Raw genomic sequence first — 71766 nt, 5'->3', positions numbered from 1 at the left:
AATGAAGAAAGGAATTAAAAGGCCCAGAGAGGTAGGCATGCTGGAGCAGATATATTATGTGAGGCCAGAAGCCCACTGGAGGATTGTGTTGCACAGAAGGACTCAGAGAACATACAGTTCTCCCAGGCCATGAGGAATGTGGCCCGGTGAGAGGGGCACCAGCATCACTAAGAAGTTCAGTGTGGCTCTCCTCTGTAGGCCAGGGTGGACCAGTAGGAGGGACAATCACCGAGCTGGGCTCCTAACTAGAAATGAGGATGATGGGGTCGCTTCCATCCTGGAAGGGCTAGCAATTCATTCTCACAGAAATGGACATTTATTCTAGGTATTGTTTTGCCTTTCCTGTCCACAAAACCTCATCTAGCACCACTATCCAGGGGCTTCAGGAGTGCCCAATGCACACAACGGAATTCAACACAGCAGAGCATCTGACCAGGAGACTTATTTCAAAGCAAAGGAAGCATGGGAGTGTGCCCATGACTATAGGATCCCCTAGGCATGTCGCATTCCACACCATTCATAAGTAGCTGGCCTGACAGAGCAATGGAATAGCCTGCTGAAGGTGCAGCTGAAGCACCAGCTCAGAAGCAATACTCTGCAAGGATGTTGTATCATCCTTCAGGATGCAGTGTAAACACTAAATCTGAGATGTCTCCCCAAAAGGAAAAATATATGGATGTAGGAACCAAGAGGTAGAAGCAGGAGTACCATCATTCCCAATAACCTACTAGTAGAGAGACATTGTGCTTTCAGTCTCCACAATTTGGGGCTCTGAAGTGTACGAGGTATCTTCCTCCAAAGGAGGCACACTCTTTCCAGGGTCACAGCAGGAGTCCCATTGAACTATAAGTGACAGCTGCCACCAGACCACTTTGGAGGCCAAAGGGATGGGAGGTAAGAATTAGAAATACTCTGTTTTTAAGGTACTTGCACTACACATGAAACAGTATAGTGTTAGTTGAAGGTTGACTTAGATTAGTTAAAAATGTATACTATAAACTCTACAGCAATCATAATTGATAAATTAAGAGAGGAGATATAAAATGGAGCCATATAAAAATCTCAATTAAAACCAGGGAAGGCAGAAAAAGAAGGTGAGGAAGAAGCAAAGAACAAGGGCAACAAATAGAAAACAGTTATAAAGAACGGGTACAAATATATACTTAGATGGACGAAATAAGACCTGGTTTTTTGATAGATCAGTAGGGTGACTATAATTAACATTAATTGATTGTACATTTCGATTTGAAGAGAATAATTAGAATGTTCCTAGCATAAAGAAAAGATAAATACTCTGGGAGGCCAAGGCAGGTGGATTGTTTGAGCTCAGGAGTTTGAGACCAGCCTGAGCAAGAGCGAGACCCTGTCTCTACTAAAAAAATAGAAAGAAATTAGCTGGACAACTAAAAATATGTAGAAAAAATTAGCCGGGCATGGTGGTGCATGCCTGTAGTCCCAGCTACTTGGGAGTTTGAGGTTGCTGTGAGCTATGATGATGCCACGGCACTCTAGCCCGGGCAACAGAGTGAGACTCTGTCTCAAAAAAAAAAAAAAAAGATAAATATTTAAGGTGATGGACATCCCAATTACCCTGGTTTGATTATATGAATGTATCAAATTTCTACATGTACCCTGAAAATAGTTACATCTAATGTGTATCAATTAAAATAAATAAATAAAAGGAAAAAAGAAATCAGTTATAAAGATGGTACTATATCAGTAATCACTTAAAATGTGAATGGTCTAAATCCACCAATTAAAAAACAGATTTTCAGAGTGGATAAAAAGTAAGACCCAATTATATTCTTATATTGTCTAGAAGAAACCCACTTTAAATATAAAGACATAGGCCGGGCGCGGTGGCTCACGCCTGTAATCCTAGCAGTCTGGGAGGCCGAGGCGGGCGGATCGTTTGAGCTCAGGAGTTTGAGACCAGCCTGAGCAAGAGTGAGACCCCGTCTCTACTAAAAATAGAAAGAAATTATCTGGCCAACTAAAACTATATAGAAAAAATTAGCCGGGCATGGTAACGCATGCCTGTAGTCCCAGCTACTCAGGAGGCTGAGGCAGGAGGATTGCTTGAGCCCAGGAGTTTAGGTTGCTGTGAGCTAGGCTGACGCCACGGCACTCACTCTAGCCTGGGCAACAGAGTGAGACTCTGTCTCAAAAAAAAAAATAAATAAATAAATATAAAGACATGGGTTAAAGGTAAAAGAATAGCCAGAAATATACCAATAAAATGCTAACCAAAAGAAAGCTGGAGTAGCTATATTTCTATCAAACAAAGTAGGCTTCAGAACAAGGAATATTATCAAGAATAAAATGGAGCATTACATAATGATAAAGGGGTCAATTCTCGAGAAGACAGTACAATCTTAAAAACAAATATGTACCTAACAACAAAGCTTCAAAATAAGTGAGATAAAAATGGATAGAACTACAAGGAGAAATACTAATAGATACATCTACTATTATCACTGGAGACTTCACACCTGTCTGTCAGTAACTGACAGATCAAGCAGGCAGAATATCAATATGAATACAGAATGAATAGTGGACCAAGGAGAAGATGAGACTCGCTGGCAGCCCTGAGACCAACTGCAGCAAGGTAGGCTGTAGTTCTTCCCACTAACCTCCTCTTCTAAGTTTTCCATCAAGAAGTGAGGTTCACAAGAACTCTAAACATGTTTGGAAACGTTAATCTATGCAGCACAAAGGGTGGAGCGTGGCAAGCATGGAGGTATACAGCTCAGATCTTCCTTCAGAAAGAAAGAATTTGCCATATAGCTGTGAGGAGTGCAGTTAACTTGGTGCTTTCTAAGATCAGCCACAGTGTTCTTGACAAGGCCATGTTGGGCAGCCTCCAGTCAGTGACTAAGCATGGTGGCAGCACTAGGGCCTGGCCATCTCTGCCCAACGTGAGACTCTTCTAACAGGCAGTCTTTCCTCTAGAACTCCCCACTGGGTTGACAAAGACTTTGTCACATCTGCAATCTGAGACAATTCTGCCCAATTCTGCTTCCTCCCCTTGTCCTTTCACATGTGCCAGATGTGCATTATGGTCTGGAGGCTTTCCTACCCAGTCTTGCTCCTTGCCCTTTTATCTTTCACAGGCATTATCCCTAGTCAGCGTCTTGTGTTCCTAACTCCATGTTAGCATCTGCTTCCTAGAGGACCCAAATTGGCACAATTAGCCACTCACCACTGCCATCCACTTTGGGAAAATTCTTCAGAAGACATTTAATCAAGTATTTCAAGAGTCTCTTCATTATGATCAAAATGTTCTCAGCAAGTTCTTCAGTTAAATTCACAACTAGATAATTCAGACAATAAAAACCATTTAATGCCCCAGCCTCATAATCTCCTTTAAGGCATGTGTGCTGTAGGTACAGTCTTTACAATCATTGCATTCAGTTTCTCTTGCAGGATAGAACACTGATGAAGCTTATCATACAAGCATAAATTTAGGTTGTTCAAAGTCAATCCTAAACATGCTTATGATCATTCAGATTGAAGGTTTTTGTTCCAGAAAGACATAAGGTTTTTCTTGAAATTCAAATCAAGTAAGGACTTTTCCTTATGGAAGTCAGTGACTTACTTGAGCAAAAGTAGTTTATTTATGCTCACTGTCCATCTCATCATGAAACTGAGGAAAACAAATTCTTCATATAACTGTCAAAAATTAAGGGCTTCTCATAATCTTCATGTGTAGCTCATGTGGACAGGGCATTCTTGTGGACAACAGTGCGTAGCTGTGTTAGTTTGAGTAGACTAGGATCTCCTGAAATTTCAGTGGCTTAATCAAAGGTTTATTTCTCACCCACTAAAAGTCCTATGATATGGTTCCCGTCTAAGCAACTCTCCAAGCTGGTTTTCCTCTGAGTGGTGAACTCAGGGATCCAGGCTCCTTGAGTCGAGCACGACTGTTTCAGAGTCCTTTGCTTGCAGCTGCACCAACAGCAGAGAGATTTAGCATAAAAAATCATGAGGGATATTATATGGGCCAGGCCTGGAAGTGGCAGTTATCAATCCCACACACATTCCTTTGCCAGAACAAAACCACATGGCTCCACTTAGCTAAAACGAAAGCTGGGAAATGTATGGGAGCATGTGGATATTGGTATACAGTCTGTGGCATAACAGACTTTGCTTTTGGTATAACAGCTTGAATACATGAAACAAGCTCTCAAGTTGGATTTATCATAGCTTTTAACACTATTTATACTTTATCCTGATACAACACTTTCAGTCTAAATTATTCTCATAAAGCCATCAATAAGCTTAACTCATTCCATATCTCAATTAATTGCATCATCGTCCATTCATCAAGTCCAAAATTTAGAAGTTATCCTTGATTCCTGTACATGGAAACTAGATAAAGGAGAGCCAAAGAGCCAAAGAGCCAAAGTGCAGGGGTGATCCCAGAGCAACTTCCATGAATATTATGATCCAGTTGGAAGGCATATTCCCAAAGTGAAGATGGGTTGATAGAATTACCTGTGGAGAGTATTCTAATATTTCCCTTTGCTCTGAGGCTATGTTCTACACTACTCATTGCAGTGTAAATAGCCGATTAAGATTTCCTTAAAAGGAAACGGGTGCCCTGAGTATCCAATGTGAGTATTCAGGCCTGCTTAGCAGTTATATTTCTCGCTGTCAATTAACAAGCAGACATTTTGGTTCACACATTGGTTATCTTATGATCATTTATTCTTTGATTCATTCGTTCATACATTTAACAAACATCCATTGAGGCCAGGCATGGTGGCTCATGCCTGTAATCTTAGCACTGCGGGAGGCCGAGGCGGGAGGATTGTTTGAGCTCAGGAGTTCGAGACCAGCCTGAGCAAGAGCGAGACCCTGTCTCTACTAAAAATAGAAAGAAGTTATATGGACAGCTAAAAATATGTATAGAAAAATTAGCTGGGCATGGTGGCACAAGCCTGTAGTCCCAGCTACTTGGGAGGCTGAGGCAGGAGGATCGCTTGAGCCCAGGAGTTTGAGGTTGCTGTGAGCTAGGCTGACGCCACGGCACTCTAGCCCGGGCAACAGAGCAAGACTCTGTCTCCAAAAAAAAAAAAAAAACCCAAACATCTATGGAATGCCTACTAGCCTGTTTTAAGTGCCAGAAATAAAAAAATATACAAAACAGATAACATCTCTGCCCTCATGGAGCTTGCATTCCAGTGGGCTAAAGAGAAGTTTCTTTTAAGGAAAATATATAGCTTGTCAGATAGCAATAAATTCTACAGAGAAAAAGCAATCAGGGAAGGGGGACAAGATGAACCAAGGTGGGGGTACAATTTCAAATACGGTGTTCAGGCCTCACTGAGAAGACATTTGAGCAAATATCTGAAGGTAGTGAAGGAAGTAGCCATGCAGATAGCTAGGGAAAAGCATTCCAGACAGAAGAGACATCAAGTGCAGATGTCTAAGATGGAGAGTGCCTGGCTTGCTTATGGACCAGCAGAAAGGCCAGTGTGACTGAAGCAAGTGAAGATGGGGGAGAGTAATGAAGAGTCAGAGGGGTATGGGGGATGGGAGGGTAAGGGAATGACTGTGTAGGGCCCTACAGAGTCGTGTTAGGATTTTGGCTTTTACTCTGAGTGAGATGTAGAGTCATTGGAGGGTTCCAAACAGCAAAGTGATGTGATGTGACTTTCATTCTAAAAGGATCATGCCGACTGCTGAATTGAGAACAGAGTGGAAGGGGGCCATGGTGGAAGGAGAAAGACCCGTTAGGAGGCAATTCCAATAATGTAGGTGAGAGATGATAAATTTTTAAAGAGAAAAGGGGGTGTCAAGTATGACTACAAGATTTTTGGCCCGAGTTATCAAAAGAATGAAGTTTCCATTTGCTGAAATGGAAAAGATCAACAATTTGGTTTGAGACACTTTAGGATTGAGATGCCCATGAGATATCCAAGTGGAGCTATGAAGGAGGCATCTGGGTATGAGAATCTGGAGTTTAGGGGAGACGTCCAGGCTGGAGATACAGTAGTCCCCCCTTATCTGTGGGGGATACATTCCAAGACTCCCAGTAGATGCCTGAAACCATGGATAGTGCTGAACCTTAATGTTTTTTCAATCTGGTAACCAAGCAGCCTACCAAGTGACTAATAGGCAGGTAGGTAGACGGCATGGATCCACTGCACAGAAGGATGATTCACATCCCGGGTGGGATGGAGTAGGACAGCATGAAATTTCATCAATGCTACTCAGAACAGTGTGCCATTTAAAATGTAGGGATTATTTCTGGAATTTTCCATTTAATATTGTTGGACCATGGTTGACCGCAGGTAACTGAATCCAAGGAACACAAAACCTCAGATAATGGGGTACTGCTGTATATATTTGGGAGTCATCAGGACATAGATATTTAAAGCCATGAGACTAGATGAGATCACCATGAAAATCAGTTTAAATAGAGAAAAGGCTCAAAGACTGAGCCTGGAACACTCCAATATTTTACAGGTCTTGGGGATGAGAAAGAACCAGCAAAGGAGACTGAGAAGGAGTGACCAGCAGTTATCAAGAGTCAGCCCCCCAAGCCCGCTCGCTGCAGGATACTCTGATAAAACTGAATTTCTGGATCTGTAAAGCTAAGGAATAGACAGCAGGGACCCTCACTAAGGTACTGCTGTCTTGTAAAGTCTGGCTAAGTAGTTGGTCAACCTTTCACTTTGGTATCTTTTAAATACAACAAATCTCATGCAAATTATATGCAAAAGCAGAAGGGTGGCAAGATTGTGGTAGATGTGGCTAGTCTCTAGTTTGGGGACATTAAACACTATAACCACGCATGCCACACTTGCAGGAGTTCAGCTCTGTGACCCTCCAACCAGGCCCTCAGGCCAGTCTTGGAGAACATCCAGCAGAGACACTGAAAACCACTCCCAGTGCCCCAATAACTGGCTCACCGCAGCCACTGCTGCTACTTTCATTGCTGCTGCCAACACCAGCTGACCTAAGAGTAGAAGAACGGTTTGCACTTAACAGCTGGGCTTTATCAGTAGGTTAGGCTGAGAGTGAGAGTTAAATTAGGGTTAGCACTTCCAGTGTATGATGGGTTAAGTCCCAAAGCCTCAAAAGCTCTCAGGATGTTCTGTCCACATCCTGCTATAATTGAAACCTTGGCTGTCGCTGACCCCTTTCTAGTGCAGCCTGTTTATTTTCTCATCTTCCCACAGCTAAATGCCTTAGGGGATGCCAGGAGGTGGGGCTGGAGCTCTCCTTGTTCCCCAACACCACTTTCTGATCTTTACTCCTTTTCCCTCCTGAGAAATCTCTGGCTCTTCCTTGGAGCACACTCCAGTTATACCACCTTCTTCCCATCCTGGTGGCAGTCTTCTATCACCTTCCTGGTCACTGTCCTCATTTGTGAAGACTTTAGTTCTTCACTCAGAGGCTGTCTGTCCTCTTCGTCCCAACTTCTCCTGTCATTCTCAGTGATTCCAACATTCACATGACCAACCACCTAGCACCCTGGCCTCTTGTTTCCTTGATCTGCCCATTGCCGGTGACCACTGCCATTTTGGAGAGTACTTTGCAACCCAGAGCACCAGTACGGGGCCTTGTATCCTGAAGCTCCATGTGTTTCAATGCATTCTTTTCACTGGCACAACATACGATTTCTAGAAGCTGACAACCCTTTGGTCCAGGAAATAAGTAAAGGGATGTATAATTTTTACTAGAAATTAGGCCTGTGCTTCATTCTTTCGGTTTTGTTTTCTGTTGAACTCATCATAGGTCAGTGATTACAAACGGGATTTTAAAGTGTAACAGTGGATGAAGATAAACCTCTAACAATTCAAAAACACATTGGCACAAGGTTATTCATTGCAACATTGTTTATAATTGCAAAATATTGGAAACAATCCAAATGTTCATATATAGGAGTATGGTTGAATAAGCAATGGTATATAGAATATTACGTGGCATTTTAAAAAAGTGAAAAAAATCTCTATGAACTGAAGAGGAGTGACTTCTAGAATAAAGTATACAATGAAAAACCAAAGTGCCAAATATGTACCTATAGATTGCTACCTTTTATGTATTAAAGAAAGGCAAACATTTTCATACAAACACCTGTGCAGTAATGTTCATAGCAATTTTATTCATAATAGTCAAAAACTGGAATCAGCCCAAATGTCCATCAACAGATGAATCGATGCTACAGTTTGAATGGGTCCCCTCCAAAATATAGGTGTTGCCCATGTGATGGTATTAAGAGGTGAGACCTTAAGAGGTGATTAGGTCATGAGGGCTCCTCCCTCATTAATGGGATTAAGGCCCTCACAAAAAAGGCTTTATGCAGTCTTTGGCTAGCTTGCCCTTCCACCTTCCACCATGTGAGGATGCAGCAAGAAGGCCTCACCAGACCAGATGCTGGTGCCTGGATCATGTAACTTCCCAGCCTCTGGACCTGTGAGAAATAAATTTCCATTCCTTATAAATTACTCAGATATTACTCAGGTATCAGCACAAACCAAGAAAATAGATAAACAGATCATGATACATCTGTACCATGGAATACTACCCAGCAATAAAAAAGACAAAACTATTGATGAACACAACACGGATAAATCTCAAAGGTATGCTGAGTGGAAGAAACCAGTCTGAAAAGGTTATATGCTATATGCTTCCCTTTATATGACATTCTCAAAAAGCAAAACCATAGGGGCAGAGAACAAATCTGTGGTTGCCTGGGATGGAGTTGGGGGAGGTCTTGATGACAAAGGAACAGCACATGAGAATTTGGGGGGGGGCGGTTCATGGAACAGTTGTGGATCCCGATTGTGGTGGTGGTCACACAAACCTCTACATGTGTTCAAATTCCAGGAACTCTACACCAAAACAAGATAACATTATTGTACATAAATTATAAAAAGTGTAGAGGTGAAATTTCTGGTAAAAATGTGGTGACTAGGTCTACAGATAGGTATTAGAATTTGAACAACACTTGAACCATCTATTAGTGTTGTAAAAAATACCAGCAGCATGGTGGGACTGCAAACTAGTGCAACCTCTGTGGAAAGCAATATGGAGATACCTTAAAGAGATACAAGTAGACCTACCATTTGATCCAGCAATCCCATTACTGGGCATCTACCCAAAACAACAAAAGACATTCTATAAAAAAGACACTTGCACTCTAGTGTTTATAGCAGCACAATTCACAATTGCAAAGATGTGGAAACAACCCAAGTGCCCATCAATCCATGAGTGGATTAATAAAATGTGGTATATGTATACCATGGAGTACTACTCAGCTATAAGAAACAATGGTGATCTAGCACCTCTTGTATTTTCCTGGATAGAGCTGGAACCCATTCTACTAAGTGAAGTATTCCAAGAATGGAAAAATAAGCACCACAGGTACTCACCATCAAATTGGTTTCACTGATCAACACCTAACTGCACATATAGGAATAACATTAATTGGGTGTCAGGCAGATGTGGGGGGGAGGGGATGGGTATATACATACATAATGAGTGCGATGCGCACCGTTTGGGGGATGGACACACTTGAAGCTCTGACTTGGGGGAGAGGGCAAGGGCAATATATGTAACCTAAACTTTTGTACCCCCATAGTATGCTGAAATATATATATATATATATATATATATATATAAAAAAAGAAGGTACATACACTTTCTCAGCCTCATGCTAGTAAGAGTTCCAGAATCAAAAAGCAGAGACAATGCACAAGAGGACATAATTAAACAATGAATCTGAGTGAAAACACACACACACACACACACACACACACACAAAATACCACCAGCAAAGAAACTAAAAGTATGAAGTGACTCTCATGAAAAATAACTGAAATTTGGATTGCCATAGCCTGGTAATGAGAATAAATTAAATTCCATTATTTGACATATGTATCCCCAGTACAGTTTCCAATATAGAGTAAGTATTTGATAGACATTTGTGGCATGAATAAATGTGTGAGTGAAAAAATGAAAAGGCTCCACACATTTTGATATGAAATCAAACATCATTAAAAATTTCAAAGCAGAATGGAAGGATATTCAAGCATCACCTAAAGTTAAGTACAATGGGCCAAACGCAAGCGGAGAGCTTTGGAAGACACATTTTGTAGTGTTATATTTAATTGTAAAGGTTAGAGCTGCTGAAGTCACCGATGACACACTTGCCAAAACTGCTGCCAAAGACATGACAAAAATGATGATTGAGGAACAAAGCAAGTGTCTCTGTCAAATATCACAGTTCATTTTAAAATTACAGATTTGGCAGGAAACTTAAAATGACAAATACCCAATTTCTAACTGAGGTTGACATTATTCACTACAAATTCATGAATCCACTGGTCTTGTGAATTTAGCTCATCTTTTGGTATTTATCATATGTGACTTAAATAAATAAATTCATGAAGATATTGTGTTCTGCCAAACTCTTCCAACTTGTACAAGTGAAGAAGCAATTTCCTTCTTTCCTTCCTTCTTTCCTTCCCTCGTTCCTTCCTTTTGTCTGTCCTTCCTTCCATCCGTCATCCATTCATTCATCTAACTAATGATTACCGGGCACTAATGATGTGCCAGCCACTGTTCCAGGCCATGGAGACACAGCTGTGAACAAGAGACAAGATCTCTTCCCTCATGGATCTTATATTTTGGTAGGTGGAAAAAGACAATAAATTAAGAGAAAAGAAAAACAGCAGATAGGAATAAACACTATACCAAGAATTGAAATGGAACGATGTGGTAGGGTGAATGAAGGCTCTGTAGACTGGGTGGTCAGGCAAGCCCTCCCCTGGAGGTAACATTTAAGCTGAATGCTGAATGACAAGAAGGAACCAAATCGGCAAACATCTGGGGAAAGGACATTCCAAGCAGGGGAGCAGCTACAGCAGTGGTTCTCAACAGGAACTGCACTGCCTCCAAGGGGGGCATCTTGGAAACTGTGTGGGGGAGGGAGAGCCACGATGACTGGGGTATTCTGCTGGCATTAAGTGGACAAAGGCCGGGGATGCTGCATATCTACAAGTCCTGCATTCCTTTCTGGCTTTCAAAGATCCCACCAGACATTTGTGTAGGTAGAAAACCTGTTTACAGTTATCTGAGTCGAAAACATGTTTTGCAGTGTTTATGGACATGGCATTTTCCAGCAGTACAAGTACCATGTAAATAGAAGGAAGATTGTATTTTATTTCATTCAGAACTTCATCAAGATTGTTTTATCATCTTTTTTAAAAAGGAAGACTGTTGCCAAGGAAATAAAGATGTGTCATTAAAAGGAAATCTAAAAAGCATCTCACGAATGCAAGGCAATGTTGCAGAAAACACTACACCTGATGGGAATGCTTCAGAGAAAACCGATGGAGGAGAGAATTTTTTTTTAATTGATTATACATGCCCATGGTAAAAAGAAAAGACAAAAAAAAAAAACAAACAGTGCAAGAGGGCACACATTCAAAACTCAATCTCCCTTCCACCTCTGTTCCCAAGAATCCTGGTTTCCTTCCCTAAAGATAACCCAATTATCAGTTTTGGGGTATCTTTCCAGAGAAATAATCTCATTTTTATTTCAAAGGAAGGAAAGAAGAAAGGCAGGAAGGAGGAGAAGGAGGGAGGGAGGGAGGAGGAACCAACTCAGTATAAATGAATATTTACTTGTCTGAGCAAGAACAAAATGTGAGGAAGGATGCACACACGCACACTAAGCTCTAACTCTGGCTACCTCAAGGCATGGGCAAGGGACTTAACTTTCTTTAATACACTTCTGGACTATTTGTTTTGGTACAACAGGTTTATACTACTTTTGTAATTTATAAATTTCCAAAAGAGTAAAGAATAAAAGAAAAATTAGGAGAGCAGGAATCAACCAACATTGGTCTAAATAGAGCAAGATAAACTGTGTTAGCGAGTTAAACTAAGGTAATATACTGAAAGAAAATTTCAGTAGGTGACAAGAGAAACTGAACAATGAGAGTTGGAGAATTTAAAAAAAAAAAAACTGTTAGCACCTCCCAAGCTCTGACTAGGGCGACAGCAGGCTGCCTACTGGCTTAAATCAACTAGCCACCTTTCTCCTTATATTATAATATTACTTCTAAGATTCATTTACTGACTGCCTCTTCCTTTTTTTAATTATCATACATTTTATTTTTAACATAGCATCCAGTTTCACATGATGTACATCTTCCAAAGTGGGCCATCATTAACCTACAGTGTTCTTCATAGACTTTTCAACAAGTGCAAAAAAGAAGCAGTAAAGTTAACTTAAGTCTGCAAGTCACGATCCAAATATAAGCTACTCTAAAGAATTTATTTATGTTTAAGATCAATATACATAATGTGCCCAATGCTCAGCAAATGAGACACTGGCTGAGTAAAATATAAACACACCTAGTTATATGATCATGAAAAGACAGAAAGCATCACATATGTACTTTGCTGTCACTCATTTTACTGTTAAATGTACCTGTAGTGAAAAAATACACATTTTACTTCTACGGTAAAATAGACCATGAATTCATTATCTCTCTTGGCCAATGGCTATGAAGACTAAAATGGCTCTTATTGCCTCTGGCTCACTTGAACATCTCATTTGTGTTGAAGACAAAAAAGAATGGCAGTGCTAAAGAAAAGGGTATACCCAGTTCCCAAGATGAATGCAGTCAGAGTTCTCACACAAGTTGCCTTTTCAAAACAAAACAAAAACACAACTCAGGTGATCCAATCTCCATACAATATGGTTATCCCCATCAAGAGTCATCCCCAGGGCAGAGCTCCCTGAAGGAGCTTTAGGATCTAGTCCTATAGTCCAATATAGCGCTAGGTTTCCTACTATAGTCCCCAAATTCCAATCCAATCCCTTTTAAAGTCCCGTGTCCTCTGGTCTACTTTCTCCACCTTCCCACAACCATGAAATTAACTTACAGCAAGACAGGAGAATTGACAAAACATGAAAAATAAGCATTTCCCAATTGTTGACAGCACAGCAAGGCTTCTGTAACTATTAATAGAACAACTTCTCACAATCAGAACCCTGCAAGGCCTTTTAGCAAAGGTCCCTTTATCACCACGTGTTAGTAAATGTAGAAAATAACTATACAAGCCTAAAAGCAACTATATACCTGGGACGTCTTGCTCACATTAACAGACTGCCTTGAAATTATTATTGACATGGTTTTTTTAAAGAGAGAGAGAGAGAGAGAGAGAGAGAAATTTGGAATTTTAAAAAACTTATTAAAATCCTTCTTGGATTTTGGCCAAGTTACTCTGAGCCCTTCTTTACCTCTACTGTCCTCTTAGCTAAAGAACCACTGAAAGTGTGCCTACTGGAGTTACACTCTCCAGTCCCAGTGGACTTGTGGTGTAGCCATTAGTGGATGTTGGCATAAAACTGATCTAGGTTTGAATCCTGACTCTGCCTTGTAGATGTGCGAGCTTGCACAAGGGTTTTTCTTTGGGTAGAAAAAAGAGGTTGGAGAGAAGAGAAGAGGGAGGAAGAGAGCGAGGTGGAACGTGAAAAGGGGCCAACAAGACGAGAGGAAAGAGGGGCACTGAACATTTCGGAAACAGGATGTCTGGCCGGCTAGGCCTTGAGGGGACAGCGTGACTATTTCTCACGTGAAAATCGCTACCCGAGCCCTGCGCACTGAAGAGCGCCCACATTCAGTCCGCGAGGCCTCAGCCCCGGCCCGCCTCGGCAGCGCTCGGGCGTGGACCCGGCTTCGCGTGCCTCCGGCGGGTCCGCCCCCCACCGGGCGGGGCCTGGCCCGCCCCCTCCGCAGGCGGCCGGAGCGCCCCGGGCCCGAGCCACGCGATCTCCCGGGCCGGGGCCACGGCTCGATGGCGACGTGGCGGAGGGACGGCAGGCTGACCGGCAGCCAGCGGCTGCTGTGCGCCGGGCTGGCGGGGGCGCTCAGCCTCAGCCTTACGGCGCCCCTGGAGCTCGCCACCGTGCTGGCCCAGGTCGGCGTCGTGCGAGGCCACGCCCGGGGGCCGTGGGCCACCTGGCACCGGGTGTGGCGGGCCGAGGGGCCCCGGGCCCTGTGGAAGGGGAACGCGGTGGCGTGCCTGCGCCTCTTCCCCTGCAGCGCCGTGCAGCTCGCCGCCTACCGCAAGTAAGAGCCTGGCCGGCGCGGGCGGGCCCGGGGAGCCGGGAGGCCGACGGTGGGGGGGGAGGGGGCCGCGGCCCGACACAGCCCTCCCGCCGGGAGTCGGGGCCCCGAGTGGGGACAGCCCCCTTCCGGGTCACGTGGGAGCCCCTTGGAGCGGCTGGGCCGGAAGGCCACACACAGAGCTCTCAGAGCGCAGTCCCCAGGTTTTTCACGTTCTCTTGGGACTCCTGCCCTGCGTGATGCAGTTTTACAACTCTGGCCCTGACCCTGGCCCAGGCCCAGGCCCAGACCCAGAGAAGTTTTTGGGGTTGGATGGGGCGAGGAGGTGGAATGGACTGAAAGGGGGTTGAGGGAAAGGAATAAAGAGATCTCCAGAGAGATGAATCCTGACCATTCCCGCTGTCCACCAACTTGGAAACTTGTTCTGGCTGGCTTAGGAGAGGGGAGACCCTTTTGAAGGGGTGTGTGTAAGTGTGGCCAAAGTCCCAGAAAGTGCTTGGTAAGGGGAGAGGGCCCCATCCATTAACACCAAAAGGCCGCAGATTTCTACCCACCCATTTCCCCTCAGCCTAAATGAAGCTCGACGTTAGCTTTTAACTGAGCTTCCCCTTCCCAGGCTGCCTCCCTGCTCACTGGCCTCATTCTTTGGGCTTTCCCCGCCTTCTCTCACATCAATAGCTGCTCCTTAGGAAAAGATCTAAAGATGTAAATGCAGTCTTAAGGCTTCCACCTTGCTCAGAGATATTTGCATTTGAACTGGAAACCAAGCCTAAAAGAATGAAATGGTAGTGATGGCATTTCAGGAAGAAGAGATGGTTCTATATTTGGGGGGGATGGTCCTTGTATTCCTCATTTGGTGGGCACAGTGCCATCTCTGAGGACTGGCCTTGGTTCTGAATTAGACAAACAGCCCACTGTCAGGGGAGAGCCAGTCTTGACCACATGGTTCAGCCTCCCTGGCTAACAAAGGATTTTGTCTTGACACTGTCACCTGGAAGGCAGAGCTGGAAGGCTTACCTGGCAGCTGACGAGCAGAATGGAATCATTCTTATCCCTGAATCCTCCAGGCCAGCACTCATTTGGCCTCTGCCTGGGAATAGAGTTCCCTTCTCTTCCTCTGGGGAGAGACTCATGGGTAACGTCATTCATGCACCTCTCTTCCCTCCCCAGCCCCCTCTTGCCCTCAGCAACATCTAGCCCTCATTCTGTAAACAGTTCTCCTCTGAATTTTAATGACTCAATTTCCCTGTTTCATCCTTTTCTCCACAAAGTGGTATGCAGATCTTCCTCTGGATAGGATAGAATGTGTACAGAGGGGTGAGGGCAGAACTTCAAAGACTGGTTTAAGTATCTTGGCTTTTCTGCTAACCACCTAGTACATAGACATCATTAGATTTTTACAGCTCCTGCCTCCTGCACTGTTTAAGGTCCATAGAGCAGGAAATGCTTATTTTACAGATGCAGAATTAGGCCCAAACTAGTAACATGACTCATCAGTGACAGAGCTGAGCTCTACCACCTGGCCTTCTGACTCCAAGTCTCATACTCGATCACATCATGCTGTCTTTCTCTCTGCATTCATTTGACATTAGTTAGGCTACGTTAAGTCCCCACTGTGTGCATGATGCTAGAGACGATACGAGGATGAAAGGGGCATGGTCCCTGTGCCCCAGGAGCTTACAGAGTAGTAGAAGAATAAGACTAGTGTGTTCATAACACAGGAGGTAGCATGCGATTGCCATGCATAAAGTGCTCTAGAAATTTACACTTCTAATGAAGGATAAGAGGAGAAGCTATGAAGACTTCACAGAGAGGAGAAAAGATTTGAGTTCGGCCTTGGCCTTGGGAGAATGAGTAGGAGTTTTCTGGGCAAAGACGGGGAAAAAGATAATGCAGGAGGTGGGAAGGCAAGCAGCATGACTGGAAATTTGGCCCGAAAACCAGATTGGAATGAAATCTTGGAGGGCTGGATTAAGGAGTTTGGACTTTGCTTGGTATGCTAGGGTAGTTGCGGGAAGGTTTTTTGAGGGGGTGGGGGTGCTGTGATTAAAGCAATTCAACAGGAATTATCACACAGTGGCAGGGTAGGACAATTAGAGAGGAGGAAGACTGGTAGTGACAGGACCAGTTAGAAACCTGTCGCACTAGTCCACATGGCAGCTGAGGGCACCTGAAATAGGCCGGTGACAGTGGAAAGAGAGAAGGGATGTATGGGAGAGGAAGAACAGAGACTTACCTGAGCCGGGTTAGCTAATATTTTTTTTCCTGCAACATTATTTTCTTTCTGGAAACTAAAAGGAAGTATTTCAGTGAATAGCAAGGCATAGAAAGCAAAGTGGTTGATTAATCACGATGCCATCCCTCCTACATAAACATGATGCTCTTGCTTCATCATTATACTGATTCATTTCTATTCTTCCCTGACCATGAATTTGCAAGACAATTGGTTGGGTGCAATGGTATACAGCCTATGACCAGGGGTTTGAACAAAGCATAAACATCCAGAATGTTCAGAGAATTGAGTGGTTAAATGACTTGTCCACAAACACAATTAATGGCAGAGCTGGAACTTCAAGCCAGGTCTTCTGGCTCCTTAGTCCAGGGCTCTGTCCACTATTGCACAGCTGAAATATCTGCTTGCGTGGATTTATGATCAAAAGAGTCCACTCAGTAGACTTTATTTGGAGCTAAGTTCTCATAATAAATAATACTGAACACAGTAGATGACTTTCAGATGCATCAAGTAGAAGACACCCTCCCCCCAAAACTTTACTCCGCAACTGCTTGTCATCTGTATAAACATTGGTTTGGGTCGCTGCAGCTCTGAAATTGTTCATAACCAACGCCATTTTCTTATTGTATAAGCACTTCATGAGCTTGTGCTTGGCTGCATTAGCTGCTAACCTGTGTTAGGTGGAAGTGTTGGCAATTCTAATTACGTATATACAGGGTATGTGTAATATCTGTGCTAGCTGAAAGGAAGGGGTTAATGCAATTCACCAGCTTATCCAGTCTCACTGGCAAAAGCTTCTGTGCATGTATTTGCGGGGGTGGTAGGAAGAGCTGAAATGAGAACACTGCTGCCCTAGCCAATCGGACAAGGGTTTGAGATGTAGGGACCAGGGTGATGTCATTGGTGGCCTATCAGGGTTGCCTACCTTGACTCTGTGATTCTAAAGGGAATAATTGGTGGTCCTTGTCTCTGTATCAGATGGTAGGAGCCTGAGAAAAAAGGATTTCCTTTGGTTCTTTTTAATTTTGTATATTTGATAGTAAGACCCTACTTTATAAAACAAACTGTTATAAGATAGGGTTCCTTTTCCTGGTTCATCAAGCCATTTAGTGAACTAAGGGCCTATTTCCTCTCCAGTTGCCCCTATCAGTCATTTCCTTGTCAGGATTGTTGAACTCTCTTATGCTCTATGCTGAGGGCTAGCACAAGGTCTGGCACATTGTAGATGTTCAGTAAATCGGTAATGGATTAACTATGCCCTAGAAGTGGTCAAGTGGGATGGAGAGTAAGAGTGGGGCAATAAGAATAAATGGTATTTCTTTTGGCATTTCAAACTCCACCTTCTAGGTTGTTCCAGCTTGCTGCAGTCAAGCATTTCCACCTCCCCTCCTGGGGTTCCCCTCCGACTTGACTGGCCAGGGGAGAGAGAAGGGCGGAACAAGGAAGTGTGCAGACAGTAAAACTGAGGCAAATGGGCCATTGCTGAATGCCAGCTTTACTGACCTGCATCTTTAAAAGCAGCTGGTTAACTCAAATGACTGTTTCAGTTGATGCAGTTAAGATAGGCTGACAAAATGAAGTGAAGACTACTGGAGATTTTTTTTAATCAATGAATGTTTACTTGGGAGCAGAAGAGCTGTGTCCTAGAACCCCTTAAATGGTTTCACCTGAATGCCCACTTATTTCTCATGCAGAGGGCCCTTACCTACTGACAAGTGAAGAAAAAGGAAATGCTTTCTTCACTGGAGATTTGAAAGCCAAAGAACTGGGGATGCTTTCATTTTTAAAAAGATGAAATGCTTTTATTTTAGGCTAGCTCTCTTTATTTACCTTTCTCTATCCCTCTCCCTCGCTCCCTGTCCCCACTGTCAGGCAGAAAATACTATTATTTTCCTGGTTTTCAAGCCCTTTTGGATTTTGTCCTCATCAGCAAGAAGGAATACAGTTCCTTTGCTTCCTTGGCCAGGGAATGTGCGCCGCCATGTAAAAGTCCCCTTATAATGATTTCTGCTGAAGTAGGCTCTTGGGAAGGACTTAGGGTAGACATAAAAAAGAAAGTTGGGCGTCTCTTCCTAACAGCTAACTAGCATTATATAAATATAGTAGAACTTAAATGTGTGATTCATTAATGCTAATACAGTACTGCAGTAACTTTTCACTTTGTAAAGCACTTCCAAATGCTGGAAAATATTGCGAGAAGTAGTATAAAGCACTCTAGCACAAGCCATCGCTGATTCCTTTGGGCTTTTCCCTTATTTTCTCCCAGGTTTGTTGTGCTATTCACGGACGACCTGGGCCATATTTCCCAGTGGAGCTCCATCATGGCTGGAAGTCTCTCAGGCATGGTTTCCACCATCGTGACATACCCTACAGACCTCATCAAAACCCGGTTGATTGTACAGAATATGCTGGAACCATCTTACAGGGGGCTTCTCCATGCTTTTTCCACTATTTATCAACAGGAAGGGTTCCTGGCCCTTTATCGAGGGGTTTCCCTCACTGTTTTAGGTAAGATGGAACTTTTCACCTTGTCCAAGAAAAGGCTGTGTTCTTTGACATATGAGAATGTATTATATACCTTTGTGACCCTTTAAATCAGCTTTACTGATGTCAAGGTTGTATGGATTTGACCCATATAAAGCCAGTTCACTTCATTCTATTCCATAGGCCCATACACCCCACTCCTAAACTTTGGCCAGTCAAAACCTGGGGAGGGGAGTAGGACAGAAAGTGGAGGTGGCTCAGCAAACCGGGAGGAATGTAATCCTAAACTCTCCCCACATGATGCGGAAAGACTCTTTAATGTGCATACATACATGTTATGAGGAACACAGCTAGGGTAGCAACTGTATCTTCTGTGGTCCTTGTAACCTTTGCCAGAGCTACACACATACAGGCCCAATTGCCAAATTCAGTAGACTTTCGCCCTTTATCTGACCTTTGTTGCAGCATGTGATAAGATTGATCACCCCTTTCTCTGGAAACTGGACTTCTATTAATAGGACCCCACCAAGTCCTGGGCGTCTTCCCATCTCTCTGGCTGCTCTTTCTGATCTGACTTACCTGGCCCATCTGGGTCATCTGACACTGCCAGCCCCCACATATTGCTCCCCTGAACCCCGGGCTTCTCCTGGGCTTTCTTTTTACCCTCCATTTTAGCTTGCTTCTCACCCTCCACATGCTACCTAGGTGGCCTCATCTATGCTAGTGGCTTGAACAAGTATCAACATCTCTGTTGGCCGGGCTCAGTAGCTTGCATCTGTAATCCCAGCACTTTGGGAGGCTGAGGTGGAAGGATCACTTGAGCCTAGGAGTTCAAAACCAGCCTGGGCAACACAGTGAGACCCGTCCCTACAAAGAAATTTTTCTAATTAGCTGGGCATGGTAGCTTGCACCTGTAGTCCCAGCTACTCGGAGGCTGAGGCAGGAGGATCGTCTGAGCCCAGGAGTTCAAGGCTTCAGTGAGCTATGATCACACCATGGCACTCCAGTCTGGGCAACAAAGTGAGACCCTGTCTCAAGAAAAAAAAGAAAGAAAAGAAAGAATGCCTGTCTTTTAGAGAAAGGTATTAAATTCTTTATGGATGGAATGATATCTGAGATTGGTTCCAAAATAAATGGGGGGAAATTATATACTCTGTGACCCCCAATCTCTACGTTTTTAATAACAATGAGTAACATTTTGGGGGAGTGTTTACTGTGTGCCAGGTACTATGCTAACTGCTTTGTGTGCAGTTTCTCATTCAAGCCTCATTTTACAGATGAAGAAATAGATGCTTAAGGAAGCTAAGTGACTTGCCCAAGTGCACATAGATAGAAAATGGAAGAACCTAGCAATGTAACTCCAGGGCCCTCTCCTAGCCACTGGCTTGTACCAATTCCCAGTGGCAGTATGAGTACCTGCTGCTGGACACCTTCACCTTGATGCTCCCTAGATGCATCAAATTCAAGACTAACCTTGATGTCCTCGTTAATCTCAAACCAGCTCTTCCTCCTGTGTCCCCTAACAAATGAGACCACCTTCCTTTCACCCAGTGGCCCAAGCCAGAAAAACACTAGGAATCACTTCAACTCTTCTACTAACCCCATTCTCACTTCAGTCACCAAGTCCTGCCAGTTTGGCCTCTTTTCACTCTCAGGCCTAGCTCGTGCCCTCATCATCTTTCCCACAGATGCAGGTTCCTACCTGCCCCCAGTCTCGGGTCACTCCTGCTCTGGTCTGCCCTGTGCACTGCTGCCAGGCTGAGGTGATCTCTCTACATGCAGTTTGATTGTTTCACCACCTTCATTTCACTACCCTTCTTAAAAGCTTGCCGTGACTCCTGAGCTACAGGGGAAAGTCCAAATCCCTTATAACATTCCAGCTCCTTCAGACCCGGTCCCTGCCAGTCTGTCCTACCTCGTTTCCTGCCATGACTCCACCTGCACTCATGCTCCAGCCACACAGAAAAACTTGTGTTTCCTGGGAATACCACTCCTTTTGTACATGCTGTTCCCTCTGCCTGGACTGCCTTTCCACTCTTTCAATGTCTGATGAACTCCTACTCATTCCTCAAAACCCAGTTCAAAAGTTCTCCTATCAAGTCCTTCCTGATTCCCCCAGGCAAAATTAACCGCTCTGATCCTTGTGTACCTAAGGCACTTTGTATAGCCCACTGTTATGGCACGTATTAGCTTTCCCTGGCTATCTCCTCCCCCAGATGTGAGCATCTCCAGGAATCAGCCTGCTGCTCTGTGTATTCCCAGCACCTGGCATAGGGCTCGGTGCTTAGCCTAAGCTCCCCAGATGTTTCCTGAGTGTAGGAAATTGGGAGGTTGGTGAGTCATTTTTAATATATTTATTAAATAAATATTACATTTTTCTAAAGATAAGCAACCCTACTTGTGTTATTTCCTCTTTTAAATCTCATTTTGAGGGAGAAATTTAGTCCCTATGTAAACTGAAGATGGCTCCCAAAGTTTCTGGAAGTTCATGAAAGTGCCACCTACTGTATCACTTGCCCACCATCTTAGTTCCTAGAAAAGTGAGGATGCCACACAGTGCAGGGTGCCCACTGGGCCCTGGTGTGACCATGTCGTTCCAAAAGGTGAAGTCAGGTGACTTCCCTCACCACTGAGAGTCTCTCACTGTCCAGTTTTCACAGAACGTTTCCTTGTCAGCTAGAGATCAGTCCCTCCTAGCTTCTAAAACTTGATTAGGTACCACCCACTAATATTTTATTTATGAGAGTGATTTTTTCCAATATTTTTTTAAATTTCAAATGCCCAGAAAACTTAAAAGAAATGTAGAATAAACACCCATATATCCACCATGTGTAGATGCTACAATTAACATTTTGCTTTATCACATATCTAGCCATCCCTCTAGCCATTCATCAGGGCATATTTTTTTTGATGATTTCAGTGTAAGTCATGAACATCAGTACACTTCAACCCTAAACCCTTGAACATGTGTGGCATTAACACATCGACTGCCAGGTGAGTTGTATTTAACGCAGGCTAGTTTTGAGCCTGGGGCCTTGTGAAGCAAAACCCTGCAATTGGTTCCTGAAAATCGTGTTGATTTTCTTATTGTTACAAATTAATATTGACAATTTAATTCTAAAAATGTGAATTGCATTGCATATAACTCAGGCACAGAAAACATTAAAAAGTAACAAATTAGAAAGGATCGTTTTGTTTTAATAAAACCCCGTGGCCCCGGGGGAAAAAAAATTTTTCTAGTGTGGCAGTCAATGTGTTAACTAGAGTTCAATATTTGTTTATGGTTCTTTTTTAAGTAAAATTTACGTAAAGGGGACAAACCTGTAGTGAACCATTTGGTGCATTTTGACAACTGACACAACACCTACCAAAATATAGCACCTTATCATAGCTGGAGAAAGTGCCCTCATGCTGCTTGGGTCGGGGTGATTTTAACAAGCCCAGAGCCTCTCCTGTTTACTTTCCCCATAGGCATTTGTGTTCTCCAGCCTATGTTTTCCCGACACATCAGCAGCCACTTCCTGGCCTTGTTTTGCAGGTGCTCTCCCATTCTCTGTCGGCTCCCTTCTTGTTTACATGAACCTGGAGAAAATCTGGAATGGACCCCGAGATCGGTTCTCCCTCCTGCAGAACTTTGCCAATGTGTGTCTGGCTGCTGCGGTGACCCAGACCCTCTCCTTTCCCTTTGACACCGTGAAGAGAAAGATGCAGGTGAGGAGTTAGGGGTAGGGGGATGCCTTGAAGTGTTGGTGCTTAACAGCAGCAAGGAACACTGATCCCGAGTGACTGACGCCAGGTTTCCAAGGAGCTTGTGACTGCTCATTCGAATACTGTGCAAACCCCCACTCCGTGGCATTTGTGCTGCTAACCGCAGAGCTGTTGGCTCCAGCCCAAGCCGCCCCCTCATTCCCATACTCTGTTTTAGTCTTTTATGAAGCCTCCAGATGATGTCCCCTTTTCTTTCCTGTCTTCCTAGCTCTATCGCTTGTGGAGCCCCTTCCTCCCAGACAGCAGGGAGTAGAACGTAGAATGCAGCCTGCTAGCTCTCCCTCTCCTTGCTGCTTCCACAGCGAGGACTTCCACAGTGCTCTTGCTCTCCTCACTGCGCCTTACCTCGGTGAAACAGACCGGAGGGGACTGAAATGAGCTGGGAACTAAAGCTAACAAGGGTTCAGTAGTCCCTGACTCCCTCACTGAGGAAGGAACTGCATTTAAAATGGGGCGGATGGATGTGGTAGCTCCTGCGTGTAGTCCAGCTACTCGGGAGGCTGAGGCAGGAGGATCACTTGAGCCTAAGAATTCAAGACCAGCCTGAGCAACACAGCGAGATCCTGTCTCTGAAAAAATGTAACAGTTTAATTGTTTTTAAATAAAATAGGGCTGTGTCTTAGTGGAATTAGCCATGCATTTTCCTAATTGTTACCTGGGAAATCTCACATTTTCTCCATGGACGACAGAGGCAAAAGCCTAGAATCCGAGGTTCCAAAATGAGTAATTGGCTTAGCCTAGAATAAGCCAATTTTGATAAAAGAAAAATTGGACTGGTTGAAATAAGGTTCGGGGGTTACAGCCACATCTGTACAGTGGGGGCAGGCTCAGAATCCAAAGAGGCTTTGCATCTTCCCTTAACCCTGCTCGTGCCCTTAAAATTCCACTTCCACAGGCTTGCCTGCCTCCCTGGCCTCTTTGGGGCAAACCCTGATTTATACAAGCAATATATTCCAGAAGAGCTGTGTGGAAATGAACTTGGAGTCAGTTGAATCCAATTTTAAATGATCAGTCCCAGCTGAGTCTGTTTTTCCTGTTAACTCTACTTGGACCTTTGCTTACTTGATGCCTCACCACCCCCCAACTTCCGCTTCCCCTCCATAGTATTGTTGGCTGTTATCTCAGCACTAAAAAGCCTGAGGGTACTTATCAAAGCTGCCTGTCAAACCAACTACACACCCGGTAACTACACTCCACTCTGCCACTCCAGCCCATGAACGTTTTCATCTGTCTGGCTTGTGTTCCTTTCCTGTCCTTGTCCAGACAGATTAATTATCAAGCTGTTGTAATGGTAGTGTAGATGCAAATTTTAGAGCCTGCTTAGTTAGCACATGCTTATTTATTAAAAAAACACTATTTCTAATTTTAAAAGTAATGCACATATACTTAAAAATGGTTACAGTGGTTCATTTTATGTTATGTATGTTTAACCACAATAAAAAAGTAATGCACTCAGGTTGTAGAAAATTTGGGAGATAACGGCCTAGGCGCGGTGGCTCACGCCTGTAATCCTAGCTCTCTGGGAGGCTGAGGCGGGAGGATTGTTTGAGCTCAGGAGTTCCAGACCAGCCTGAGCAAGAGCGAGACCCCGTCTCTACTAAAAATAGAAAGAAATTAGCTGGACAACTAAAAATATATAGAAAAAATTAGCTGGGCATGGTGGCGCATGCCTATAGTCCCAGCTACTCGGGAGGCTGAGGCAGAAGGATCGCTTAAGCCCAGGAGTTTGAGGTTGCTGTGAGCTAGGCTGATGCCATGGCACTCACTCTAGCCCGGGCAACAGAGCGAGACTCTGTCTCAGAAAAAAAAAATGAGAAAATTTGGGAGATACAGGAAAGTACAAAAAACCCCAATAAATTACCCAGAAGCCCAACACCCGTGGATTATAAAGATTAATAGTTTTTCTTCTATGTATATTCATATGTGTATGTAAATATAAATATATAGAGACATGTATATATAAGATCATTTTATTTTACAAAATTGTTTTCACACTGTGTATAAAAGTTAATATCCTGCTTTTTTCATTTATTATATAAAGAGTATTGCTCCAAGCCATTAAGTATTTAATTATCAAATAATATTCTACCATATGGAATTACAAGAAATATCTAACAATTTATTGGGGTTTTTTGAGTATTTAGGCTGTTTCTAATTCTAAGTATAATAACATTGTAATGAAAACACTTGTATTTTTTTCACAGCTGTGATGATACTCTTAGACTGTATTCCTAGAAATAGACTTACAGGTCACAAGATAATGAATAATTGTAAGGCTCTTAATGAAATTTTCACTCCAGAAAGGTTGTTAAGTTTATACTTGCCCCAGCACTAAGGGAGAGTGGTTCATCTTCTAAACTCTCATCAACATTAATTATTGTCACTTTGTAAATCATTGTGGACCTGATAACTGCAAAATGGTATCACATTGCTGTAATTTGCACTTTATTAATATTGATTATAAACAAAATTGGACATTTTTCATATATCAATTGGCCCTTTGTATTTCTTTGTAAATTTTCTATTCATGTCCTTCCCCTATTTTCCTAGAATATTCAACTTTTTATATTGATTGGTATGAAGTCTTTGTATATTAATCCTTTGCATATATATTTTTCCCAGTTTGACATTTGGCTTTTTTTTTTTTTTTTTTTTGAGACAGAGTCTCACTCTGTTGCCCAGGCTAGAGTGAGTGCCGTGGCGTCAGCCTAGCTCACAGCAACCTCAAACTCCTGGGCTCAAGCGATCCTCCTGTCTCAGCCTCCCGAGTAGCTGGGACTACAGGCATGCACCACCATGCCCGGCTAATTTTTTCTGTATATATTTTTAGCTGTCCATATAATTTCTTTCTATTTTTAGTAGAGATGGGGTCTCGCTCTTGCTCAGGCTGGTCTCGAACTCCTGAGCTCAAACGATCCGCCCACCTCGGCCTCCCAGAGAGCTAGGATTACAGGCGTGAGCCACCGCGCCCGGCCGACATTTGGCTTTTAATGCTGTTTACTTGCTGTTGTTGTTTTGTTGTACATATTTTAAAAATTTTATCCAAATTTTTTTTTTTTTAGAGACAGGGTCTTGCTCTGTCACCTAGGCTGGAGTGCAGTGGCTCCATTGTAGCTCATTGCAGCCTGAAACACCTGGGCTTAGGCGATCCTCCCACCTCAGTCTCCCAAGTAGCTGGGACTACAGGTGGGATCCACTGCATCCGGCTAATATTAAAAAAATTTTTATAGAGACAGGGGTCTCACAGCGTTGCCAGACTGGTCTCAAATTTCTAGCCTCAAGTGATCCTCCCACCTTGACCTCCCAAAGTGCTGGTATTACAGGTGTGAGCCACCATGCCTGACCTTATATTTTTATTGTTGTTTGTTTGTTTCTAACTTTTTTTTTCTGTTTAAAAGGCCTATCCCATACCACAATCCTATGACTGTTCACTCATATGTTCTTTATTTTTTTTTTTTAATTTTCTTTTTTGAGACAGAATCTCACTCTGTTGCCCGGACTAGAGTGCTGTGGTGTCAGCCTAGCTCACAGCAACCTCAAACTTCTGGGCTCAAGCGATCCTCCTGCCTCAGCCTCCCAGAGAGCTAAGATTACAGGTGTGAGCCACTGCGCCTGGCCCCATATGTTCTTTAAATACTTTTTTTTGTTATAATTTCTACACCTAAACTTTAACACATTTAGAATTTACCTGGTGCATGACGTGAGGCAATCATCTAACTTTTTAAAAAATAGTTTACCAACTGTTTAAGTACCACGTTTTAAATAATCTTTCTTTTCCCCACTACTTTGTGCTATGATTTTCACCATACACTGAATGTTTGTATCTATTCGAGGGTCTCTGTCTCTGGGCTGCATTGTCTATTTTGTTGATCTGTCAGTCTGTCCTTGTACAGTACCATGCCATCTCAGTGACCGTAGCTTTAGAATGCCTGTTAATATCTGGTGGGACATATCCCTCCTCATTGCTCTTCTTTTCAACATTTCCTTGATTATTCCCAGTTACTTGTTCTTCCTGATGAACTTTAAAATTACCTTGTGATTATGACTGGAATTACATTAAATCTATAAACTTGAAATAATTAACGTAAACTATTACATCTTTTATTTAGGGACACAATATATCTCTCTTTTACTTTCAGTCTTCTTTCTTTAGGTTGAACCATAGGAAACTGGCAGTGTCTGACCTTTTTGATATTTTAAAACAGTAATTTCCTGTGGTTCAACCATTAGAAAAGTTATTTTCTTCATAGGGTAATTATACTCTTTCTAAAGAAGATAACTTCTTTATTTAAAAAAAAAAAAGAAAGAAAAAGCTGGGGAGAGATGGAGTAGGAAGGATGTATGATATACTACAAACTTTTAATTCATTTTTCAAAATACTGGTACTAAGAATTTCTCTCACTGCCGGGGGCATCTCTCCAGCACTTTCTGCCACCCCTTATAATTTAGTGTTCCTTATGCATAGTTAGTTGTTCAAGCTTTGGTGAGCTCAGCTTCCTTCCTATAGCGGGCCTGTCCAAAACTAGGGCCTGGAGCCTAGTGGGTGGGGCTAGTGTGAAAGGCTTTCAGATGAAGTTCAATGACACTAAACATGGATCTGAGGGGTTTTAGTCTTCTCTATAAAACTTTAGTTTTCCTTTCTCTTCCTGGGAGCTAGAACAATGACCTTCCTCTGAGAGAATCTAGCCAACACGGCATTCTGCACTAGGATATGTCCTTACCACAATAATCTACTATATAAACTATATAAACCAAAGTAAGATATACTATAAGTGGGTATTTGGGGGTGATTCTGATGCTCTTTTTCCTTGTGTCGGAACCTTCTAGATAGTGCATACATAGAGCTTCAAGAAGAAACTTTCAAATAAATGCAAAGTCATTATGGTTGTAAAACAAAAATCTAAAGAGGTAATTGTGCTGTTTTCACAAAATAGAATCAGCATCTAATTATGAATAACATCATAAATGTCATCCAAATATATGGGAACTGAGTTCTTAGGGTTTCAGTCAAAGTGTTCTTTTGCAGGGGTTAGTAACATTCTAATACCTTGTCCACCATATATTAAAAAAAAAAAAAAAAACTCAAGACAGAACTGCAGGCTGCTTTTAACACATTGACTGCCACATTAGAAAAAAAAATTTTACCTTGGGGCCACAGTGTTTTATTAAAACAAAATGATCCTTTCTAATTTGTTGTTTTTTTATTGTTTTCTGTGCGTGAGTTATATGCAACGTAATCCACGTTTTTAGAATTAAATTGTCAATATTAATTGTAACAATAAGAACATCAACAAGTAAGATTTTCACGAACCAGCTGCAGGGTTTTGCTTAATGAGGCCCCAGGCTCAAAACTAGCCTGAGTCAAATACAACTCACATGGCAGTTAATGTGTTAAATACAAACGTGGCATTGCCTTCTCTGGCCATTAGATGTCGCTGCAGTAAATAGAGAGAGCCTCTGAGCACTTTCTGGCTGTATTAGAGCCTGAAGCTCAGTGATCTCTGTCTAGTTAACAACTTCCATAATCCCTGCTTGAAATCCATCTTCAGTTTGGTGGATAAAGTGTCTAGAAACAACAGGCTAATCCTAAAGTTGTTGTTTTTGTTGTTGTTTTTCCTGCAAAGCACACATTCCAAATTCACCAAGAGGAGAGAGCTTTAATAACAGTCTGCCCTGACTGGAGCAGGCAGGGTTTGCCAGAATATGTAACAAGGGACCTTTGCAGGTCCACCAGCCTGCTCTGACCTGAGCACACTTAATGGTAACATTTGCATTCCATTGGCTTTCCCTGTTGCACTGTCCCTCGCGAAGCAGATCGATGGCGGATGTCTGTTGGATAACCAGCTGGACAGGGAATTTTTCTCAACCCCCACACTGACTGGCCCCTTTGTCTGAATGTCTCGTTCTCTTAATATGCTTTTCTCCAGACACACACACACACACACACACACACTGCCTGTTTAATGGCACATCAGGTTGGAACTCTTGGCACATTAATGACAATAATCAGAAGTCTTGTTTAGCCAGCTGAGCCCTTCCTTCATCATGCTTACACTCCTTTTATCCTTTTTTTTTTTTTCTTGCCTTGGCTTCTGGCTGGCATGCTAGAGTATGGAGAGGTAAATAAATTATGCATGTGCATGTTTTGGTAGAATGGTTTCCAGCGGGAAGGGGGGTAGGTGAGCCCTGTCCACACATGGAATGAGGTGCCCCCCACCCTGGTATGCTTTCATGGATCCCCAAGACCACCCTGCCTAAAATCCCTTCTTCACACTTCAGTGCATTTTAGCTTGAGCTCTTTCAGAGATAACCTGGCCTTTTTGTCTTTGTATCTCCCACATCTGGCCCACGGCCTGGGCCAGAAGAGACTGGCATTACTTAGTGTATTGAGAGAACCAGTAGGAAGGGTAAAATATTGACAGGCATTCATTGATCTTATTAGTCTCTGGGCCCTTAATAAGGACCAGGGAGTCCAGAGAACTGTTTTCTCTGGACAGGTTCATGTGGAAGAGAGAGGGAGACAGGCTGGAGAACACTGCCCTGGAAATCCAGGGGGCAGCTGAGAACATGGGAGCCTTTGGAACCTGGTAGGCCTTCTGAAAGGATAAGGCAGAGGCACAAGCCTGGTCCCCCCACAATTCTGCCTGACACCATCCCCTGTTGCCCATATTAGGTGTCTCCATTTCATCAAATATAAAACCAAGCGTCAGCCTGTTGCTTTATACCCCAGTGGACTTTGACCCCATCACAGCTCACAAGGTAAGCAGGATTGGGCCAGGTCAGCATTTGGACTGAAAGCGCATAAGATGAAGGACAAAGGTGGTATCCAAGTGGCACCGCTGACTGAGCAGAATACACATGGTCGGTGAATAAACAGAGGCCCCAGCCTGCTCAAATAGAGACGTCGGGTCTGACCAAGATGCTTAACACCTCAGGTTGCCTTTGCTGAATTGGACACAGTCATTTCATTCATTCCCTCTCAGGGCACTCATCCCCTCCCGTGGTTTCTCATGCTCAAACCTACATCTTCAGCCCTGACTTCTCTCCTGAGCTCTGGTCCCACATTTCCCACGGCCTGCCAGACATTGCCATTTAGCTGTCACATCCCCACTGTGACCTCTAACTTAATATCATCCAACTGACTTCTCCTTCCCCTAACACTTTCTTCCTAGAATTTTCCATTTTGATACCATCACTGCCCCAGTTTGCCCTTGCTGGAAATCCAGAACTTGGCTTTGACTCTTCCCCACTCCCCTTCACCCAGTCAATGTCAGGCTGAGTTGCTTCTCTTCATTTCTTTTTTTTTTTTTCTTTTTTTTTTTTTTTTGAGACAAGAGTCTCACTCTATTGTCCGGCCAGAGTGCCGTGGCATCAGCCTGGCTCACAGCAACCTCAAACTCCTGGGCTCAAGCGATCCTACTGCCTCAGCCTCCCGAGTAGCTGGGACTACAGGCATGCGCCACCATGCCCGGCTAAGTTTTTCTATTTTTAGTAGAGACAGGGTCTCGCTCTTGCTCAGGCTGGTCTCAAACTCCTGACCTCAAGAGATCCTCCTGCCTCGGCCTCCCAGAGTGCTAGGATTACAGGCGTGAGCCACAGCACCCAGCCTGCTTCTTCATTCCTAATGCTCCCACACTGCTGTTTCTTTTTGTCATTGCCCCTCTACCCTAATCTAGGACTTTATCAGCTCATACCTAGGCTATTACAGTAATCCTCTAATTTGCCTCCAGGATTAATTCTAAAACTGATCGTAAACATTGAACGCTAATATGTACCAGGCACTGTGCTAAGTGATTTGTGTTCCTTATGTCTCTTAATCCCTGTGAGATGGGTATTTTACAGATGTGAAAACTGAGTCGCTGAAAAGTTCTGTAGGCTGCAAGTTCACCCATCCAGTAAATGAGCTGGGATGTGAGCCCAGGTAGCCTGTCTCCAGGGTCAGTGCTTATTTCACTCCCCTCCAGCCCAGCCCATGGGCTTCTGCCAGACTAATTTTCTTCAGATCTGCCTGTGTTACGTCCTTGATTGCCCCTAGAGAATAAAGGCTGAGCCCCTTGGCCCGGCACATTTCGCTTACCGATTTTACCATCCTTGTTGCACAGAGGCCCTTTATATTAGGAGCTACAAAATCAAATGCCCGCAGGAAAAAGAGGACGTAGGGAAGCCCAGATAGCATATACTCGCCCCCCCTAAAGAATAAGCTCTCAAATGCATTCCAAGCCATCGTGGCTTTCTAAAGCATTCTGGAGAGCTTAAAACTTCACTGTGCTCACAAAATGTGATTAGCATCTAAATAGGAATAGCAGAAAGGAATAAAGTGAGTCAGTGGAGGCCATGGCAAGCTCCTCTTTTCCAAAGGGTGGATGCCATTTAGAGATGTAAGCCCAGTTTTCAAGAGAGTCCAAAATCCAGATTTTTATTTAAAATCTCCCAATTTTTCACTGTTCGAAAATAAAAATTGTTAAATACTGGTTGGGCTAAACAAAACATGCTTTTTAGTGACCTTTGCTCTATTTAAGCCTTCCATTTCATCAAGATGATCTTCTTAGCCCCCTTTCCGAAGCCCTGAAGACTAAGTGTATTTCACATTCCAGCATCCAGGCCTTTGTTCATGCAGTTACCCCTGCCTGGAACCTCTATCCGCATCTCCTTAATGGTTCAGCTGAGGTTTGCCTCCGTGATGGCTGGATCTTCTAACCTACTGTAGCGCATTATCTGTTGCTTTTGTTTGATAAAGAAGGTGGCTTTTCCCACCCCCCAAAGCAGTTATCCTATCTCGATGGATAAAGGCAGATGTTTTGCCTTTGCAGAACCATAATGGGGATGCTCCAGACCACTTTGGAGGGGATTCTGTTGCAAGAGAAACTGAGTTAACTAGCAACGTTCTCTGTCAATAATTGCAGATGACGTGTTTTCACTGTCCCACCAGCCCTACCTCCAAGGGCATAGTTATTTTGTTCTAAGAACTTTATGGGTGAATAACCCCCTTTAATTGATGCTGTTAGACTGTGTGCCCTCTAATCCAGCCAATTTATTTTCCATAGCGTTTTCCCACCTTTTCTCATCTCAACACCATTGCCCTGCTGTCTCTTTCCTATCAAAGCCACCCCCTGAAGTCTTCTCTCACCTCCCCAAGCAGAAGGAGTCTCCCCCTTCTGAATGTCCATAGCTCACTCTTGCTGTACCTTTCTCATGGCCCATGCCATGTGCTTCCTTATATTATAATCTTTTGTGTCCCTTCCCCCCCCCCCCAGATTGCAAGCTCTTTGCATATGGGAAGTTGTTGGCCTATAAAGAGACGTAAAAGATTTCAGGAGTTTTGCAGGACTTTGCCTTGAAGGAATATGTGAATGTGTTAGTTCATAAATCAAAAAAGCTGCCTCACCTCAGGAAGGCATCTCACAGATGGGAGCATTTTGCATGGCGACGCTGTCTCAGACCTGAAGGCTATTTGTGCCTGATGCCTCTGTAGGACAAGGCTCAGTGTGTGGTCACAGGTTGAAAACTGATCAAAGAATACCCACCCAACAGACACCTGCAGCTAGAGACAGTCGGCCTAAGGGACAGTTCCTGCTTCACTCCTGACTACCTGTCTCAATCAACAAGAAACTAGATAAAGAAATATAGAGCTTCTATAGTTGTTTTTTTTTTTTTTTTTTTTTTTTTTTTTTTTTTTTGAGCCAGAGTCTCACTCTCTTGCCTGGGCTAGAGTGCCGTGGCATCAGCCAAGCTCACAGCAACCTCAAACTCCTGGGCTCAAGCAATCCTCCTGCCTCAGCCTCCTGCCTCAGCCTCCTAGGTAGCTGGGACTACAGGCATGCACCACCGTGTCTGGCTAATTTTTTCTATTTTTAGTTGTTTGGCCAATTTCTTTCTATTTATAATAGAGATGGGGTCTTGCTCTTGCTCAGGCCGGTCTCGAACTCCTGAGCTCAAGCAATCCTCCCTCCTCGGCCTCCCAGAGTTCTAGGATTACAGGTGTGAGTCACTGCGCCTGGCCAGAGCTTCTATATTTCTTAGCCTTTCTGATAAGTAATAATTTTATCTTAGGACTTAGAAGTTTATCTTAGAAAGATTTTGTAACTGTTTGCTCACGTAGATAGAGTTAATTAAGGGATCTCTAGAAGCTTTTGGGGAGACCTAAAACCTAAATGAATTACCTGTCATTATGTAAATCTGTTACTGCTGGCAACTAATCGCTGCACCAGTAAATACTGATGTGGGCCTTCACTCAAGGCCTCACAGCTCACGGGAATGCTGGAGGACCCATTGACTCGCCATCTTTAAAACTATACTTTCGTCTCTGTGTCTCTTTATTATTGCTCTATTCTCTATTTTCTATTATTTCCATATCTCTTGTGATGACCCTGCCAAGGGACCTGCTTTTGCCTGGGAGCGTAGCTAACTCCCCGCAGGAAGTATGTCTTACAAATTTGTATATCCCCATGACACACAGCCTCATGGAGCAGGCACCTGATACTCATTAAAAAATGAATGAAGTTCAGGGCCAGCTTAGGACATCTCACTGTCCGTGAATAGGGAATTGAACTTTAGCTGCCACCGAGTGAGCCCCAAATCCATGTGGTTGTACCTACCCGAGCTGGACATAAGAACACCCAAGCCTGCCCTCTCCCCAGCCTGCTGCCCTAGGAAAACCTCTGCTTATCCTCTAAAACTGCCTATGCACTTTGCTCTGAGAATGCACTGTCTTCTACCTCCTACCCTAGCAGTCAGGTTCTATGCATCTCAGTGAAAATAGCTGTTAACATTTCAAGATAGGCAAATATGCTTAAAAGGATGGAGGGAAAAAATCTTGACACCATTTTGATTTACACACCCTCTTCATTCCAGCCTCCCAGTGCTTTGTGTGGTGCCTGGAAGTGCTTCACAAATCATAGCACCATCAAAGTTAAGTGGTTGTTCCTCAGTATTCCAGGGGCATTGGTTCCAGTATAACCCCCCCCCCACAGATACCAAAATCTACTCATGCTCAGGCCCACAGTAGGCCCTGCAGAACCTATGGATACAAAAAGTCAGACCTCCATATATGTGGGTTTCACATCCCAAGTTTGGTTGTGGATACGGAACCCACACATATGGAGGGCTGACTGCATTTATTGGAAAACATCCACATGTAAGTGGACCAGTGCAATTCAAACCTGTGTTGTTCAAAGGTCAACTGTATTTGTTAGTTGGTTGGTTTCCATAAATGTGACCACATCTAAATGACTGTATGTAAGTCTTTGCTCTCCTTTGGTGGGGAGGCTTTTCTCAGGGACAAGGATGGAGACAAACTATGTCAAAGGAAGTGATGACAGGAAAGCCTTCCCCGGGATTAAAAAATTATAATATAATAACTACCATTTATTGGCCATTTAATATGCATAAGGCAGTTTCTTGTCCCATTTAATCTTCTTTATTGACCCTATGAAATAAGTACTATTATTCTTCCAACTTTATAGATGAGGAAACAAGGCACAGAGGGTAAGTCACTTGCCCAATAGTCACATAGCCAGTAAGTGCTGGGGTTCGGATGTGAACCTAGGTCTTTCCTTGATCAGGCCCTTCCTTTATCCACCAAGTGTACAGGGGCTCATTCCTAGAGGCTTGTCTTAATCTGTTCAGGCTGCCGTAACAAAATACTATAAACTAGGTGGCTCATAAACAACAGAAATTTCTTTCTCACCGTTCTGGAGGCTGGGAAGTCCAAGATCAATGTAGATTTGGTATCTGGTGAAGGCCCGCTTCCTGGTTCATAGATAGATGATACCTTCTCACTGTAACCTCGCAGGATGGGAAGGGCGAGCTAGCTCTCTGGGGTCTCTTTTGTAAGGAATCTAATCCTATTCATTAATCACCTTCCAAAGGCCCTGCCTCCTAAAACCATCACGTTGTGGGTCAGGATTTCAACAGATGAATTTAGGGAAGGCACAAACATTCAGACTGTAACAAGCCTGGCTTTGGCCAGGGAATGGTTAACTCAGGTTAGAGAGAAAAAAACATCTTTGGAAAACTAGGCTGTCCAGGGGCTCTCTTTAGTCCCTGGCAGCCTGGCAGTGGAAGGCTGTATTTGCGGCTTTGACTCAGATTGTAATAGAGCATTGAGCCACAGGCATAGACCATTCAGCAGCCATGGACCTTTGGCCAGCCATGAGCTGACCACAGCTGCTCAGAGGGACTGGGAGGAAAGCCCCACTGGCTCTCTCAGCTTCCCTGCGGGGAGCAGGAGCAAAGCCCCAGAAGGGGAGAGTAAATTGTTCTCATCACCCTGCTAGGAGGTATTAAAAGAGTTTCCGGTTTTCTGCCTACTTCAACATTTCTTGGTTGGCATAGCATCTATCCTCAGTAGGAATAGAGCTCTATTTTTCTAACAGAGCCGAATTACCTGTCTGAAAGTATAAATACCGCTGGGTTCTGAGCTCTCGGGGAGGTAGGAAAGGATGGGAACCTTACCTTTAGCTGGTTGCGTTTTCAACTCCCTGCTGTCATCTTCCTTTTAAGTCTGGCCTCTTCTGTCTAAGTGAGTAGCATTGCCTTGGCAGTCCGAAAAAAGGATGCTTTTCAAATCCAGGTAGATGTCTGGACATCCCTTAGGCAAGGTGGCCTTGTTTGAGCATTATTATTAAAGCAAAGGGAAAGGAACGTCCTCCCTTTTGTTTTTTCCAAAGGTCTATATAGAGTGCCCTAGATACTTTAGGGATGGCAGTTGTTGATCATGGCAACAAGACTGTCCCTAGAGGGCAGGCAAGGAGGGAGTAGGGAGGAGCCTTCCTAATTCCACTGAACCTAAAATCACTCTGCCCTTTTCTTCTGACCTGGGCTGGCGTATTCCTTTGGAGTTAAAGGTCTGGGAATCAAAATGGGCTCCCTGCACTAAGCAGGCTGCTCTGAGCTCCAGCTAAACAGTAACAGCAGCTCAGACAGGAGCTTCCTGCTCTCCCTCCTCCTCCCCCCTCAGAGTGGGAGTGAAGAGAGGGGTAGGGAAGAGGGAAAGGAAGGTCCTAGAAAAGGCCTGCCGTCGACCAGGAAAGCCCTGCAGCCAGCTGTGAGCATTCATAGGCAGCCCCTGCTGTCAGAAGGGTATGAAGACACGAGGTTGCTGACCCCTCCGCTGGCTTCCAGACAGCTTTGGAGACCAAGCACCAATTTTCACCTCCTTTTTTCCACATAGCTTTCGCTTGTTTGTTTTTGATGGCTGTGTTCACCTTAAGGCTATAAAGGGCAGACTAGTTCGATGGGTAACAGTGTGGCCTTTGGATCCCAGCCTCAACCCTGACTCCCATGTGAACTTGGGTACATCCACATAACCCCTCTGAGCCTCATCTTCCTCATCTATAAAACATGGGGATAATAATAGTGCCTACCTCATATACTTGCAGAGAAGACTGAACTCGGCTCTACTGGCGCATAATAAATACTCTTGATAACGCCCGAGGTGCTATGGGTATTGTCCTTCAAGCATCTCTTCAGAATCTATGCACAGCATGGAAGGCCTGATCAGAACTATAAAAGCCAGTCTTGGTGTGTTTCTATGTTTCCTATGACTGCTATAAACACACAAGTGAGCCGAGGTCACAGAACCTTCATAGACCCTCGATCTCTATGGCTAACAATGAGCAGGGGTGAGAGGGAGAGTTAATTGTTCTTTGGTTTAGTTAGTTTAACAGGCATTCCCTGAGAGGCTGCCGTGTGCAAGCACCACACAAATCTGTATATTCCCAGCCTTCTGGAAACTGTCATCTTCCAAATCTTTTCCCTCACCCTTCCTACCCAATCTCACCCCCAGTCAAGGTGACTAAAAGTTGGCTGCCACTCCCCTGCGTGCTGCTCCTGTGGCCTTAGCGTGCTCTGCTCACTTGTATCTCAATTGGTTTCTCCCGTTGGGCCCAACTGCCCTTTCGGTTTCCCCACCCCCACCCCCCAATAGTTCACACAGGAACTGTTTCTCTTCTCTCTGTCTGAGCTGAATACTAACCTGCTTTTGTTTGCTCGCTTCCCCCACCATGATCGCAGGCTCTCTGAGCAGCAAGTCATCCCTCTGGCCTGCTGCTGACATGGGAGGCATTCACTCTGGAGGGGACCAGGTGCCATGCCGAGAGGCAGCTGCCTACACCCCCGTTGTGCGACCATCCCCGGTGCAGAGCCCGGGTGCTTCCCAGCTGTACTGGCTCTGCCAAGGGGAACACGGGTCATGTGGTTCACAGGCCATGAAGGTCCTTTAACTCCACTACGATTGGCTTTTTTTGTTTGATTGCTTAGGATTTGCCAAAAGACAAAAGCCTTCCTCCGCAACTACTTTCCGTGGATGTGTGTCCTCAGATGGTTTGGGAATTGGACAGCTTGGTCTTCAGGTTGTGTCCTCCACATCCACAGAAGATGCAAGCTGTTTCTAAATAACCAGCCAAAGATTCCGAGCTCCTGTGTGCTCTGGCTGGAAGGCTCTTTTCTTTTCTCTACTAATTTTTTCCCTTTTCTTTCTTCTATCTCTCCTTGTTAATGCTTGGGTGTTTTGTTTTGTTTTGTTTTGGAGACAGAGTCTCACTCTGTTGCCCAGGCTAGAGTGCCGTGGCGTCAGCCTAGCTCACAGCAACCTCAAACTCCTGGGCTCAAGTGACCCTCCTGCCTCAGCCTCCTGAGTAGCTAGGACTACAGGCATGCGCCACCATGTCTGGCTAATTATTTCTATGTATTTTTAGTTGTCCAGATAATTTCTTTCTATTTTTAGTAGAGACGGGGTCTCACTCTTGCTCAGGCTGGTCTCAAACTCCTGACCTCGGGTGATCCTCCCGCCTTGGCCTCCCAGAGTGCTAGGATTACAGACGTGAGCCACCGCACATGGCCAATGCTTGTTTTAAATGAAGTATTCTGTCTTTTGAGTAGGTAACACATGCACACTGTGCAAAATCCAAAAGGTGCCACAAGTGTACACTGAAAAGTAAGTCTCCGCAACCATTGTCCCTTAGCCACCCAGTTCTCCCCTGAGTCAACACTGTTGTTAGCAGTGTCTTACCTCTATCTTTCCAAAGATTGTCTGTGCAAAGATCCACAAAAACATGCACATTTATGTTCTGTTTTTGGGTAGTCAGCAATATATTACATATAATCTTCTGCACCCTGTTTTTTTTTTTTTTCATCATTTGGAGATGATCCCATATCAGTCCAGTTAGAGCTACCACATATTTTTAAATTGTGACACAGTATTGCATAGTATGATATGCTGTTTCTCTAGCTAGTCCCCTATTGGTGGGCATTTAGATGATTTCCAATCTTTTGCTATTAGTAACAATGTGGTAACATATATCCTTGTAACATATTATCTGTAGAATGAATTCCTAGCATTTTGGCTTTGGTCAAAGGGCATATGTGTTTTACATCTTTATAAATATTGTTTAATTATTTTAGTACTCATGGAAAGAATGAATAACCAAATTGTTGCCTCCGTTAGAAGGCCTCTGTGGAATTTATCACGGAAACAGTCAAGTGGTTTGGTTTTAAGTATTTGTTGTTTATTTTTATCTACCGCAAGTTTGCTCTTTCTTTCCTCCAGTATGTATTAAGCACCTGTACTGTGCATATCGGTGAGCTCTGGGGATAAAACCATAAACACAGCAAATGTGGCTGCTGCCCTCCTAGTGTTTATGTCTGGGAGATGGAGCGGCTGGGGGCGGGAGTGCCTGTGAAAGAAATAATTATACACCAGATCATTACAAACTGTGTTAAGTGCCATGAAGGAAAAGTACACTGTGATCAGAAGTATCCAGCAGCCTCCTGATTTAGTGGGGGAGACCTGAGGAGACTTCCCTGGGGCAGCGATGTTTAATTGTGATCAATAAGACAGACTTAATAAGGCAGAGGAAATGGCAGGGTTGACGTCCTCGAGGCAGAAAGGAGCACAGAGCTGGGCCAGCAGCTTGGATTATGGGATCTGGAAACGGGCTTCAGGGTCATGTAGTTTCAGTCTCCTCACTTGACATGTGAGGAAACTAAAGTTCAAGGAGTTAAACAACTTGGCGAGGTAATACAGGTGGTGACAGAGCCAGGCCTGGCTCTCCTGATTTTTTCAGATGCCAGGCTACAGAATCCAGCGTGCTCATCCTGGGAGCTGTGGGTCTTGACTAGACAGCTAAGGGATGGTTGTCTGGGTTTGTGTAGGAGGAGGATTTAAGTTCAGGTCCTTGTGACTAGTCTGGCATATTTCATTTTTGTTTACTAATAAGATAGAGTTTGGGCAAATGGCTGTCTAGCATTCCAGTGTAGTGGGTTGGTCTGGTCTTCAGCATACTTGTCTCTTCTGTAAGTTTAGATAATGATAACAATACCATTAATAATCGTGAATTAGCTGGCCATGGTGGCACATGCCTGTAGTCCCAGCTACTCGGGAGGCTGAGGCAGGAGGATCACTTGAGCCCAGGAGTTTGAGGTTGCTGTGAGCTAGGCTGATGCCATGGCACTCACTGTAGCCTGGGCAACAGAGTGAGACTCTGTCTCAAAAAATAAATAAATAGGGCTGATAAGATAATACTACCTCTTTCATGAGGCTTTTGGGAGGATTAAATGAGATGGTACATAGAAAGCACTCAGTGGGATGCCTGACACCTAGCACTTAGTCAGCATTGGCCATTTCTTTATTTCATGGCCATCCTTGTGGCTTATGTGAGGCTGCTCACAGGCAAACAGCTGCATTGGAAAAAGCTACTAGTGACACTGACATTGAGAGGAAAGTGATTTGAAATTGAATGAGTGTGGGGTATATGCAGTGAAAGGAAGCAGACCCTGAAAAGCTAGGGTGATGAGGAAGGCCCCGTGCCTGCTCCCATGAGCTTGCTGCCTGGGAGGGAGCATTAAGACTTGCACCCGCTTAACTCATACAAGGTAGAGTGTGTCACAGCCGAGGCCTAAACAAAAAGCTAAGGGAGCACAAGATAGGGAGAGAGGCTGATTGAACCAAAGACACTGGAAAACAGTTATAACGTAATCAAGGAAATGCGAACACTAACTAGATACATGATATTAAGGAATTATAAATTTTAGGTGTGATAATGGTGTTTATATATACATTTTAAGGAGGCATAGTTTAGAGAAACATAACAATTATTAATAATCTACAAATCAGATGACTTGAAACGATGTCTTGTGGGACAGAGATAAAAAAAGATTGGCCATGTATTGCTAATTGTTGAAGCTGGGTGATGGAGCTTTGTGTTCGTTTTACTATCCTCTCTACTTTTGTATGTGTTTGAGATTTTGCACAATAAAAAGTTTAAAAAAGAGAAGGAGGTACGTAAAGTTTAAGAAAAGGAATGGACGGAGGGAGAGAGGGAGAGATGATGCCACTGCACTGTAACTGGGGTGACAGAGCAAGACTCTGTCTTAAAAAAAATGGCTTTTATCAAAAAGGCAATAATGAATGCTGACAAGAATGTAGAGAAAGGGAAACCTTCGTACACTGTTAGTGGGAATGTAAATCAGTGCAACCACCGTGGAAAACAATATGGAGGTTCCTCAAAAACCTAAACGTAGAACTACCATATGATCCAGCAATCCCACTGCTGGGTATATAGCCAAAGGAGGGGAAATCAGTATATTGAAAAGATATCTGCACTCCCATGTTTATTGCAGCACTATTCACAGTAGCAAAGATATGGAATCAGCCTGAGTGTCCATCAATGGATGGATGGATAAAGAAATTATGGTACATATACACAATGGAACATTATACAGCCACAAAAAGACTGAAATCCTGCCATGTGCAACAACATGGATGGAACTGGAGAACATCATGTTACGTGAAATAAGCCAAGCACAGAAAGACAAATCTCACATGTTCTCACTCATATGTGGGAGCTAAATATTAAAACAATTGATCTCATGGAGACAGAAAGTAGAATGATGGTTATCAGAGGCTGGAAAGGGTAGCAGGGAGGGGGGAATAAAGTGAGGATGGTTAATGGGTGCAAAAATATAGTTAGACAGAATGAACAATATTTGATAGCACAAAGTGACTATAATCAACAAATTAGGGTATACTTTAAAATAACTAAAAGAGTGGAATTGAAATGTTCCTAACAGAAAGAAATGATAAATGCCTGAGGTGATAGATGCCCTAATTACCCTGATTTGATTAATTTACATTGTATGCCTATATGGTACATCACATGTACCATATAAATATATACACAAGTACCATCTAAATATGTACCATAATAACTGAAAATAAAAGTTTAAAAATAAGTTAAAAATGCCTTCACAGCAACATCTAGACTGGTGTTTGACCAAATATCTGGGTACTATGGCCTAACCAAGTTGACACATGAAATTAATCATCACAGGGTGGTAGTGGGAAATGATACTGGGACAACAGGTAGGGAGGGGCCAATTTGTAAAGGGCTTTGAATTCTGTTAGGTTTTTGTCTTTAGAAAACTTCTTTGGAAAACGTCTTTGGAAAACTTTTCTTCTTGAAATATTTTCTTTGGAAAGTTGGGAATTATTGAAAGTTTCTGAGCAAAACATGGGCAGCTTCTGATGAGTTTGGAAGGGTACCTGGCTGCAATGTGGAGACTGAATTGGAGAGGTCAGGGAATGGGTAAGGAAACTGGCCCTTGCTCAAGAGAGATGATGGCAAGATACTGGCAGGGGACCTGAAAAGTATCTGATGCATAAAATATAATGCAGGAAGTAGCAGGAGATCAGACTGAGAAGTAGGCAGAGGGCAGGTCGTGGAGAGCCTGCTAAGCCAGATCAAAGAGTCTGGACTTTATCCCGAGGGCAGTGGGGACCCACTGAAGAGCTGAAGTCAAGGGAGTAACCTGAACACATCAGCTGACTGCCGTATGGGGAATAAGGCAGGTAGACCAGCTCTGAGCAGTTGTAGTAGTGTAGGTGAAAGATGGTGGTGGCTTGGACTTGGACTAGGAGGAGGATAGTTTAGGACATTTGGAGTCACTTGAACTTGGCTGGTGGATGAATTAGGTTGTAGAAAGAGACTGAGAAAACTTAAGGGGGGGGGGGGCTCAGGTTTTTGGACCAAGCAGTAGATTGATGGCAGTAGCATTTGCTGACAGGAGGAAAACTAGAGGACAGTGTCAGGATTGGAGTGGAGTATAATCAAGAGTTCTGATTGAGACATATGAAGTTTGAGGGCCGGGCGCGGTGGCTCACGCCTGTAATCCTAGCACTCTGGGAGGCCGAGGCGGGTGGATCGCTCAAGGTCAGGAGTTCGAGACCAGCCTGAGCGAGACCCCGTCTCTACTAAAAATAGAAAGACATTATATGGACAACTAAAAATCTATATAGAAAAAAAATTAGCCGGGCATAGTGGCGCATGCCTGTAGTCCCAGCTACTCGGGAGGCTGAGGCAGTAGGATCGCTTAAGCCCAGGAGTCTGAGGTTGCTGTGAGCTAAGCTGATGCCACGGCACTCACTCTAGCCTGGGCAACAAAGTGAGACTCTGTCTCAACAAAAAAAAAAAAAAAAAAAGAAGTTTGAGATGTTTGTTAGACTTCTGAGTGGAGACGTCAAGTAGGTAGTTGCTTACATGGTCCTGTGGCTCAGAGGAGAGATAGGAGCTGGAGGTAGGAATTTGGAAATCATCAGGCAGAGGAGAGCAGAAAGAAGGCCAGAGCAGTTGAAGTGTAGCACATGAGCAAAAGAGTGACCCAAGACAAAGTTGAAAAGGTGGGCAAGGCAGATCACGTGGGGCCTCGTAGCCTACAGGTAGTGTGTGCTGGAGCCCGTTCCTACTGGCTTAGGGGAACTAATGTACTGTTAAATTCCAGGAAATTTGGAAGCTAATTGACCTCACATTTGGTAGCTTGAAACCAGCCATGGTGGGAGTATTTAAATTGTTGAAGTTGGTAAATGCTACAACTCAGAGCTTTTTAAATATTCCTCCGGGAAAGCAGGTGTTAAACACTCAGTACCATTTTACCACCACAGCTTATAGGCTCCAGTAAGAAATTTATATTTTATTCTTGGTGTGATGTTAAGTCATTAAAAATTTTTTTTTTTTTTTTTGAGACAGAGTCTCACTCTGTCGCCTGGGCTAGAGTGCCGTGGCATCAGCCTCGCTCACAGCAACCTCCAACTCCTGGGCTCAAGCGATCCTCCTGCCTCAGCCTCCCGAGTAGCTGGGACTACAGGCATGTGCCACCATGCCCGGCTAATTTTTTCTATATATATATTTTTAGCTGTCCAAATCATTTCTTTCTATTTTTTAGTAGAGACGGGGTCTCACTCTTGCTCAGGTTGGTCTCGAACTCCTGACCTCGAGCGATCCTCCCGCCTCGGCCTCCCAGAGTGCTAGGATTACAGGCGTGAGCCACCGCGCCCAGCCCATTAAAAAATTTTAAGCAAGTGAGTAAAAGGATCTTATTTTTTAAAATTACTGTAGAGAATAGACTATTAGAAGGAGCAGGCAAGGAGACCACTAAGGAAGCTTCTGTGACGATCCGCGTGGGCACTGGGGACCTGGCGGCGGAGGTGGAGTGAAGTAAAGAAATTGCTAGACTGTTAAGGTCCTAAGACTGAATACAGATGGCCCTTGATCTGTCACAAGTTGATTATATTAATTAATTAACCTGTATATAACTCATGTAACTTAGTGTCTTTTTATGTTAGTTGTGGTTGGGGGCACCAGGCTGCAGAAATATTACCTTGACTCATGACTCGGGGCTTTTTGAGTTCTTACCGGAAACTGGCAGAAGATAAATCAAATAATATTATTTTATAGCAGAATAAAAAGGTTACTTTCTTATTAGTAACCTTACATGGACATAATTTCCTCTTTCCAATATTTCAGTCTTATGTTATCAGGAAGAACTTGAAGTCTTGTGATTAGGCAGATTTTTTTTCTAAGGGAAAAAGAGGCTTAATAGCTCTTTGGCAACAGTTCTTTATTAAAGAGGTAAGAGGGAAAGGAGGCCGGGTCTGAACAGTGCTAAGGGAAACACTTTAAAGTAAGATGTTCACCAAAGAATCCCTGACCATTTTGGCTACTGTAACTCCAGGCTGGGAGACTCGGCTTGTCCATTTCATGCTCTGTTTCTCATACTCTGGTCTGTGTTTGCTTATTACTGCACCTCAAAGAGAAGGCCTAACCCAAAAGCTTCACCCTTCACCTTGATGGAGAATTCTATATTTAAAGCATACAAAATTGATCCTTTAGCTCACGCCTGTAATCCTAGCACTCTGGGAGGCCGAGGCAAGAGAATTGCTTGAGGCCAGGAGTTTGAGACCAGCCTGAGCAAGAGCAAGACCCCGTCTCTACAAAAAATGGAAAAATTAGCCAGGCGTCATGGCACATGCCTGTAGTCCCAGCTGCTCGGGAGGCTGAGGCAGGAGGATCGCTTGAGCCCAGGAGTTTGAGGTTGCAGTGAACTGTGATGATGACGCCACTGCACTCTAGGCCAGATAGCACAGGGAGACCCTGTCTCAAAAAAAAAAAAAAAAAGGAAAAAGAAAAGAAAATTGATCCTTCAATCTGGATTAATGAGGACAGGTACAACAATCATTAATATAAAGAATTATGAAACCCCGTTAATTTGCATGCCACTAACCTAAAATTCTAATAACCCAGGGCTTAGTAAGCAAAGTAATCATATAAACAGCATGATTATAGAGATATTTAAACTCTTCATTAAAAAAAGTTGCTTTTGGCCGGGCGCGGTGGCTCATGCCTGTAATCCTAGCACTCTGGGAGGCCGAGGTGGGCGGATCGTTTGAGCTCAGGAGTTCGAGACCAGCCTGAGCAAGAGCGAGACCCCATCTCTACTAAAAATAGAAAGAAATTATATGGACAGCTAAAAATATATATAGAAAAAATTAGCCGGGCATGGTGGTGCATGCCTGTAGTCCCAGCTACTCGGGAGGCTGAGACAGGAGGATCGCTTGAGCTCAGGAGTTTGAGGTTGCTGTGAGCTAGGCTGACGCCACGGCACTCACTCTAGCCTGCGCAACAGAGTGAGACTCTGTCTCAAAAAAAAAAAAAAAAAGTTGCTTTTAAAGCCTACTGAAATACCTATTTACTACTAATAATGGCTAACATTATTAAGCATTTATGTTCCTGGTACTCTTAATTGTCTCATTTAATTTTCATAGCAACGCTAAGAGGTAGGTAGGTATTATCATACTCATTTTTGAAATGAGGAAATTGAAGCTCAGAGAAATTAAGGAACTTAAGATCAAATAGCTAGTGAGCAGAAGAGACAAAAGTTCCAATCCAGGTCTGAGTGATGCTAAAGCCCACATGCAGAATGTTTGTGCTCTACTTAGCCTCCTACAAACCACTCAACTATGCATGAAAGTAGAGCCTGAAAACTGTCTCTACTAGGTTGTCCTTCATGCATCTAGTTTCAGTCATATATAATAAAATGGAATGTCTTTCCAAAATTCCATAATTGCAGTTGCACTAATTTAGACTGATTCCCTTGTACACATACCCACTAGTTGGAATTAGTGACATTTAACCGTGTGGTCTATTGAATGTCCTTATAGTGGGGCAGGGGAGTCACAAGAGAAGCTCAAGTCTAACTTGGACAAGATGATTACTGTCATTGCCAGGGCTATGTAGCAACAGTTAGTGGGGTGAGTTAGGTAGCTGTCAGGTGCAGCACAAATTGTGGTTTTAAGCCTTGGAACCTAGAGGCCAAGGTCAGACAGTCACCAGGAGGTAGGATCCTAGAGTGCAGATTGCAGTGCACCAGTAGGCGGAGGATCTGTCTTCACTAACCAGGGGCTTTAGTTAAGTCTTCTTCTTCCTCTCAAGGTCTTGGATTTTCATCTGTAAAATGAATAATTGGACTGAAAGATCTTAAGGTCCTTTTCTGATTTGAGTCTGTGATTTGGGGATTCTGGGTTATCAGGACCTAGAATAATCAATGCCTTGAAGATCTAGTAATCAGAAGGAAACCAAGAAAGAGCTAGGTTTCATGGTCCTAGACAGCAAAGAACAAGAGTTCAGAAGGCCTGGTTCGAATCACTAAAATTGAGTTTTTGTACTGCTTCCCTGATTGTAATTCATTCATATCTTCTATAGATTTTTATGGAAGGCTGGAGGAGAGAAAAGCTGGATAAGACAGGGTCCCAGCCATCAGAGATCTCATAGTCTCCCAGGGGAAAGGGATATGAAAATACTAACTATAATATAAAACAGAATAAAATGTGTTAGTTACTAGCTGTATGACCTTGGTCAGATCACTTAGCCTGTCCCCGAGCCTCAGTTTCCTCAACTGTAACAGGCATATAAGCAATCAGTAAATATCAGCAGGTATTTATTATTACTGGCGATAGTAATATTATTATGGACTGCGGTGAACTCAAATAAAATCTTAAGGCTCTCCCCCAGTGGCTGACTAAATGGATGCCCTCTTGGCCAAGGGGATACCCTAAAACTGATTTGGTGGCCATGAGAAGGGAGGTCAGGCATGCCTTACCATGCCCCCCTCCCTTCTTGTAGATATCCTTTGTAACTCATTAACAGGCCTAAGGCTACACAAGACAAACCTGCTGGTCCTCAATTTACACAACAAATATATGGCTGGTAGCTTGTCTCTGATTAATAGACTTCCTTATCTGAACTTAAAACATTCCAAGCCTATAACCTGTAAGCCCCCCACTTTGAGATGTCCCACCTTTTCGGGCCAAACCAATGTATGCCTTCCACATATTGATTTATGACTTTACCTGTAATTCCTGTCTGTCTGAAATGTATAAAACCAAACTGTAACCCAATCACAGCGAGTCTACTTGCTCAAGGCTTCTTGGGCATGGCTCTGGGCCATGGTCCTTAAATTTGGCTCAGAATAAACCTCTTTAAATTATTTTACAGAGTTTGGCTTCTTTTCCATTGACAACTACATGTATGATATTTTGTATTATGCCACTGCGTCTTAGTAAAATAGAACTATCTACAATGTGTTGTGAAGAGAGCAATGAAATAATGTGAATTTTGATATTTGTCTTCTAAAAAGATTCTACATTATATTGTGTAGGTCTCGACGCACGATTTTTATAATTTGTGCATAAGATTATGTCAAAATGCTTTAAAAATTCCAATCTACTCCTATACTGGGCATTTTATGCATTCATTCAGCAAACCGTTCATTGAGGACCGGCCATGTGGCAGCTGGTTAAGGCACTGGAGATATAGAAATTAACAAGAACCAGTCCTCACAGAGTGCTGGGCCCGCTGGGAAAAAGAGACATGTAAATCAGACATGATTACAATACAATTGTGAAAGAGGCCTCTTTGAAGGAGTTGTCATTCTAAGGCGCTTGGATTTCATCCTATAGGTGGTAGGAAGTCAACAGAGTCAGTGGTCTTAACTGGAATCTTAGCAGTGCGTTCTGGCTGCAGTGTGAAGGATGAATTGGAAAGGACAAGAGTGGATGCAGGAGGCCAGTAAGAGACTGTTGCAGTAATACATGCATGAAATGATGGTACCCTGAACTAAGGGAGTGGCTGTGGGGATGGGGAGGAGGGGCTAGATCCGAGAAATACTCTATTTAGAAGATGGAATTGACAAGATTTGATGATTGCTTGGATGGGGCCACAGGGGTGAGCAAAATGAAGGAATCTCAGGTCTCTGGCTTGGGGCAGCTGATCGAACAATTGGGCCATTTCACTGAGATAAGAAATACAGAGGAAAGAATAAATTTGACAGGGTCAAGGAGAAAAGCAACAATGGATTCTAGATGTGTCAAGTTTTTGGTACCCGTAGGAAATTTCCAGTAGGCAGTTGAATGCATGATTTTGGAGGTCAGGGCCGAATGTAAAGATTTGAGTGTTTAAAGCCATAGCTATAGTAGAATTTCCTAGAAAGGGTGTATAAATTGAGAAAGACAAAGAGTTGCCAGTTATCAGTGCCAAATATTGCCAAAAAAATCTAATAAGAAAATAGCCTAAAAGTATCCATTGAATTTGGTGATTAGGAGATCAGTAATTGAATATGTTTCATTTATTCAAGTTTTTAGTGATTATCTACTATGTGCTAAGGCTACTGAAGATACAGCAATGAACCAAACAGACAAAAAAAAATCCCTCTTTCTATGGGAGCTGAAATTCTAGTTGTAGGGGAGGAGCAAACAAATAAAGAAAATAGATAAGTAAATTATACCAAATATTAAAAGGCAATTGTGTGCTCTGGAGAAAGGAAAGCAGGGAAAAGATAGCGGCCTGGCCAGAATCCGTGAAGTAGAGAAACAGTGACAGACTGGGCGCGGTGGCTCACGCCTGTAATCCTAGCTCTCTGGGAGGCCGAGGCGGGAGGATCGCTCGAGGTCAGGAGTTCGAGACCAGCCTGAGCAAGAGCGAGACCCTGTCTCTACTCAAAAATAGAAAGAAATTAGCCGGGCATAGTGGCGAATGCCTGTAGTCCCAGCTACTCGGGAGGCTGAGGCAGGAGGATGGCTTGAGCCCAGGAGTTTGAGGTTGCTGTGAGCTAGGCTGACACCACGGCACTCTAGCCCGGGCAACAGAGCCAGACTCTGTCTCAAAAAAAAAAAAAGAAAGAAACGGCGACAGATGCCAGATTGCAATGAATGTGCAGAGCCCTGAGCGGGGGGGGGGGGGGGGGGGGCGGGGGGGGGGGGTGGTTAGGAAGTGGAGTCAGCCAGAGCAGACAACCATTTCAGGAAGCACAAATGAAAAGGGAATGAGATGACATTCAGTAGGTGAATGGATAAACAGACTGTGGTAGATCCAAAAAAGGAATACTCCTCAGCAATAAAATCAATGAACTATTGCTGAACACAACAACATTGATGAACCTCAGAGGCATTATGCTGAGTGAAAGCAGCCAGTCCCAAAAGGTTCTGCATCCATTTATATGACATCCTCAAAAGATAAAGTTATAGGGGTGGAGGACAGATCAGGGGGTACCTGGGGTATAGGTGGGGCAGGCCTTGCCTATAAGGGGCCGGCCCATGAGAATTTGCAGGGGTTGGAGAGGGAACAGTTCTGGATCCTGACGGTGGTTGTGGTCACACAGACCCATACATGTGTTCAAACTCCTAGAACTTTACACCGAAGCAAGGTTACTGTACCGTGTGTTAATTTGGGAATGAGAGATTGGGCAGTATCTGAAGGGCAAAGTTAGGATGGGAGGAAAGAGCTGCTTTTGAGATGGAAGGGACTTGAGCTTATTGGTTTGCTAAGGGGGAAAGGCAGGTCTCTTGGGAAAGGTGCCCAAGGGGAGTTCAGAGGTGTGAGATGCAGGGCATGGCTGGGAAGAAAAGACATATGTGCAAAGAAGCAAAAAGTTGAGGACCTGTACAATTTGTTTGCCCCAGGACTAGCAGGCCAGGTCATCTGGCTACAGTGGGCGAAATGGGCACGGGGTAGGAGCATTGAGGGATCTGGTAAGGGCCGGCCAAGGTGAGAGGCCACGAAGCTTCAGCAGCCTCAGTCTGCCCCTTTGTTCGTCTTGAGCAGCTGGGAGCAGAGAGGATTTATGGATGGGAACCAGTCGAAGGACAAGGGGCAAGGACTTTGAGAGTAGAGGCAAAAAAAAGAGCTGCAAGGATGAAAAAGGAGGAAGCCAGTAGGGAACTGGTGGCCTTAGAGACAAAGGAGAGGGCAAGTGACTCGAAGGGTTAATGATCTGAAGGAGTATGACTAGCTGGAAGAGGGAGCAAGGGAACTGCATGAGTGGGGACACTGTGGTCACAGCACTTCTGAAGTGGAAGATTTCAGAAGTACACATGAGGGCTAATACGTAGATTAAGGGATTTGCTCGATATCTAGGATACTTTCTACAGAACAGTAATGGCGACGCCAGCTTCTATTGATTGGTGCTTACTGTGCGCCTGGCACTGCTAGGCGCTCTACGTGCATCTTCTAATTTCATTCCCACAACAGTCCCATGAAGCAGGGACTATTCCCATTTTCTAAATAAGGAAACTGAGGCTCAAGAAGGTCGGGCACGCTGCCTAGGGTCACATGGCCAATAAGTGATGAGGCCAGGACTAGAACCCAAGCTGTTCAACTCCAAAGTTATGCGCTTCTCAATGTTGTACTATACTGCCCCCCCCCCACATGGAAAATCTTGGTTCCATTGCAACAGAATAACACACAGGCCCAGCTAGACACTTCTAGTAACAAACCAAAATGCGTTTAAGCTAAACTCAACACCATTTCTTTTTTTTTTTTTTTTTTGAGACAGAGTCTTGCTCTGTTGCCCGGGCTAGAGTGAGTGCCGTGGCGTCAGCCTAGCTCACAGCAACCTCAAACTCCTGGGCTCAAGCGATCCTCCTGTCTCAGCCTCCCGAGTAGCTGGGTCTACAGGCATGCGCCACCATGCCCAGCTAATTTTTTCTATATATATTTTTAGTTGACCAGATAATTTCTTTCTATTTTTAGTAGAGACGGGGTCTCGCTCTTGCTCAGGCTGGTCTCGAACTCCTGACCTCGAGCAATCCACCCACCTCGGTCTCCCAGAGTGCTAGGATTACAGGCGTGAGCCACCGCGCCCGGCCTCATCACCATTTCTGAAAGCCAGCTCTGAGGGGACATCCCTATCAGAGTGGACAAATAGTGCTAATTTTACACATAGATGGCATATCAAAAAGCCATTTCATCTGATCATAAAATTCTTTTTCTATAGGACAAAAAAGTTACTTTCCGAGATGGGGCACTTTGGTAATAACAGGGTTCAGTCAGGATAGTTGTAAAGGTGGCGAGGAAGTCCATGGGGTGACCGAAGGAGGGGTGGCTAAAGTGGTAGGAAGGTGAGGATCACTGAGGCGAGGTCCAGAAACTGGTTGTGGGAGGGGTTGTTTTATAGGTGCCGAAATTACCTATGATGATGGTGAGGCTGGGAGAGGGGGAGCCACCAGGTGTCACAGTGTTCAGTGAATGTAAAAGAGTAGCCAGGAGATCAATAAGTAGATGACAGCAGGACAAGGAGTGTGGTTCAGTGACGTGAGCCCCAGGTGAGCGCTTTTGGCATCAGAATGAAGGAGGCAGGGTCTGGGAACAAAGACAGGGAACTAGACACATGTCACCATCACTCTGCTCCCCACCCTGGGACTTCTGTGATGTGGGGAAATGAGCAGCCCCCTCTTGGGAGCTTCACAGGGGAGGGCTCAGTTAAAGCAAAGAAGCAGGAGAACACTAAAAAAAGGTCAAGGGCACGGGAGTGTGTTTATCATGTCCAGAGGGCATAGGTTGGGAGGGAATGTAAATACAAAATTGAGTCTGTCCCAAATGCCTGCTTCCTTCCAACAAAAATAAACCACAAAAATGTGAACAGGGTGTCATGATTCTATGGCATGTTAATATCCCTTCTAAGCCCATGGAACAAGAAGAACCCTATGGCAGCCATTCTTTGGCATCATCTTGGCCAGGAACAGAAAACACACGGTTCACACTTGAGACACTGGTGACTTTGACTTGGACATTTATTTCCTGGCGCTTAAATCACCCCATCCCACCTTCTATTTCCTGCCAGGCTCAGAGCCCCTTCCTTCCCCACCGTGGAGGAGTAGATGTCCATTTCTCAGGAGCCGCGGACTGCTTCCGGCAGATAGTGAAGACCCAAGGAGTGCTGGGGCTCTGGAATGGATTGACAGCCAACTTGCTGAAGGTGAGAGGAGTGGCCAGCCTCTGCTTCTTCTCTGCCTCTCTTAATTCTACCCTCTTCCTTTGTCCTCCCCAACCCTGCCAGTTTGCATGAAAAACCTCCTCTTGCACCGATGGTAGCTCAAGGCCTGTGAATGCAGGCTGGCTGTCAGCCCTGAAGAGAGAGGGCCCTGTACAGTGGTGGGGTATCTTATACCCCATCCCAGAAGAGCTGAGCATTTAGTGTACAGATTCCTAATGTGGGGGTTCATGGACCCCTAAGGGGAACCTAATCCCCTATCCTAAAATTATATGCAAAAATGTATGTGTGTGTGCATACGTGCATCATATTCCCAAAGAACTCCAATACCAAAAAAAGGGTTAAGAACTCTGGACTGACCTTGTACTAGCTGGCACGTAAATTATTTCAGTCAGGGCCAGCGTGTATTGACAAGCAGTGTCTAATTGTCTACATGCATGTGAATCCAAACCCAGCACTTCCCCAGGGCATGTTCTTCTGTCACTCTGTCATTCCTACCCGCCCCCCCCGCCCCACCCACACCATGCCAGCTTTCCTTTTGTCATCTTCCCTGATTCCAAAGAGTTACCATGTTGTATTTCGCACAGCTGTTGTCTCAGTTTAACCTCATCCAAGTTGATTGCAGACACATTGATGTTTTCTTTTTAAGAGTTTAACATAATTTTCATTTTATGTTTTAACAGATAGTTCCATATTTTGGAGTTATGTTTAGCACCTTTGAATTCTGCAAGAGAATCTGTCTCTACCAGAATGGTTACATTGTGTCTCCTCTGAGCTATAAATTGATGCCAGGGGTGGATCAGAGTTTGCAGCCCCAGGAATTGCGGGAATTAAAGAAGTTCTTCAAAACTGGAAAATTGAAGTCTAAAAAACCAACTCTGTGAAACTGCATGGAACTGGAAGTGCACTGACTGAAGGCATGTTGCAATCACAGATAAATGTAGGGTCTTAATTGTGCACATGAGGCGTGATGAGAGGCTACTCCTGTCTGCTGCTCTTGGAAATGAGACTGTTTGACCATTCCCCCCCTGAGAGCCCCAAACTAATGTCCCTGTGAACACCTGCACCATGAGGAGGTTTCCCAACACTACTGTGTCATGATAGCATTCCACCAGATTTTATAACCAAAACCTAGCAGTAATAAAATGTGTGATTTACACTCTGAATAGAAACGTGACACCAAAGAAAGGGCATGGCCGTGACATCTCAAAGCAACATGTAGTTGAAGTGGCTGAGCAGATACCACATCATGAGCTCAGCCACAGGGTCACTCACAGTTGATGCGAAGCTCGCACGGACCAATGTCAGCCTCGTTTCACTCAGTTTGACCTGAAGCTTCCCACTACCACTGTTCTTCACTCATAACCTTTGCTGACTTCTGCGTGCACACACCACAGTGTAAATTATGCCTTATCAGAAACTAAGTGAAAGTGTTTAACATTTAAAAGTTATCACTATCGTAGTATAGCCATCCTTCTGTACTGATATTTGAAGCATCCCAAGCTTAGAAACTTGTTTCAGAAAGGCAGTTTTTACCATGACTGCTTAATTATGTCCCCAAAGGTGTTCTTTGGATTGAAGTCATGTACAGTTCAAATGGCCTGAATTCTCTGCCTTTTTAACTTGCTTTGCAAGCCTACCTTGAAAATAAATTATTTAGTCAACTTAAGTTACTCTCACAAGACGTCCCAGTTGCCTAGAAAGGACCAAATGGAACATTTGACACATGCACCCAAAAAAATGTAACTGAATAAAAACACTCTAGGCTAATCGTGTGTACCAAATTTTTTAAAAATCAAATTTAGGATTATTCTACATTGGGAATTCTATGTAAAGTTTATATAACTGTACCTTTTGAATAGTGCCTATCTGTGTATTTAAAAATTCATTAAAATCTAACATTAAGTTAAAGTTTTCAGTATGTTGCAAGTATTTTTTCCTATTTTATTTTCCAAAGAAAAATGTATTGGCCAGGCATGGTGGCTCACACCTACAATGCTAGCACTCTGGGAGGCCAAAGCAGGAGGATCATCGCTTGAGCTCAGGAGTTCAAAACCAGCCTGAGCAAGAAGGAGACCCCGTCTCTACTAAAAATAGAAAAATTAGCCAGGTGTTGTGGTGAGTGCCTGTATTCCCAGCTACTTGGGAGGCTGAGGCAGGAGGATCGCTTGAGCCCAGGAGTTTGAGGTTGCTGTGAGCTAGGCTGATGCCACAACACTGTAGCCCGGGCAACAGAGTGAGACTGTCTCAAAAAAAAAAAAAGAAAGAAAAGAAAAATGATGTATTTGGTCATTTATCACTAATCTGAGTTATAAAACTATAGTTAAATACATACTGGCCAAATCTTTAAACTCTCAGAACCTTGTCCTATTTAAAAATACCAGAATAACTCATTTTTCCAACTGCTGTGGGAGACTGTTTTATGGGGAATGGTAGTTAATGCACACATGAAAATCTCCTCTGTAGCCTAATCTGCTAGAGTGTGGAGGGTGGCAAATTCTTTACCCAGCGTGAATAGTTCATGTTTGTTACTCTTTATTTTTCTTGAAACAAAGAACTTTTCAAAAAGTTCTGAAAGCTGCAAAACAATTTTTACTTTATTTTATTTTATTTTTTACTAAATCTAAAATCCTGACCTTAGCTTATTTACATCATAGTAATATCTTCTGTGTATTATACAAGTATTACGAAATGGCTAAGCTCTTGCTACTGTCACACACAGGAATGTTTTCTGAGCTGCGGTTTTGATTTTTGTTCAATAAATTAAGTGGGCAAAAGAATATGCCTCATTTTTCTAATTTCAGAACAACTCTAAAGCTCTAGTTCTGTTTCTAAAATAAACTTACACCGATTTTCATTTTCTTAGAGGTATGAAGGGTATGAAGGCCTTTCTGCTTTATGGCTGGCAGTGAGCACCACACTGGACTAAGTACTTTAGGAAGATTATAAAGAAGTGTGATGCAATATTGACCTAGGAGTAACTTATGGTTTTAAGGAATGAAACATACCTACATACATGAAATGACTATGATTGTAAAGCAAATATAAGCAAAGGCATGATAATGTAGTATCATCTGTTTACAAGATGCCAAGGAGCTCAATGTATACTTATTGAATAAAGGATTAAAGGGATCATCATAGGAGAGAGGGCTTAGTACAAGCAGGGGTTTGGGGAGGTAGTGAGTCTTAGTTCGAACTAAGTTTTGAAGGAAGTGAGGGGATACTAATTGGTCAAGAACAGGTTGGAAGGCATTGCAGGTTGAAGGCAGGGTGTATACAGCGTCACAGATGTGCACCTCGAAGGTGTCCACACCCTAGTCCCCAGAACTTGTGAATACATTGCCTTACATGACAAAAGAGACTTTGCAGATGTGATTACTGTTACAGACGTTGAGATGGAGAGATTATCCTGGATTATCCGGGTAGGCCCATTCTAATCACAGGAGTCATTAAAAGTGGAAAAGAAAGGTAGAAGAGTAGGTCAGAGAGATGCAAGGATGGAAGAAGGGGCAGGAGAAATGAGGCCTGAGAAGGACTTGACTCGCCATTGCTGGCTTTGAAGACAAAGGTGCCCAGGGGCCAAGGAATCGGGGTGGCCTCTGGAGCTGAGAATGAGCCTCAGCTGACAGCCAGCAAGGAAACGGGACCTCAGTCTTAACATTACAAAGAGCTGGATTTAGCCAACAACCCGAATGAGCAAGGAAATGGAGTCTCCCTTAGATCCTCCAGGAAGCAACATGGCCCTGCCAACACCTTGATTTTGGCCCAGTGAGACCCATGTCCGACTTGTGACCTACAAAACTATAAATGATAAATTTGCGTTATTTAAGCCAGAGTTTGTGGTGATTTGTTATAGCAGCAATAGGAAATTAATATAACCAGAACACCATTGATAATTATTTCAGGATAATAGGGACAAGTCTGGAGTTCAGGGAAGAGTGATGACTGGAGATAGAAATTTGGGTGTCAGCTGGGCGCAGTGCCTCACGCCTGTAATCCTAGCACTCTGGGAGGCCGAGGTGGGAGGATCACGAGAGGTCAGAAGTTCAAGACCAGCCTGAGCAAGAGCGAGACCCCGTCTCTACTAAAAATAGAAAGAAATTATCTGGCCAACTAAAAATATATATAGAAAAAATTAGCCGGGCATGGTGGTGCATGCCTGTAGTCCCAGCTACTCAGGAGGCTGAGGCAGGAGGATCCCTTGAGCTCAGGAGTTTGAGGTTGCTGTGAGCTAGGCTGACGCCATGGCACTCACTCTGGCCCGGGCAACAAAGCGAGACTCTGTCTCAAAAAAATAAATAAATAAAAGAAAAAGAAAAAAAAAAGGAATTTGGGTGTCATCAGCAGAGAGATGGCATTTGAAGCCAAGGGACTGACTGAGACCACCAAAGGAATGGATGGGAAGAAACTTCTGGGGGAGGGGGAAGCAACAAAAATAACATTGAGGAGATGGTGGCTAAAGAAAGGCCTCAAGATGGGACTTGAACTCAGGCATGCTGACTTGAAGCCCTGGTACATGCCACCATAATACAGGTGCTTCTAATCTAATCACAAATACAATAAGGGGGGGAAACAAGTGTAACAACAATAGAAGACTGGAGAAAGAAGGGCTAGAAATAGGGAAAGTAATCTAGTATTAGAAACCAAAAATACCTTCTTCAGTCATTTGCACCTCTCCCTTTTGTTATTGTTGCTAGTCAAAAATAAAAGTAACATTCAAAACTAGTTGATACAGGCCGGGCGCGGTGGCTCACGCCTGTAATCCTAGCAGTCTGGGAGGCCGAGGCAGGTGGATCGCTCGAGGTCAGGAGTTCGAGACCAGCCTGCGCAAGAGCGAGACCCTGTCTCTACTAAAAGTAGAAAGAACTTATATGGACAACTAAAAACATATATAGAAAAAAATTAGCCGGGCATGGTGGTGCATGCCTGTAGTCCCAGCTACTCGGGAGGCTGAGGCAGGAGGATTGCCTGAGCCCAGGAGTTTGAGGTTGCTGTGAGCTAGGCTGACGCCACAGCACTCTAGCCAGGGCAACAGAGTGAGACTCTGTCTCAAAAAAAAAAAAAAAAAAAACTAATTGATACAATAGTCAGGTGCATTTGACAGCTGTTATTTATGCACTAAAATATTACAATGCGATGATGGAAACACTGGGGTGTGTGTTTGACATAAACAAAAGTATATACAGCTGGAGTAGTCCTCAGAAAATAAATATGACATATTAGGTCCTGAAATAAATATTTTTTGCTCACATTTCTAAAAGGAACCTTGAAATAAAATTTGAGGTATATATTATGTTTCCTTTAAAATCAGAAGTTGTTATATATCTTTATCAAATATGAATCTCTGATCCATCTTCAGTAGACTCACCTGGGGATCCTGGATGTTATGCCAAACTTCCTGAAAAAAATATGTGTATACACACACATACATATAAATTTTTTTCCCATAAAGTGATTTAGTCTTACACAGACTAAAGTTGGAGATCAACAGAGCAAAACATATATGTACAGGTTTTGAAGATAGTCACAGCTTGGAAAAATTTATTAAAGTGTACCAAGTATTTCTAATATGGCTTTTTTTTTTTCAGATGGGTTATAACTTTTATTTATTTTTTTTTATTATTTCTTGTACAATGATATGAAATAATATGGGAAATATTCATGATAAATTATTAAGTGAACAATGCAAGTTAAAAACAACAGTTTCATATTTTTTTCCCCACCCCCCCCCTTTCCCGAGTCAGCACCTTCAAGTGTTACCACTCCCCAAACGGTGCGCAATGCACTCATTGTGTAGGCATACCCCCATCCCCTCCCCCACCCCCCACCTCAGTCTGATATCCGATTGGTGTCGTTTCCAGATTTGTAATATGGCTTTTTTAAATGGAGTTAAATTTATATATGTACAATTGCAATGAAATGGTAAGAAATCACTTCCATTTTCCTTCCTACATGCGTATATAAAAATAAAAACATTTGGCCGGGCGCGGTGGCTCACGCCTGTAATCCTAGCACTCTGGGAGGCCGAGGTGGGCGGATTGTTTGAGCTCAGGAGTTCGAGACCAGCCTGAGCAAGAGCGAGACCCCGTCTCTACTAAAAATAGAAAGAAATTATCTGGCCAACTAAAAATATATATGGAAAAAATTAGCCGGGCATGGTGGTGCATGCCTGTAGTCCCAGCTACTCGGGAGGCTGAGGCAGTAGGATCGCTTAAGCCCAGGAGTTTGAGGTTGCTGTGAGCTGGGATGACGCCATGGCACTCACTGTAGCCAGGGCAAAAGAGCGAGACTCTGTCTCAAAAAATAAATAAATAAATAAAAATAAAAATAAAAACATTTGCTCTAAAAATAAAAAGGCAAGGTCTCAAGATGTGGAGGAACTGGAACTCTCATAGCCTGCTGTTGGGAATGTAAAATGGTGCAATCACTGTGGAAAAAACATTGGCAGTTCCTCGAGTGGTTCAACAGAGAGTTACCATATGCCCCAACAATTCCACTCCTAGGTATATATCCCAGAAATGAAAACATATGTCCACACAGAAACTTGTATAGTGTCATTCATAATAGGCAAAAAGTGGAAATGACCCAAATGTCCATCCACTGATGAGTAGATAAATGAAATGTGGCATAGACATACAATGGAATACTTCTTAGCAATAGAAAGGAATTAACTATTGATATACATAACAACATGGATGAATCTCAAAAAATAGTATGCCAAGTGAGAGAAACCAGACCAAAGGGGGAAAATGGGTACATACCGTATGATTCCATTTGTAGAAAATTCTAGGAAATGCAAACTAGTCTATAGTGACAGAAAGTAGATCAAAGTTTGCTTGGGGATGGAAAGATGACAAAGGGACACAAGAAAATCTGGGATGGTGATGGATACATTGATTATCTTAATTGTGGTGATGGTTTCACAGGTGTATACGTATGAAAAAAGCATATCAAATTGTGTACTCTATATACACTTTTATTGTATGATAATTATACCTCAATAAGACTGTTTTGTTTGAAGCAGTTACCCCAGGGCTGGAATCCATCAACTGCATTCTAAGCCTGCCAGAAGTATTAATAAAATTCTTCCAAGTATTGGGGGAGGGGAAGAAAAAGGGGCTTCAAATGCTAAGCTGAGGAGTTCAGGTTTGGTCCAATAAGCAAAGTTTCTTGTGCAACATACGGGATGTGATGAAAACTGAACACGAGCAACACTGTTCCAGGAGCTGGAGAGTGAGAGACTAGACACAGGAAGATTGGCCCACAAATGAGGAGCGTTGTTTTCTCCTCAGTAATTATATTACAAACACAACTGTGATGTTACATCTTCCATACTGGAAATGTAAGGCAGGTCTGAAAACCGAGAGTGCTTTTTCTGGGTGCCTCTTAGGGAAATAAATCCTGCTTAAATGGTCTCTGATATGGTTACCAAATTATAGGTAGGGTCCTTCTGGGACAGATAACGGGCTTACTTAAGTAGGGCTGGAGTGAACTGTTCACTAAAATTCAGAGTTGGTCAACCCAAGTTAGTATTTTTCTCAATATAAATAAAATCAAATATATCAAATGCTGTTCTATGCATACATTATCTCATTTACTTGTCCCTACAGTCCTTTGACATATGGGTACAACTATCATTCCCATTTTACACCTGAAGAAATCAAAGTTTGGAGAGGTTATGCAACTTACCCAAGGCCTGGCAGCTAGAAAGTGGCAGAGCCAGTATTTGAACTCAAGCAGTCTGGCTCCAGAGCCCACGCTCTTAACCACTAGGCTAAATTACCTCTCTCTTCCTATTTTGCTCCACATTCCCAAACCCAGATACCCAAATCCATTCAATCTTATGGTTACAAAAGTGTAGAGCCATGTGATCTTAGAATTGGAAAGGGTGTAGAACTCTCTTGCCAACCAACACAGCAATCTCCTCTACAGCAACCCTAGCAAGTGGCTATTCTGCCTCAACTTTTAGCATTTCCAGTAACAACAAGTTCACCACATCATACAGGAACCCATTCCACCTTTAAGGAGCTCATATCTTAGAAACTAATTTCTTGTTGAGCTGAATTCTACCTTCATGAAACTTCTACCAGCTGGTATTAATTCCATATAGAATGTCTAATTCTCTTCTACCAGACAGTCCTTCAATTATTAAGACAGCTATGAAGTCCCTCCCTCACCCAAACCTCTCTCCCTGTTAAACGTCTCTCATTCACTCAGCCATTTCACACAGGACATGATTTATAGACACTTCACTTTCCTGATTGCCTGGTTTGAATATGTTCCAGTTTCTTTCTTTTTCTTTTTTTTTTTTTTTTTAGACAGAGTCTTGCTCTGTTGCCCGGGCTAGAGTGCCACGGTATCAGCCTAGCTCACAGCAACCTCAAACTCCTGGGCTCAAGGGATCCTCCTGCCTCAGCCTCCCGAGTAGCTGGGACTACAGGCATGCGCCACCATGCCCGGTTAATTTTTCTATATATATTTTTAGTTGTCCAGATAATTTCTTTCTATTTTTAGTAGAGATGGCGTCTCGCTCTTGCTCAGGCTGGTCTCGAACTCCTGACTTCGAGCGATCCTCCCACCTCGGCCTCCCACAGTGCTAGGATTACAGGCGTGAGCCAACGCGCCTGGCCTGTTCCAGTTTCTTAATGTCCTCTTAAATGTGGTATCCAGAATTGAATATAAAACTCTACAGGCCAGCTAGCAGAGACCCTGGTGGAAGTGGAAGTCCCGTTGATCTGTTCGGTACCATTCTCTTAGTCCAACTCAAGACTCATTGGTATTTTTTTTTTTTTTTGACATTGTCAACTCACAGTCAACTAAGACCTCGGGTTCTCTTTTTTCACATATGCTACCATTAAGCTGTATGTCCTCATCCTTAAATGCTTTGCACTAAATAGAACATTAGAACACTTTATTGTGGTCCTTCTCATTTTATAAGCCTGGGTTTATTCTGGACTTTAGCCTTTATGACTCAGTCCCTAGAGGTTTGTGATACCCTAGTCTTTGTCCTTGGAAGTCTTAGCCCTCCTTCTATCATCTATACATGTACTTTTTAAAATCTGACCTCATCAGAGAATAATGTATAAGGACACTAATTTGTTAGCTATCTCTCCCTCGTTGGAACTTTTCCAAATTGTACGGTTCTGAATTTTCATTTTGGATCCCTCTCCCTACCCTACACACACACATACACACACACACACATATGTCAGTTAACCTATGTGACCATACCTAGCTTCTTTTTTTTTTTTTTTTTTTTTTTTGGCTTAATGGATGATCCAGATGGTCACTTTCCCCAAGATTCATGTCACTTTCATTTTGCTAACCAGATCTTCCATATTTATTGTCAGGATTAAGCCAAGTTTAGCAATATACTTTATTCCTTCTTCATTCTTGTGATAACTGTAATTACACTGTATCAGCAAAAGAGTTGAGAATTTATCAGATGTGTTGCTATCAGAATAATGAAATTTCCAGCGGGTAGTCAGATGGTCTATGTTTCTGATCACCCTTTCTGGTCTATGTGACAGTTTTATGAAGTACTATTCATATCTTTTATCTATCTGAGCAGTCTCTCGTATACTTCCACAATTACAATCACATTCATTTTTCCCTTTTATTCTCACTTAATGCTTTTCACCCTCCAGCCAATGAACTACTGGTTATATCTTCTTGATATATTACTGCTCCTCTCTCCTCCTATATAGTAGCTCTCTGAACCAAGTTTACCTTTCCTTTCCAGACACCAGCTAGAAGTCCCATCCTACCGAGTCTGAACCATACCTATAAAATTGCATGTTCCTCCTTGTATTAAAATTTTACATTCGTTTTATTACCCATATTCTGGGTGTTGGTACATAGATATTTGAATGCTTAGGTATCATTTCTGATCCTCTTCCTTGTTTTTTTTTTTTTTTTTTTTTTTTTGAGAATTACTAGGCACGGCCTTAGTTTTAGTTCCTTTTTCTTTATTAGACTTGTATTCTACATAGCTCCAAAAACGCAATAATTACTAACACAGCACTATGTGATGAATTGACCAGCCACATATCATTATCAACATCATCATCTCATTATTAATATTATTCTCTATTTTCCTGTGCTCCTGCTCCTGGATTCTTTTTCTTCTTCTTCTTTTTTCTTTTAACATTTTTTGAACTTTCAGACTTTTTAAAATGTTGCAAAAATGATACAAAGAATTTCCATATATCCTCTACTCAGCTTCTCCAAATGTTAACATCTTACATAAGCACCATAACCAAGAAGAGTATTGGTACATACTATGAACTAATCTACGGACATTTGAATTTCACCAACAGTATCACCAATGTCCTTTTTCTGGTCCAGGATCCAACTGAGGATCACACATTGCATTAAATTGTCATGTCTCTTTAGTCTCCTTTAATCTGTGACAGTTCCTCAGCCTTTCTTTGTCTTTCATGACCTTGACACTTTTGAGAACATCTGACTCCTTGAAGTACACATAGTAAAAGGCAACTAGGGGAGGTCCAGCTCACAGTGGATTCAACAAAATACCAAGTGGTGGCATGAAGTTGCTTTTAAACGACCCATCTTGTAATTCATCTTCAATAAAACTACACTTAGTCACCCAAAGACTGAGAAGGGACAAATTCTATGTAATTATTTGATCATCTTTTTTTGTGGGGAGAAAAAATCTGACAAAACAATAAATGGGGAAGTGCTTGAAATGGTAAAAGAACTCTGGAATAGAATATAGTAGGGGCATCACGCTCAGGTGCAGTAGCAGATGTGGCCAGGGAAAGGTCACATGTAGAAAAGAGGTACATGAGTGTGATGGGGAGGTGTAATGAGGAGTGATTAACATTTGCATAGAAATGTGTTAATCAGAATGTCAGGAGTTCAAACTAGAAAAAAAATTGAGTTTTATTTTGAAATGCATTATAAAAACCACCTTCCTCCAAATAAAACCCTCTGTAGAATTTTGCTTTAGCTGCTGCTTCTACTCACCAGAAGTAGAGAAGTGACTATCACCTTCAGAGGATATCCTCTACCAGTCTCTGAAACTGTGCAGCAAGGTCATTTCTGTATCCAGCTGCCTCACTGTTATAATCAGACTAGCACAGGTCACAGATTTCCCCCAGGATCAACAAAGCCAGATTCAAAATTGCTCCTTGGAACACCTACAGTTTGTGTGCATCACTTTGGATTGCTGGGGTTCTTGGGAAGACTAAAAAATGGCAATGCGTACTTATAGAGGAAGGGCCTAAGAATCCTAGTGGAACCCTAGAATTGGGTCCTTTACGAGGCCAAATCTAGAGAAGGTGAGAGAGGGCAGAAAAGAAGGTGGGAGAGGGCAGAAAAGGAAAGCGAGGGATATGTCCACTGTGCCTTCAGTTTACAAAGGACCGTTGTTGGGATTTTGGTTTTGGGAATTCTGAAATCTGGGAACCCAAGGTTCAGTTACGGTTGCAGTTTTCAACAGTTATCTTTATTTTTGTAAACACTGTTATGATTACTTAGACATCAGATTTGCGATTGCACTATCTGTTCCTGTTCTGAATCTGAGGAAGTGCACCTAAGCTAACAAGAAGGTTTTTAAGGACATGTGTGGCAAATGCTTACCCAGTGCAGAGATAACATGGCTCAGTAAGCAATTGTCCATTGACACAATGGCTGCCAATCTAGTAATAATTATATTGATTCCTCTGAACATTTCTGGAGTTCAGAAATTTATTCAATCCAAGAGCATTTTATTTGGGGTGCAGGGAGTCAAATATCAACCTAGTTCTTAACCTTCTTAAGCCTTTTAACCTTCTGGGTACAACTTGTATATTTGCCTTTGGGCTAAAATCATTTCCCCACCCACAACCCAGTCCTTTGGACTCTCCCAGGCCAATTCCTAGCAAGATCTTTGTTAAACTGTATTTGCAAACCAGAGTCTGGGCGTGCTGGCAGTGTCCTGGCTCTGCTGTTCCCCCAGTTTCCTCCGGCTTCACTGGCAGAGCTCCAGAGCAGTGGAGGCTAGGGTGAGGAGAGTGAGGCACTCGCTTTGGCTCCAAACAACTCAGTAATCAGGATAAATGATTTGTGATACAGTACTCTAAAAACTCAAAAGTGACAACCCAATACAAGGGACTGAAGCAAAGGTCTCAATCAATACAGGTTTATTAAGCCAAAGTTTGAGGACGCACCCAGGAAAAACATAAACCACAGACAAATCTGAGACTGTTTTTCCAAAGGGGAATTTGGGAAGTTTAGTATTTAAGGGAAGGATTAAAGGATTAAAAACAACAGGGGTGGGGAGTGGGGAGAGAGGTAAATAGTTACATTCTGGTGAGGCCCAGGAAATCTATATTTTACATAAGATAAGGTGAATGTTCCAAGAGAAAAAGGGAGTGAAGGAAGCATCAATTATGTAAATGCCCCTGGGTAGGTGGAAGAATGATCTTGTCTCTGTTCTGCATGTGGGAAGATAAACTTGTAATCAACGTTTATCAGTGTGGAAACAACAGACTTTAGTTTTTGGGAACTAGACTTAGCCAAAGTTACAATTGGCAAGTCCTTGTTTATGGGAAGTCAGCAAGGAATTGCCTTAGGAATGATTTGTGGGGACCGTCCTATGCAGGTGTCTGAGGCCTTTTACCTTGCCATGGGGATGGGCTGATGCTTGTTAGAAACAGCCACTCATTTGGAAGGGGGTGTTGCATGACTCAGCCTCCGGGCTTGACCTTCATTTTTACATAAGGGGTGTGGGGGAGGGGTGGGCGGGTCCTGAGATTTTTATTTTCCTTCACAAAAGCAACGCAAAAATCCATGATGAAGAAATGATCAAAATCTAAAATAAAGACAGGATGGATGCTAACTTGCACTTGCATGACTTTGCCTCACTTGCCTCCCCAGTCCTGGGACTCCAGTTAAACTTTATTTACAAAACACAGGCGACTGGCCAGTAGGCTATAGTTTGCCTACATGAAGTTTTTAAAATACTGCATTACGGCCAGGTGCGGTGGCTCACGCCTGTAATCCTAGCACTCTGGGAGGCCGAGGCAGGAAGATCGCTTGAGCTCAGGAGTTCGAGAGCAGCCCGAGCTGGTAGCGAGACCCCGTCTCTACTAAAAATAGAAAAATTAGCCTGGTGGGGTGGCGTGTGCCTGTAGTCCCAGCTACTCGGGAGGCTGAGGCATGACAATCGCTTGAACCCAGGAGTTTGAGGTTGCTGTGAGCTATAATGACGTCACTGCACTCTACCCTGGGCGACAAGAGCGAGACTTAGTCTCAAAAAAAAAAAAATACTGCATTAAATATTATGTATCCTGATTACTGAGGTTTTTTGGGGGTATCCTCTAACAATTGTGCCTCACCCTAGTCCCGGCCCTGCTCCAGGGGTTTTTTCTCCAGGCTCGCCACGACCTCACCTCACCCTTCCCCGCCACTCCGAGGCCCCTCTCAGGGTCCAGCGTTCAGGTCCCGGGTACCCCCCGGGCCCGCCCCTTCCCCCCGCGCGGTCAGGTGCTGCGGGCGAGCCCGGCGGCGGGGAGGGCGGCCCCGGCGCTGCCTCAGCGGCTCCTCCCTCGGCGCGCGGAGCCACTCAGCAGCTCGGCCGCCCCGCGCGCCAGGGCTCAGCGCCCGCCCTCGGCCCGGCCCCCGACACCGCCCGCTCCGACGCCGGCTCCCCGTATATAAATCGGCCATTTGCTCCGCTCCGCCCCACAGCCCGGGAGTCAAAGCCGGTTCTCGGCCCAGTCTTGTCCCGCAGTCGCCTGCCCCCCTCTTTCGTTTCAACATGACAGATGCCGCTGTGTCCTTCATCAAGGACTTCCTGGCAGGTGGAGTGGCCGCGGCCATCTCCAAGACCGCGGTAGCGCCCATCGAGCGGGTCAAGCTGCTGCTGCAGGTACGTCCTGGGATCGAGGAGCCCAACCAGGAAGTGGGGGGGGGGGAGGTCACACAGAAAGCGGGTTCCCCGAGGGGTCGAGGGGAGTTAACTCCTCACACCAACCCAAAGGCACACTCCAGGGCGGTGCCTTTAGTGACCCGATGTCGGGAGTCCAGGAAGCGATCGGGGGCGAGGGAGGTGAGGAGGACCCGGGACTCGGCATCCCCGAGGCAGCGGACTCGGGTGGGCCAGTCCGAGGGAGACTTGTCTCCCCGGGTCTCGGAGTCAAGGGCTAAGCCTGAAAGCCGGCGCTAGAAAGAGGAACAGTAGCCCGTACCGAGGACCTCAAGGTCGCGGCAAGGAGATAACAGCCTAGGGGAGGCCATGCGTCCGGGTCCAGCGGCCGCCCAGCCCGCGGACGCGCTCAAAGCTCGCCGGGCCGGAAGCGGGCGCCGGGAAGCGCGTGTGCCTTCTACGCCCGCCCCCGCGCGGCGGCCGCCGTGTCGCCTCCGCCTGCCTTCCTGCGCGACGCGCTTTCCCGCTCCGGCTCTAGAGGGCGCGCACGGGCGCGCGTCGGGGTGGTGGCGCTCGGGTCACCTCTGGGAGCGAAGTAGGGGCGGAGCGGGAGGGAGGGAGGGAGGGAGGGAAGCAGCTCAGGAGACCTGAGGCGTAGGCTGCGGTCACCAATGTGACTGCGCCCTACGTCGGACTCGCCCTAATGCCTCTGAACCTGGGTCTGAGGTAATGACCTTTCCCAAGTCTAGAGGTCATGGGTCCGCTTAAGGGTGTCCCCTTCCCAGCCAAAGGGGTGGTGGCTTCGTGCCTCTGATGAAGCAGATCACCTCTTCCCCCTGTGACAACGTCAGAGGGTTAGGAGGTCCAGCCTGTGTGATATAGAAGACAAGATTAAAGGAAAAAGGGAGCCACCCTTAAGGAAATCGAGATGATGTGTGCTCTGCCCCTTCCCCTTCTCCATGGTTATAACTGTCCCCGTTGGCCTCCTTCCTGTCCGGCAGGTGCAACATGCCAGCAAGCAAATCACTGCAGATAAGCAATACAAGGGCATTATAGACTGCGTGGTCCGTATCCCCAAGGAGCAGGGAGTCCTGTCCTTCTGGCGTGGTAACCTGGCCAATGTCATCAGATACTTCCCCACCCAGGCTCTCAACTTTGCCTTCAAAGATAAATACAAGCAGATCTTCCTGGGTGGTGTGGACAAGAGGACCCAGTTTTGGCGCTACTTTGCAGGGAATCTGGCATCAGGTGGTGCCGCTGGGGCCACATCCTTGTGTTTTGTGTACCCTCTTGATTTTGCCCGTACCCGTCTAGCAGCTGATGTGGGTAAAGCTGGAGCCGAAAGGGAATTCAGAGGCCTCGGTGACTGCCTGGTTAAGATCTACAAATCTGATGGGATTAGGGGCCTGTACCAAGGCTTTAACGTGTCTGTGCAGGGTATTATCATCTACCGTGCTGCCTACTTTGGTATCTATGACACTGCAAAGGGTAAGTTTGCTTTAAAGTTGTGTTCTTATGAGATAATTTAAAAGATCGTTATGCCAACCTAGTATTCCAGGAGCCAGAGATTTGTTTTTTTAATTGCTAAAGAAAGCCACAGTCATCCAATACAACCCTAATGTACAAATGGAAATGGAATGTTTAGGGGATGTGAAAAATAAGAAGTCAGTAAAATTTTGCTTTTTTTTTTTATGCTTTCAGGTCTTTATTGAATGCTTTCCACCACTCTGAGATTGTTGTTGTTAACGTCTATTTCACAGCAACTCCTAATCAAATACTAATAGTAGCAGTGGGGTGATGGTGGTGGCGGTAGAACTTGCTGAGTGTGTCCTGTGTGCCCAATGTATTTCTTTTTTTTATTATTATTATTTCAGCATATTGTGGGGGCACAAAAGTTTAGGTTACATATATTGCCCTTGCCTCCCCACACCCCCTAAAATTTTGCCTCTTGGTAAAAGTGTCTCTTTTTTCCTCTTCCCAGGAATGCTTCCAGATCCCAAGAATACTCACATCATCATCAGTTGGATGATCGCACAGTCTGTCACTGCCGTTGCTGGATTGACTTCCTACCCGTTTGACACTGTTCGTCGCCGTATGATGATGCAGTCTGGGCGCAAAGGAAGTAAGTTCCACTTGAGCAGAAGATAAAAGTCATGAGCATGGGCCAAGCTGTGGCCACAAACTAGTGATGCCTGCCTTTAAAAATGGCTGGCTGTTCAGGTCGAGGGCTGGGGTTGATAGCATCGGTGTCTGCTACACAGCTGCCTTTGAACGGGCCCTTCTGATGCCTGTGAATGAGGGTGCTTAAATGGTATTAGAGGTTAAGACCAGTGGGTAGTCTGCAGATCCCTGTTCTCTAGTCACACCATTAATATTTCAGTATTGCCCATGCTAATGTGTAAATGTTGGGTTTAGAGCTGACATTAGTTCTTAGAGGTGGGGCTCTGCTTTATTTAGTCTAGTGAATCTTAGGGCTTTCTTGCTCACCAACTCTGTGTCCTTATTTGCAGCTGACATCATGTACACGGGCACGGTTGACTGCTGGAGGAAGATCGCTCGTGATGAAGGAGGCAAAGCTTTTTTCAAGGGTGCATGGTCCAATGTTCTCAGAGGCATGGGTGGCGCTTTTGTGCTTGTCTTGTATGATGAAATCAAGAAGTACACATAAGTTATTTCCTAGTTTCTCCCTGTGAACAGGCATGTTGTATCATATAACATATCTTGAACATTCTTGACAGACTCGTGGCTGTCTATTTATCAATGGCAACTATTTACTGGTTGAAAATGGGAAGCAATAATATTCATCTGACCAGTTTTCTCTTAAAGCCATTTCCATGATCATGATGGGACTCAATTATATTTTTTATTTCAGTCACTCCTGATGAATAACAAATTTGAAGAAATAAAAACATCTGAAATACAATTTTGTTTGTTTGCAGTTTATTTTCATATAAAATATATTCAAATAAGTGCTACATTTGAATAAGTGTTAACCTTTTTACTGGTACATTTTAAATAAATGCTACAGTATCTCCTGAGATGAAGAACTTTTTTTTTTTTTTTTTTGAGACAGAGTTTCGCTCTGTTGCCCAGGCTAGAGTGAGTGCCGTGGCATCAGCCTAGCTCACAGCAACCTCAAACTCCTGAGCTCAAGCGATCCTCCTGTCTCAGCCTCCCGAGTAGCTGGGACTACAGGCATGCACCACCATGCCCGGCTAATTTTTTCTATATATATATTTTTTTAGCTGTCCATATAATTTCTTTCTATTTTTTTTAGTAGAGATGGGGTCTCGCTCTTGCTCAGGCTGGTCTCGAACTCCTGAGCTCAAACGATCCGCCCACCTCGGCCTCCCAGAGTGCTAGGATTACAGGCGTGAGCCACCGTGCCCGGCCAAGAACTTTCTTTTTAAAACCAATTGTCAGCCATCCACTTATGAACGATGAACTTGGTTGTGGGACCATCAACATTCCCAGCACATTAGCAAAATTAAAATCAGGTCTAACGTATCCAAACAACATTGGCCCATTGCCTGTGGACTATCATAACTGAATGAGCTTTCTCCAAAAAGTCCTACGGACCCACCTTTTGTAGTCCTGTGGTTATTAATCAAGAACGATAAGCTGAATTGTTCACTATAAAATGGTAAAGTTTGTTGTGTGAATGTCACCTCACTTAGATGATTTTTTAAAAGAGTTTAAATCATTAAAATTTCTGGACAGTTACCTTCCTTTGTCTTCACCTGGCTCAAGCCATTTCGATTTAATCTCATTCAAAGCAGAGGATTAGAGCTGGCACAGTTATGTTGTGCTGAGATTGCAGTGCTTTTAAAGATTACAGAGAGTTAGACATGGGCCACGACCTCAACTTACTTTACAAGGAGGAAATGTAGCATCTGCATTTTGCCTAACGCACTAATAAGCCCAGTCAATGGAGGATATTTATGTTTCTCTTGGATAAGCCCTTGGGAATCCACATGAGTATGTGCAATTTCCGTAGCTCTTGATTAGGGGCTCAGAAATCCAGTGGATTTTGCCTATAACATGAGATTTGTATGAGGAATAAAGCACCACGTCTGTCAAGCCACAACATTAAAAATAGAAAAGGATAGGTGCCCCCCGTGCACAGGTAAAACTCATTCCTGGGAAACATCTCACACTGGCTTGTGTAAAGGCTATTCACAGACAAGGTCTGCAATGGCATGCATCCAGGCCCAGGAGAGCCTAAGGTTTTTGTTGCTTCCCCCTGGCCAAGCATCTAAATCGTAGTATAGCTTAGTTGTTAAGAACTGTCCCTGGCCGAACACCTAAATCGTGGTATAGCTTAGTTAAGAACGCTTCCGGCATCAGAGAGGCCTGGGCTCAAAATCTGAACTCTTCCAGTTAATTGTGCTGTTAGGCAAATTACTTAATTTCTCTAAGCCTCAGTTTTACTTACCTCTAAAATGAGATTATTAATAATGCCTGCCTCAGAGGGTTGTTGCAAAGATGAAATAATTTATGCAAAGCATGTACCATAGAACATACATAAGAAGCACTCCATATATGGTAACTATGATAATTAGGAGGCAAGTTTGGATGTCAGGGGCTGTAGGATCAGAATTACCTGGATTTTAATCCTGGTTCTGCTGCTTACTTAGCAGTATGACCTTGGGCAAGTCATTTAATCTCCTGGAGCCTCAGTTTCCTCCTCTGTTAAATGGGGCTATAATGGTGCTAGCCACATTTCTTAAGGGGTGCTGTGAGTGAGGGTTAAATACTGTAAAGCATGTTAGAGCAGTATGATAACTGGCATCTAGCGAGCATTCCAACATGAGCTCATCATTAGTCACCCAGGTTTGTTGAATGAAGATTTGCCCAAGCTGAGTGCTGCTTAAGAATGAATCCCAACCTACCTTTCTTTTTCTGCAACAGCCTAGACGTACTATATTATGTAATGTTTATACAAAATAAACTTCAGCTAAGGTCTTTTTCAGTTATAGAGTTTGTTCTGAAAGGCCCTAAGAGGCTCTCCACTTAGGGCTGCATACACAATACAAGAGGACCCGAGCCCCCTTTATGGTTATTACAATAGATGTGGACTCACCGAGCTGGCAGCTATTAAAATAAACCTAGGAGCGGGCATTAATGATCAGAAAGCAAGAAGTGGTGCCTCCTACAATTGGGTGGCTGACATAGATGAGGTGGGTTGTTATGTGTGTGTGTTCTTTCTATTCTTGTTGTTCAATGATTTTTGAAATTTAATTTAAAGACAAAGTGGTTTTAATCTCTCCAAGCTGTGCAGGATAGTGCTATAGAATTCATTATGTCCATTATGCTCATGCGAACGTTGATGGTACACAATCTCAGCAACACCCTAATTTATGCCGTTGTTTTGTTACTATTCGATGCATAACAAGATCCGTGAAGCCTGATTCCAGGTGAGAGAGCCGGAATACAGGTCAGCTCGTGCACAGCCACGCTTCCTATTCCAGGGGGCCTCTCCACTCAGTCACTGGAGGCAGTGTGCTGCGGGTGCTCCGGACTGCCGGAGACAGAAACGAGGGGTGTCTTCCCAGAGGGGCAGTTTTCGTGGATGGTAAGTCATTTAAGCCATTATTTTTGTATTAAAAGAGATGTAGATACGCTAGAGAGTCTATTAATTTAAAGGCGTTTAAAAACCATAAACTGCAAAGGGAGTTTGTGTACATAAGGACCACTGCTGGCCCTCAGACTCCTGGGGGAACCCATTCAATCTCCTCTGCCATTACGGGTACTTTGGGAGAAAAAAAAATTGTAAAAGTACTGCTCTGCTGTATACTAGATTTTCAAACATCAGTGTTACTGGGGTAAATTCTATTTCTCCTTTGAAGTTTGTGAGCATAGTATTTCTCATTTGTTCTTTAGGTTTTTAATACAGTTAACATCTGTACATGGCAATAAAAGCCAAATAGTAAAGATTAAAAATGAAAAGTAAACATCTCCCTGTCCTGCCTCTCTCATCCCTAGTTCCCCTCATCACGTCACTATTATTAAGTTTATTGTATATCCATCCCCCCCCCCCAAACTAATGCGTGTTACAACAGTCGCTGATTTGTTTTATCAGAATCAAATTCTGACCACTTGGATTCAAAATGGAATGGTTTTTTTAGAACAGTGTCAGACTGTGGAGAGCCATGACTGACAGAAGCTGTCGGAGGCAGGAGGGCAGGGAAGGGGTAGCTTCTGGACTCTCAGATTTCTAAATGTGGCCCTTTATTAAAACCTTAACCCAGTACTTGCCATTTGGGTTTCAGCTTTGGTCACTGAGTGACCTGGGGGCGAGTCACTTTTAACATCAGAGCCTTAGTTTCTCATCTGAGAAAGGAGGAATTTGGGGGAAAGACAAACTCTAGAGTCCCTTCCAATTTAGATGCTCTCTGCCTCCATCATTTTTTACATAAAGCAGAATCGGTGAAAGGACTAGGATTAAGTGATTTAATTTTTCCAGGGAACATTTTAAAATACCTAACACAATTGTAAATGAATAGTCTCTGACTCAGAGCAGTCATTTACAGACTGTGTGGGTGGGTTGGCGTTGGCAAGTAAAATTACAAATGTAAAGATTTACATTAATTTCAGGACCAAGAAGCTGAGCAACAAAATTACAGCTCAGGATTGAGGTCAAAGGTGATCTGATTTACCTCAAAATAATTAACATCTGGCTTCTCAAAGCGTCATCTTATTATGTGTAATGT

At 43.7% G+C, this 71766-nt stretch overlaps 2 protein-coding genes across 2 annotated transcripts; both read left to right on the top strand.

Moving 5' to 3' along the window:
• The first annotated feature begins 13777 nt into the window (after window positions 1-13777).
• SLC25A43 (solute carrier family 25 member 43) lies at window positions 13778-53048 on the top strand. The gene is made up of 5 exons (XM_069463173.1): window positions 13778-14102; window positions 18599-18840; window positions 22355-22527; window positions 51031-51165; window positions 51864-53048. The coding sequence occupies exons 1-5, from the start codon at window positions 13828-13830 to the stop codon at window positions 52062-52064; spliced, it is 1026 nt and encodes a 341-aa protein (XP_069319274.1). The 5' UTR covers window positions 13778-13827; the 3' UTR covers window positions 52065-53048.
• Window positions 53049-64878: 11830 nt separating this feature from the next.
• SLC25A5 (solute carrier family 25 member 5) lies at window positions 64879-67970 on the top strand. Its single transcript, XM_069464514.1, has 4 exons — window positions 64879-65056; window positions 66055-66541; window positions 67035-67175; window positions 67564-67970. The coding sequence occupies exons 1-4, from the start codon at window positions 64946-64948 to the stop codon at window positions 67719-67721; spliced, it is 897 nt and encodes a 298-aa protein (XP_069320615.1). The 5' UTR covers window positions 64879-64945; the 3' UTR covers window positions 67722-67970.
• The last annotated feature ends 3796 nt before the right edge of the window (window positions 67971-71766 follow it).

Source organism: Eulemur rufifrons, chromosome 30, assembly GCF_041146395.1.
Source record: "Eulemur rufifrons isolate Redbay chromosome 30, OSU_ERuf_1, whole genome shotgun sequence".
Classification (NCBI taxonomy): Eukaryota; Metazoa; Chordata; class Mammalia; order Primates; family Lemuridae; genus Eulemur; species Eulemur rufifrons.
The sequence above is the reverse complement of the archived record's forward strand: the minus strand, read 5'-3'. Positions and strand labels throughout refer to the sequence as shown.

What these genes read in the sequence shown, in the direction of transcription:
- SLC25A43 (XM_069463173.1), top strand. Translation starts at nt 13,828, where the DNA reads ATGGCGACGTGGCGGAGGGACGGCAGGCTGACCGGCAGCCAGCGGCTG. An exon ending in CAGCTCGCCGCCTACCGCAA is followed by an intron (nt 14,103 to 18,598) that starts GTAAGAGCCTGG and finishes ATTTTCTCCCAG; the next exon opens with GTTTGTTGTGCTATTCACGG. An exon ending in TGACAGCCAACTTGCTGAAG is followed by an intron (nt 51,166 to 51,863) that starts GTGAGAGGAGTG and finishes ATGTTTTAACAG; the next exon opens with ATAGTTCCATATTTTGGAGT.
- SLC25A5 (XM_069464514.1), top strand. Translation starts at nt 64,946, where the DNA reads ATGACAGATGCCGCTGTGTCCTTCATCAAGGACTTCCTGGCAGGTGGA. An exon ending in GGGTCAAGCTGCTGCTGCAG is followed by an intron (nt 65,057 to 66,054) that starts GTACGTCCTGGG and finishes CCTGTCCGGCAG; the next exon opens with GTGCAACATGCCAGCAAGCA. An exon ending in GCAGTCTGGGCGCAAAGGAA is followed by an intron (nt 67,176 to 67,563) that starts GTAAGTTCCACT and finishes CCTTATTTGCAG; the next exon opens with CTGACATCATGTACACGGGC.